Genomic DNA, 70,390 nt, shown 5'->3' on the forward strand with positions numbered 1-70,390 from the left:
TGAATTCACACGTCAACCAGCTTAACATTTAGCTTGCTACAGGAGCTGAGTGGATTAATCCAAACCCACAGAGCTGTCTTAAAACCTGCACTTTTCCCAGTTCGATGACTATCCAGTCCCACATGTGATAATCCTTGTCCATGACGAGATAGAGTGACATTATTTTTTTAGACATGAACTGACATTATTTTCTCAGATACGAATAGGTATTGACATAACTCTATGGTAAAAGTCCATGCAAAAAAAACCTTTCCCATACCATTCCTCTGCCAAAAGTACTTTTGACAGTCGTTGTAGAGTATACAAGCAAACATGCTTTTTTGGTTTCATACTGCCAAATGCAATCCGAAATGTCTACAGGACACTAGGTGTGTATGATAAAAGTAGCTATCGTGTTCTCCCTGTATAGTGTGACAGAGTGATGGACGGACAGTTGGTCAGCATATAAGGGTGCCCATTTTTTAAAAGAAAATCACTTGAAACTGGGAGCAAGATTGTAGTAAGTATAGTCCAGAAACAATGTATTAACACACACTCATAGGAGGCTGTGTGGTCTAGTGGTTAAAGAAACGGGCTTGTAACCAGGAGGTCCTTGGTTCAAATCCTAGCTCAGCCACTGCCTCATTGTGTGACCCTGAGCAAGTCACTTAACCTCCTTGTGCTCCGTCTTTCAGGTGAGACATAGTTGTAAGTGACTCTGCAGCTGATGCATAGTTCACACACCCTAGTCTTGTATCTTGTAAAGTGCTTTGTGATGGTGGTCCACTATGAAAGGTGCTATATAAAAATAAAGATTATTATTTATACATGGTGTAAAAAATAGTAGCTTAAGTCTACCTTAAACATAATTAACATGTTGTATCACATCATAACAGAGAACAGTGTGCTAGTAAATATTCATTGTTATTTTCTTTGCTTTACTTTGAAGGAACTTGCTCCAAATTTAATTAAATTGGCAATTTTTGGCACAGTACACTTTGTTTTTTGCCAATGTGTTTACTATATGATACCAACAGATAACCATAATGGAACCTGCGTGGCTATCACAAAAGTAATACATTCTCAAGTAAGTTCTCAAGGACAATTTGAATAATATCTCACTGAACATTCATATATCTGCTATGTATGTTTTATGGAATGTATACATTCAGCTGACTTTTCATTTATAATAAAAGAACAGAAAATATCAGGCGCTAAAAGAAGCAATGTCACACAACAAACACGATTCTTTGTATTCATTTCATGTGACATTATGGTAATATGAACAGTTCCAACAAACAGGCGTCTAAGGTCTGAGATTATCATCTTATCTTCCCATTAACGTTTCACGTGATGAAGGGCAAGTTAGTTAAACCCCAAAGGAAGCCCTGCAGAGGTTCCATTTAGAAAAGTATCAAAGTATTTTTTTTAAGATCTGCACATTATCTGCATTATCCAGTTAATCTTCAAATCCTCAATTTTTGGGTTTCCTGTTTTCTGCCTGATCCAAAATCCTGGATGAGGGCAGCCCTAATATTCCTGAAGATTTAGAGCTCAGGTCAAGCTGCTTCTCTTCTATCTTGACTTTTAACTCCAATTCATATTATTTTTACTCCATTCAGTTTCCATATTCCACTTTTATTTGGTCTAACTTCTCTAAGCTTCCCATTTTAATCCAAATGTAGTTATCGGCCAAACAAGCAAGGACACTTCTCTTTTTTTATTTTATTTTTTATTTGGTTTATGACCAGATGTTTGTTTCTATGTTTTCCAATAAACTTTAATAATCTTTTTCTTTTTTTTCTTTTTTCACAAAAACTTTCAAGCATGTTCCGCTCTCAATTATACCAGTTAACCATCATCTAGTGGGTTTCATGCATGCATTTGTACCCAGTTCAGTTTTCAACTCTGACATTTATGGTCAGTTGATTTGATAGCTATCAAATCCATTTTAAGGATTGCAGAGTTAATTTAATTTTTCCAGCCATTTCTGAACAAACCTTACCATAGTGTAGAAAATAAATCCCAAGTTTACTGTGTGCTATGGCTCTTTCTAGTCACATCATCTCTGCTGATTTTATAAATGTAACTTCCATCACACTCTTGTTTTTGCTCATATCTTCAGGATAAAGCCAAGATACGTCAAGTTCACCAACAGGATCACCTGAATCTGATCCAGACTCCTAGAAATGTGATTTTCTGCTTTTTCCAGATCTGTTACATTGCTGATTAAACACTTGGTGGTGCAGGAAATCAAACATCCATTATGTTATGGATATTGCAAGTGCGAATGACTTTCAAATTATACATTTGATCAGATTGGGACAAAAGTTGAAAGGTCACAGTATAATGACTTCTCTGTCAATAGGAATCACAGACAAATGGCTAAACAACAGGCATATCTCCAAGCAAGCTCAGGCATATACTGCTGGATTTAGTCTTAAATGTAGCACAAGCACTGCCAGATAGTTCCACTTTTTTTTTTCTTTTTACTGGACAAAATCTTTTCAATATTTTTAGAACATTTTCATTTTCATGGAGAGAGTGTCTTTAACATATCATATTATACTGCATGACTGAATATTTAAATCAAATAGAGGGAACAGTTTGAAAACAATGTAATCAGGTCTACACATGTGTCCACTTATGAGCAACCCCTTGTTTTTTTTACATTTGTCCTGTACATGAAACTATAGTTTGCACTTACAAAATCATCATGCTGCGAATTGTGATAGCTAAAGAGTTTAACAAGCTGCCCGTATAGTTCTGCATGTACAACTTCTACATAAACGTGATTAGATAAACTATTTAGAATACTGTACCCCAACATTCTTTCTATATTTTAGTAGTGCTAGTAGGTCAGAAAAAAAGTTGCATCCAATTCTAGCAGTAAAATAAAACTGTTCATCATATTGGCATACAGGATGCCAGTCACATAACAAGACATTTTTCTCAAAAGAAAAAGTCAGTTCAATCCAGTTGAACACATTTGTTCACACACCAAAAAGCTTCAAAGGCTGCTAGTAAGAGAATGAACACCTTTTATTTGTCTGCCTTACCTGTGATTACAAAATGTTTAGCATTGGCTGAACCAATATACATCACATGTTAGCTGTATTGGTCTAACTGTAATTAAACAAAATCTAACAGTAACTGGCGTTAGCAATAATTAGCATCACCTTGTTATACTAGGTTGTTTGTATATAATTCCTATACAATGTGAACCCATTCTTGTGGTTTATTAAAAGTATTGTGGTTTAAATTAGCTCAAAGGCCAGAGTGATGGTGACGATTGTTGCCAATTAAGTTTCCCCTTTAATTGCTATTGTGAAAAAATAATTGTTTTGTTTGTTTGCTTGCTAAGGGAGAAAACAGATAGGACATTCCTTGGTTACTTACTGGGCCACAAAGTGACCACAATTAGTTTCTATGCCCCATTATCAAATCCATAGGGTTATAGTTATTGTTCCTGGCCTTTTAGTTAAATTTCCATTGGAACCGTTACAAGCAATTGTATATTTAATTGTTCAACGCCATCTTTTGCCCTACACTCAAAAATTAAACTGTCCTTATTTGACATATAAAATAAAATTTACGAAATGTAATGCAGCCAAACTGGCTGGGCAATCTTAATAAATATTGCAGCAAATATTTCCCTCAGAAAACATGCATATCCAGCAACCCAAAATTGACTAAACAGTTCCTCTCACCAGAGATGTATTACCAGTCTTTAATCTGAGTGCCTTGCACTTTTCCTATACTAGCTAACATATTCCCATTACCTGGGTACCCTGCACTTTACCTACACCAGGGAAAGGTTTCCCATTATGGGTAAACTGCACTGATACCTTTTTCATTTTGGAAGATTAAAATTGTCTAAAACAAAAATGGGAAGCTTTGCAAGGATAAAACAATTACAAAAGAGTATGCAATTTAACAAACTCATTAAAACAGGCACATTCAGCAGCATAGAATGGCACTTAGCTTATCCTCCACGCACCTTCCCTGCAATCCCACCACACACTGGTGTTATTACTTTCGGTGTTACATGGTGTAATATATTTATCTAATACTTTTACATATCTATTCTTTTTTTTCACTGTTTTATTTTGCAAAAATAAATTAAACGTTTGGATTTATATAGAAAAATAGAAGTAGTATTTACTGTACATGGAAAGTTCACAACAGGCAACTATTACCAGTGTATCTGCATACAAAAAATGCTTCCTACATTTTAACATTAACCTTTCCAGCATTAATACCAAATGTCTTGGCAAGATCTTGGGTCGGAAGTCAGCCTAAACTTGATTAGGTCAGGTCAGACTCTTGTTTAGTTGAAGGTCAGGCCACTTGCTTTTTCACCCTAGGAGTAGAGATTAAGGGCTCTTTCTATGCCACCATTCCTTGGAAAGGATCATGCATCTTTTTATGTTCCAGTAATATGAGGCAACACTGCCCCAGTTCAAAACTTTGTCTAGCAACCAGGCTGCTATTTCATAACAAGGGCAAAGACCAATTTTCTAAATAGAATGCAATAATTATAATGGTATAAAACAACCCCCCACCCCCCCCCCAAAAAAAAAAAAAAAAAAAAAAAAAAAAACAGTCACAGGAAAAAAAAACTGTAAAATTATTGTTCTAAATTAATTGTAAATTATTTTAAATCTCTCTGAAAATGTGCACTGGCTTCAAAACAGGGCACTGTGTTGTGAGAAATGTCAATGTATGTTAAATGCATTTTTAGTATGGAACTTATAAAAAAAAAGATTCTTTTATAATTCATTCTCATATTTTCCAGTTTTTTTTTTCATTCAGCTGTTGAAAAAAAAAAGTTATGTAAAAGAAATGTATAAACATTGTTTTGTTTTGGGGAATATGAGTAGTTTCCTGAAAGCATATAGTTGATTTTGTGTAGATTTTTAGGGGGGGGGGGGGGGTGCTGTTTCATTTTATTAAAGCAGGGTCGATCCTCTGAACTGGGAGCCCTCTTTCTCTGTCATCCTGCTGCGTTTATAGACTGTATGATTACAGGTGATCGACTAGGAAAGTGAAAAATTCCCCGAATCATTCTCTGAATGTGGACTTTGTGATGTCAGTTAATAAACCTTTGCACAGCTGCAATTATAGGTACCATCCCTGGGTTGTAGTGTTGTAATGATATTCTTACACTGGCACTGGCTCAATGGCTAATGTATAATGGCCATGCTTGTAAATCTTGGACTTAGTTCCATGTGGAACATTTGCTGCTGTGAAACCTGCAAATGATCTGCACGTGACCTTAAGGGACCAGTCTGCTTTCAAACTGTGTAATGACATCTGACATAGTTTACTCACTAGCAAGCTGTTATAAGGAACTCTTTTGAAATCAGTATCAACTATTTGAAAAGTAAAACCTCTGTAGAATGCTTTACGGAGTAACTGGGATTTCATTTCAAGTACCGGTACTGGTGGTTTGTAGTAATTTTTACATGCTCTCCAAACTGAGACCCTAACTTTGAACTTATCTTATTTACTGTAGCGGCATCTGATCATTTGAAAATTAAAATTCTTCAAATGCATCCTATAATTTATATGGTAAGTTTAATTGACTCAATTTCTACAGAAGAGAACGGTACAGTAGTGTTTCTCAATTGTGGCCACCAGGGTCATTTTGTAAAGTTACTGCAGAACCCCAGAACCCCATTTCAAAGAGCTACTTGGTATGGCTTTGAGTAATCCTAACTAATGCATTCTTCTTTTTGTATACATTCAGTTTGTATCATGTTCTGAATGAACAACCAGGGGGAAGCCACCTAATAATCCATATGGCTTGCCTGGACGCTGCAGGCACTGGGCTGGACTCTGATACCTGCTGTTTGTTATTCAGCACTGTTCAATGAAGACTGCACTTCCATAGGGCATTAACCCATTGGAAGTGTTCTGCTGTCTGTTGATGCCTTCTGGTTAGCACAGATCAGGGAATACTTTTTATTTTTTTATTTATGTATGTATTTATTTTAACCCTGATGATGTCATCCAAAAAGGACTAATCCATGTAAATGGAAGTTAAATATATCTGTAGATTTTGTTAATGCAAAAGTCATTCAATTCAATAAACGCTTAGCAACTGTTGCCCATTAATAAGAAATGCAATTTCCGAATACACTGGTTGAAATAATAAGGGATACTCAAGGAGCATTCATGGAGTACTGCATTTATTCAAAAGAATATGGCTGAATTGGAAAGGTTTCTTTCATCTCTCTTATTGGCAGTATAATTTGTGCAGTATTAAATTCACATAATATGTATGTTGATCTGAATGAAGCAGTCTTGTCTGTATTTGGTGCACCTAAACTTCATGATTAAATTTGATTCAATTCTGAAATGTTTTAAGAAGACAGACACCCCAGCCCAGGAACAGCAAATTGGTCTCTATCATCTGAAAGACTCTCTGCACACGTATTCATCGATCCCTGGGCCACGTTTTACTTGGCTTAAACCTCACTGAGCATGACTGAGATGAGTAAGGATATAGATTTTAACTCTGAAACCAGGTAAAGCTGCCAGGCTGCTAGGCTGGTGCAGTAGAATATTATTTCACATTTTTTCATTTTATTCCGAGATTAAGCTTTTTATGATTTTGTATTACAGTTAACATGAGAATGTAAAGATTTGCAATTAAAGGACTAGATATTTTTTCCATATAGTTTGTAAATGAGTTTATTATTTCTCATATAATAAAGTACTGTAAATAATGTTCTTGTGTTGGACAGTATCTGTCACACAAAAGGAAATCTATGCAGAAGGTTTCTGATTGAAGCCTCTTCTTCTGAGAAGCATGATAGTCAGATGGTAGCATGGGGCCTTAAAATAATGCCTTCAGACTAAAAAGACAAAAGCTATGTTATCATGCATGAAAATACACATTAAAGGATTGTTGTAGCCCACACATTCTAGGAAAATGTATATAAACTGACTTTCTTAGAATTACGTTCTTGGACTCATGCATTAAAAATTAGTTTTGGTCATATTTAATTCAAAAGTATGCAGGAAACTCTGTTATGTGTGTTATATATGTAATTATGTGTTGCACTAAGCCGCTACATAAATGTGTGTGTGTGTGTGTATATATATTGAGAAGATTACTACTGCAGGTGGGAAAGTTTCAATACTTCTTTATTTCAAGTCATGAAGAAAAGGCCCTTGAACAAGTAGATATTATTCCCTCGACTTTTTTAGAATGTTATGCTCCATGTGGTAAAACATGATCAAAGTAGAATTTTAAGGAACTGATTTTGCTTCTGCTATGTGAACAAAATAACAATCGTATTAAAGGCTAGATGATATCAGTGTAGTTTTTCAAATACAATCCTGTCTATAAACACCTGATGTATGCCGTACAAAAAGCATTTGGAACAACTTATTCAAGTATTTTCGAGCGATTGTTTTGCTCCTAAAAGAGTAAAAGGAAGAACAAATTATCCAATATATAGAGGTAAAGAAACCAACACCACTGGGAAAGGCCAACGTTCAAAGTCTGAATTTAAATTCAACTTGAAGCAACACAGAAGCACGTTAACGGGATGCTACAGTAAAGACAAATGCATTAATCGAAAAAAAATGGTTAAGGACTGATGGCAGTTTACCTGTCTTAACTGCGAATCGTCTGATGGACCACTGTAGAATATATATTTGCTGTTTTATAATTTGCTGGTCTCACGATACCGTGGGTCAAGAGAATATGGAAGAACACGAAGTGACTAGAGAAACATACACGTTGCAGCCTGCATAACATTGCGTAACGTTACATATTATGCACTAGACATTCAACTCATTATATTTGAGTGCACAGCACTAATAAAGCCGTGTTATGGACTTTAAGAACCCGATTTTCGGTTGTAGACAAATTGCTTATGTCACACACGAAGATTTACTATGGAGTGGCCAATATGGCTGCGATTTGCCCAAAGTGAAAAATATAGGCTGGCCCCTAATAAAATTGAGTCGGTTGAACTATTTGACATTTAAGATTATCCAATTGTGCAGCTCTTATAAGCAGCTTTCTCAAATAGGAAAGTATATTTATTTAAGGAATTTGCTTATAATTATGAAAATTTATTAAATAATACTGTATGCAAACTATTTTGTTAGGAAATTGAAATATCTATTTTCATTCGGCACACTATAGTTGACCAGGACTACCCGTAACATTTCTAAAATGGGTCAGATTCGGAAGACCATTTGGATTCTCAATAAACCGAATTTTATGAAGTGTGTGGCCAGCATTGATCCCCCTTTTTGTTAGGCGATGAATGGCATTTCTTGTTACACATTTCTGTGTCATATTTATATTCTGTCTGTTGTATACATTTACCTGTGTGTATTTACTTTTTTGTTTGTTTAAGTAATAAATTAAACGTGTATACTACTGAATAGGATAAGATATTACAATGAAATACCTTAAGTTTATTGTAAGTTGCTGCTGTTCTTTCCTGTTTTACAGACAAAGCATGCAACAAAAACCGTATAGAATAAATGGAAAGATATAATTTGCGCGGGCAGCAATAATATACATTTAAAACATTTAAATGAATCTAGGAATATATTTTGTACTTTGTTTTCTTACTTTATCAGTCATACGACAGTATATTGTCAAAGTAAAATACCCGACTTACCTAAATATTACTAACTGCATTTCCCGAATATATACTGGTTAAGAAAAACTAAAACAAAACCGTCCACATGGATTGTCCGGTGTACGTCTTACTGTGTAGGCTGTTTTTCCTTTTTTCAATAAACAGCTAAAAAATAATGGTATGACGTGTGTGTAATCCACTGATTAACTTAACATAGGCCTAGTTGTCGAGCTTGTAATAATGATACAGATGATTCATATGTAAGAACTTTAGATGTGTTTCATTATATAACATTCGGAGCTTTGTTACAGACTCCACAGGAGTCTCTTGGAACCCCCGGCGTTTTAATGTAGTAAGAAAAAAAAATACAATATTGCATCACATTTTAAGAAACAAAACTTTACATACAATTTCATATAAAAACGATAATGGTACACACAAACCTAAAAAATAACAGGGACAGCACAATAAGCAGTATTTATCAGTATATAATAAATCCAATAAATGCATCAATGCTAAACAGTGACATTAAAATATCAAATTATTACATGAATAAAAATGTATCTTACTATTCAAATAATAAAGATTACATGAATAAAACACCCGCTTCATCAGTTTAGCACTACTTAACACCGTTTTAAAACTTTACAATAAAATATATAGTTGCAGACAAGGAAAACAATAAAATCCATATATATATATATATATATATATATATATATATATATATATATATATATATATATATAGCATTTAAGGTATGTTACCATAGTTCAGCTTTTTCACATTTAAATCACTTAACTTCCGATAATAAATAAAACTATTTAATACTCACTTAAAAGAAATAAATACATCGCGAACAGCCTATGTAATACAATAGGTGGTAATATATTACGTGATGTGTGTGCGCCCCTCTTAAAATATTTCATGCGATTTAAAACGTTTTTACACAAAGCACTGTAACATTCTGTAACAGCTTTTTCAATGCAATACTAGATAGCGAAACATTTTGTGAAGTTTCACTTTTTTTCACCTTGCCATTTTACTTAACCCTTTCACAACAGATTCACGGTGTATTGTCAAACTCATCAACGTCCGAGTTTGTCTAAAAAGTCACCTACAATCCTATGAAACTTCCTTTTCACCTCTAAACATTCTGTAACCAGTTATCAATGATATACAGCGTCTTATCGCCTGCTTCCAATATTCAACACATAATAACCACGTAGGCATATAGTATTGCTATTTGAATTAACATTATTAACAGTGCGTTGTAAAATGCTAAATATAGGAAACAGAACTTAGTAAAATTGATAGCTGTTTGCAGAAAAAAATAAGAGATTATATATTGAATTGATTATACCATGAGCTGTTAAACGAACACTATAGTGATGAGCATTATTATTATTTAATGGTTTATAATCCCCTATTTAAAATCACCGATAACTTAAATGTATAATATAAGGTAAAGGTTTCCCTAGTTTCAACAACAATCCAGGAATGAAACAGTTAACGCCCCCTGATGTAGCAGACTGTGAGAATGTTCCCCTTCCAGCCACGCACTAGACATTCAACGTTCTGAGGACAATTGGTTAAGTAGAGTTAACTGTTGCCTATTCTCCCTGAGGTAGCTTCCTTTTTGATCCTGCCGAGCCTGGCGCCTTCCAAAACATAACTTGTCTGCCTTATTAAACGCTTTGACTTATAGTGAAGGATTGCCTGGTGCTTTTCAATTGAAGCTCCAGCAATCTTAAAAGGGCCAGGACATATTTTAGGCTGTACAAATGCTTTATTTAAACAATCATACTTTATTAATAGTGTATGGTAAATAAGTATAACTTATTCAGCTAATAAAGACAGACAGACAAATGAAAAAATAAAAATATATAACCTGCTGTATAGATTACCCCCATTACAAACACATAGGTATAAGTGGCTACAAAGAAACGACTATGGATAAATTATCGTTATATTACTCAGAAAATGCAAGGAACCGTTAAATATTCAAACAAAAAAACGTAATATATACACACAAAATGCAAAAATGAGGCAAAAAATAAATACCACCGAGGGGGGGGTTGCTTTCCTGTATGGTTTCAATAAGTGCCTAACTAATGAGTAAAGAGACTCTTTTTTTAAGGTTGCCCTACTGGTTAATTGCACTAAAATTGCTCTGGTGAGTCAGAGCTCCTAGGAGATTAGAGCCCTGGAGCTATCGATAAACCTTCCCAGCAAGACACTCTGATTAACTACTCATGTCTTTCAAAAATCATTCTTGATGCCTTTTAGAAACTTGTCAGCCAATCAAAACGTTGCCTCTAACGTCATATAGACAAAAAGGCAATCTGATTGGAAGGCGGTTAGATAAAGCGAAAGTTACAGAACTTTTATAGCTGAAAGCACAACAGATAAGGCACAAGAAGTTGAGGGTATTTTGACAGAAAGTGGTGTACTTTGGCCACACCGTCGCATGCCAAAAAGAGATTTTGGACTGAAGAGTGGTTTCTGCAAAGGTGTATGGCCCCTTTCTCTAGTATCATGAATCCTGTACAAGGGCCTCTTTCTCAAGAAAAGCAGCACAAAAGAGAAGATTCAGAGAAGGAAGATTGTCCATTAAAAGATAACGACGTTATCAAAGGATGTAAAAGCAAGGCACCCAGCCTTCCTTTTAGTGTAGAATCTCTTATTTCGAAGAGATCGTCTTGCAGGACTCAATATTCGCCATATGAACAGGGTATGGTTTCCAATAAGCCCGTTGCTGATCAGCCTCAGTCTCCAAAGTCAATTTCTGCTGAGAAACGCGTTTCTGTGGAGAGTTTTCCAAACTTAACGGAGTCTCCGAAAAATGACATCGAAGATCTTAGTGACAAGGACCAGAGCACTTGGTTTCAAAATTCATCTTTCTCAACTCCGCCCAGTAAGTAAATCTTTATCAGTAAAACATCTTAGGAAGATGAGCTATACAGTTTATATCACTAATATTGATGATGTGTTCATTTTATTGGGCTGTATAGTAGTACCGATAATATGCTATGAAGATTTTAGATTTCAGTTTGTAAAAGCTGTTTTTACAAATGGTGTATCATTGTCAGGTAATACATGTGACAGGTATTTTATTATTATTATTGTATTATTATTGTTTTAAAGTGTTCGTTGTTTTTCATGCAATCCCCAAATATTCAATGTGTGGTCAGCAGAATATTATTATATTTTACTTTTAAACTGGGACAGCGTTAAAAGAAGAAATGAAAAGGTCTACATTTTCCTTTTTTCCCCAATTTATGTTATATTTGTTAATATTTTGTTTGTTTGTTTTTTGTCTCAGTCCCACAATGTAGGTTTATATAGTGGGAATTAAGACACATTAATATAAGCAACGACGCATTTCGATCTGAACATTAAAATAAATAACAGTAAATCATCAAATGAATCCATGGATAATGGCTAAACTAATACATAAATAACAACAACACATTTACGTGTCTATTTTTTAAAGTTCAAACTTAAAATATTCGTTTTCCATTTAGAATGAGAACAGTAACACCTAACCGCGTGTTAGTGAATTATACTGCCATGTATATTAAATACCTACCGAACAGTCCACTTAAGTCAACAAGTTAAGTTTAATTTCGTGGAGGATAATAATGTATTGGCCTCGATCATAGGAAATGGAACGTTCGATTATCCGCATACATTATAAATAGCCATAGCTGCATCCAAAACCGTATACACACTGCGACATGTATACTCACTTACTAATATTTGGAACTGATGAATAACCTACTATAATGTGTATCATTCCATCAATACAAAGAAAAGTAAATGGATATTGTATCGTGTTGTTTTTGTAACTAGGCCAACTGACTTGGCTAAGTTCCTATATTGTATTATTTTATTTTGTATACACGAATAATATACATATCTCCTATAGAAAATATTGTTTATCATATAAAGATAACAAGTGTACAGGTCAACAGTGCCTTTCACAAAACGTTGAAAGCGTTTGAGTGAAAAACAATAAGGGCCAACAAATAACGCTCCAAAAAGGGTAACCATGCATCGGTCTAAGCATCTTTTGGCAAAAATAACGAAGTCATTTTTTTTGTTTTGTTTTCTTTTTTTAAACAGGACACTCCAGCCCCCCTCCTTGTACATTAAGAAAACACAAGAACAACAGAAAGCCCAGAACCCCGTTCACCACCTCGCAGCTGCTGGCTCTGGAGAGGAAATTCAGACAGAAGCAGTACCTTTCCATAGCGGAGAGAGCAGAATTCTCAAACTCCTTAAACCTCACAGAAACACAGGTTAAAATCTGGTTCCAGAACAGAAGAGCTAAAGCCAAAAGACTTCAAGAGGCTGAACTAGAAAAGTTCAAATTGGCCACCAAGCCACTGCTGCCTTCCTTTGCCTTTCCATTCCCACTCGGTGCGCACCTTGGCTCTCCTTCACTATATGGACCGTCCAGTTCTTTCCAGAGACCTGCGCTGCCAGTCCCAGGACTCTTCGGTACACCAGTGACATATGGGATGTACTATCTATCATAACTAACTAAAACCAATCAGACTATGCTTTATAAAACCATCATTCCATGTACTCAGAGATGTTAGCCCAATGGGTGCAAAAAGAGAACATTAAAAAATAGCAAGTATATATATATATATATATATATATATATATATATATATATATATATATATATATATATATATATATTATTTATTTCTTAGCAGACGCCCTTATCCTTAACACATTCCTTTACGCAAAAATACTTTTGGTAAATATACAAGGTTATGGCTGTGTTTAAACGCGCGTACATCCATGAATGCTTGCGTATCACAGGACAAACGCAACAGGTGACTTAGAAATCTGTTGACAGCCTCAGACATGTTTTATTAATGGATGTTTGATATAAACTCAAACTATACAATAAAACATTATTTACATTAAAAAAAAATTCAGAAAAGAATGATTGAATTATCTGCAAATAAGGATCCCTAAATATATTCCAATTCCAAATACAACTTTAAAAAAAAAATAATTGACCTTTCCGTTTTATAACTGATAGGCCACTGGAGACAATACTGTATTGTATCGTGCTTGTTTATGTATGTATGTGTGCATGTATGCTTGCAGGTCACAATTTAAAACGTGTATTTGAAAATACAATGGTATATTGGTAAACTTTATAAGTTGCACGGTTCCTGTGATTAATTGCTATTGAAGTTGGTGTCTATTTGTAGACATTGAAAGGACCTGTATTTTCCCTTTTGAACAGAGCTCTTAAAAGTCAAGCACTATTTGGATGTGAAAACGTCGTCTCGTTGACAGGGTAAAGCTCTTCCTTTATAATGCTGTATTTGTAAATAAAACAATTCTAAAAGTATGGTTTGATGTAACCACTGTCACACAAAAAGCAGGATCACAATATTTACAATATTTAACTGTGTGTGTGCGCGCGCGTGCGTGTGTGTGCGTGTGTTGATTCCTACAATATATTATTTGTACATACTACATTAGAAAGGAACAGAATGTCGTGATTTTGTACAAAGTATTCAATAAAGACTTTTAATTTACTTTACGAATCTTGATATGGTAATCATTTTCCTTCTGCGTGGTATGACTTTCATTTGGTTTCAATAACAATAATGTTGTTACAGTTTTAGCTTGACCTAAATTTAATATACAGCTATTGCAAAAAGTTTTGCATCGCCGTATATAATTAATTAATTTTGCTTCATAAAGTCGAATGAAACCTACTAAATAATGTTACGTTAACATATTGAATTACATACGGAGGACCCGGGGACAGTAATTACACGGGACGGTTGTACACCTTGAAGTTCTCCAATCAGAAGCAAGCTAGAGTGCCATCGCTCACTTGGCACATGCTCAGTTCAGGTCTCTGTCTGCTTGTAGTAGAAGAGGAGGTCTCTGTGCCAAAGCCCTAAAGTACGTTTTTCCCACAGTTTTCTTTTTGTGATATATACCTGTGTTATCCAGTTTATGGATCCAGGCTTTTAGCATTCTCATCCCTCATATCTGTACGTATAATTGACAGAATTGGTTGCTCTTAGTTTTGTTGTTTCTTGCGGCAACATGAGGTTTAGTAATGGCTCCCTGGGTTGGGGCCAGTTGTAACACGTGCTACAATTGACTCCATACAACATTATTAGTTCAACTATATTTGGGCACATGAAGCTTGCACTGAAGGAAACAGAATGTAGTGGCATTTTCTTACTTGAAAAGGCTTATAATTTTAGGGATGTTAAAAAGTTTTAAAAGTAGGACAACAAATAAATAGCCTTATTTTAAGATTTTTATTTTTCAATAAAGATATTCAGTTTTTTAGTTAAATAAAAACAAACATATTTGCTTCATGTATAAATTGATCTTATTCAATAAAACGTTCAATTCTTGAGTTAAATGTTATTTATTTAATTATTCTTCACAGAATGTTACATCTGACCCCACCCTCATGGGGTCGATTGTAACATCTGACACCTTACATTTCAAGCCCTCTTGCCATATGTATATCAACTCTTTGAACAGGATAACTATGGTGATTGGTAGAGGACAGATGTAAGATTCTTGTATCAAAGTCTGGTCAAACTAGCTTAAACCATCTATGTGTAATGGGGAGAAACAAAAAAAAAAAAACTAAAAAAACGTCCCCAGTTTCCCATACTGCTTTTTAGTTTTCCATATCTTTAACGAAAAATTGATAATAAATAAATAGAAGTGACATTTCCAAATCTGACATGAAATACTGTACTACTATTACGACTTTTGAAGTTTCTTTTTTTGCATGATGTTAAATAAAGATCTAAATTATGTGCATAAAGGTTTTTGTTGGTTTGTTTTGTTTTTTTACAGTATGTCTCAATCCTAAAATTCTAGAGGATACAAAACTTTTGGCAATAGCTTTAGATGCTCAAGAGACTTATTGTATCATCATCGGTTATTGTTTATAAAATGCAGTTAAAGTTTAAACAAGCCCATGCTTACGTTAAAACAACATCGGCATTTCTTTATTCGGGATTTAGATTATTAATATTCAAGAAAAACATAGTCATTGATAATAATATCCTCTTTTTGGATTAATGAGGAATTAATTACAATTCACAATGGTTTAATACTGATTTCTGATGGCATACATACTTGAAATTAGTTATGTCCACAAAACAAAACACGTTTTTAATACAAGAATATATGTAAAATGATCCAAAAACGGACCATAATAAGATATCTATAAATGTAACAACACAACGGCAAGCACGCAAGATATTACAAACGGACAGTGCTATTAACTTTATGTTTACAATCTCTGATTTGCTTGGACACCAGAAAAATAGACTATTGTTAAAATACTATTATTATTATTATTATTATTATTATAATTATTATTATTATATTTTAACAGGTTAAAGCAGTTACTATCTGACATATATCTGACACTATATGGTCCTGTGTCGCATATATATATATATATATATATATATATATATATATATATATATATATATATATATATATATATATATATATATATATACTCTGTCAGCACTGCCGGATCAAAAGACTGCTGAGCTGTTTAAGAATATTACTGCACTTAACACAACTGGTCCGATGCTATTTGGCAATTTTTGTGTGACATATTTTGTGGATAAGACAATGGGACTATTTATTTAGTTATTGGTCTTGTCTTTTCTTTGTGCAACGTAACATCGTGCTTAACAAGTCTATCAGTTCTGTGCTATGCGTTTTAGCTTGTAAAAAGTTGTTTGTAAATAGGTTTTCAGGTGTTTATACAAAGTGGATGTTATAGGAACCCCAATAGGCTAGTACCCCCCACTGTCCAGAATTACTTTTAAAACATTGCATTGCATCCAATTTAAGGTGTATTTTCAGCAGTAACTAAGCACATGTAGTATACAATAGACAACTGTAATGCATTAGCGCCACCTCATGGATTATAGAGCACATTTTGAAAAAATAAATAAGAAGTGTATCTGGGCGATGTTCCCCACTAGTGGTACAGTAGTTGGTTTTCCTTAAGACAAAAAATGTAATTATTTTAAATTAGAAAAAGTGCAACTCCCCAACATTCCAATAAACATGCATGAATAACACACCCACTTTAGCATATGAATGTAATACCTTAATAAACAAGCACCTGTATATTAACTATTAACCATTAACCTATTTTAGCAGGCTACTAATCAGTTAAATAACTAACAGAATGCATATTAAAAAACCGCCTTTGTCTATAAAATGTAACAATATGTATTGCAATTCTGAAGGATTGCAGGGAACCCAACAATGGAAACAGAAAGGGCACGTTTCTGGAAAATCTATGACCATTTTAACGTTATCTGTTTAACTACAAAATGCATTATGAAAATGTATGATAAAATCCATTTTATAACAGTTGTGTAGTTTACTCAACAATAGCATTGATTATACAAACTGAAAAATAACGTTTTGTTATATATTTAACTCGCAAAATCATTTAATGAAAAAAATAGATGAATAAACAACTAAAAAGTTTAAAAGTAGCTTTAATATTTCTGTTAAAGTATTTGGTTTCCTATAGGACAACGGTTCTTTATTAACTGTGCTTTACACGAAACAAAATAAAAATATGAGAAAACGTAAAACTCAACTTTGTTAACTATATGGATTGAAAAATAAATAAATAAATAAAAAATCTCCCAAAAGAATTAGCGTAATTAAAATACCCACTTGCTTTATAATTAAGCGTCCGATCACTGCTCAACTGCGGTAAGTGCCTATATATCCATTAAGTCTTCTTGAGCATCACCAAATTAGGAAATGGAGCAACATTCTGATTATGCCAAGAATCAGGACTCCCATAGTGCAGAGGGTTCTGTGGTTACCCTGCATGCCAAGTAACAGGGTATTACTTTCATAATCCCGGTGGTGCATGGTTAACGCCTTTTTAAAAACATATTTGAGAGGTAGAACTTTATAACTGTGGTTCATTACAAGAATGAGCTCTGTGGCATCATGTATGTTTGGCAACATTTATCACAACCTTTACAAAACCCCTCTTGGTTTAGATTTTATTCTGCAGCTCATGATCACATCACTTGTACAAAACAACACCAGCCACAATGGTTCATTTTTATTTTCGTTTTTAATTTCATGTCCTAATTTTACGCTTTTTTTAATACATATACATATTTTGACATGTATTTAGTAGAAGAGCACCAGGATTAAAAAAAAAAAAATAGAAATAGTGAAAAACATACAGGAAGGGTGAACAATGTTGGCATTTTTGTTAATACATTTCATGGATTGCCCACCATTGCTGATAAATGATGTAATGTAACTCTCTTGACTCGCTGGATAGTAATACAATGTGATCTCTTGCTATGGGGCACATCTCACATTTAAGATTGTTGTGAGGGTTCTGTAGACTACATACTGGGGAGTGACTGGGATATGATAGATGGCATTGTAACCTGATCCCTAAACTCTCACACTGTGGAGTGATTGGCATGCCGCAGTTCACTCTGTAGCTGGTAGTGTGTAGCTATAGCTCTTGCTGTGTTCTGTGAGTTCAATCAGCAAGGAGAATATAAGACCTGATGAACACACACCACAGGACACCAACTCTTTACCAGTCTCTACTTGTTCTTTTATAATGCTATACTTTGTAATCTAAAAATGCAATATCGTTGACGAGATGATAGACATTGAACATTTGGATAATGTTGGTTTTACTTGAACAAGTCAATGAAATTTGCCAAGACAGTTGCAGTAATGGGAAATTATTATTAGAGCTCCAACGATCCACTATGACTTCTTACATCCCAAGTTATTGTATCATTTTAAGGAGAACTATAGGGCACAGAGCCTCCTCATTCTTTTAATTTTCTTCAGTAGAAATCATTTCTTTTTCTTCATGCCCCTGAATCCTCGTACTGAGCCTTGACCAAAACAAATTGTGGCTGGTACCCTAAAAATAAAATAAACAGTTCTTTAATTTCACTATTATGGCATACATTACTATAGTATTGTCCAATAGTTTGTTTATAGTTTTAACCCTTTCCTCTGACACAACCCTTTTGTTGTAGCAGGTTTAAGATGGAACGCATGAGTAAAAGGTTCATGGCTTATCGATATCCAATTAGTACACTAAAGGGGGTGTTACTGAGAAGGCCTTCTCAAAGCAGAGACATCTGCTTCCACTGTGCCCCCTAACTGTACAAACTGGAACGGCCATTGCAAGGATCCCATCACATGTTTTAAATACATGTCACTATGTATTTATTTTGGGAGTTTTAAAATCTGCATTGGAAATATGTTGAAACTGTAACTGTAAGGGTGGTGGTCTGATTTGTGGTTGAAGTGTTCTCTCTTGTGGCTACAAAAGGGGTACTTTTTTTTACTTTTTTCTGGTACACAGGTCTAGAAGGAAGGAAAACTCCACTTAAAACAGCAGACCAGTAAACTCAACTAATATACTATTATGTATATATATGCCCATTTTTTTCAGTATAAGATAGTGACATAACTTAATCCTGGGGTAGTGCTGAAAGTGTTTTACAAAATACAAAATACCAAAGAGTGCCTCTACATAAAATAATAATTAAAAAAAACGAACTTGTATGAATAGCGTGGTTTCATCTGCTCTACATGACCAGAGCTGTATTCACTCATTGCCGGCTCTGCTTTTTCAGGTGGACAGACCTCCATGGACTCCATACGTCCTGTATCATCAGGACATGGTTGGACCATTGTCACATCTCTTCTATGTGGAGTCTTATCTTGGCTGTTGTTAATACATGTAAAAATACAAGTTCTAAGTACAGTTTCTATAGGAGGCAGTCTCTCTTCCATAACTCATAAGATGAAAGCTGAACAGATTTGTCTTATTCTGATTTAGCAAGGATATACAGTAACAGAAGCTGTTACGTGCTCATTATTTAATTATTTTTTTCTTTTTACCATTAATAAATGTGATGAAATATGCTGATAATTTATTTCCTGTTTCTATACAATATTATATGACAAGTGGAATCACTCAGGCATTCACTGTCATTGGGAATCCTGTTTTCCCGTGACAACACAACATGGATAAATAAATTATTTAGAAACAGCACCCTGTCACCGAGGCAAATGACTGATCAGATTCTGAGAGCTGCATATAAGTGACTTTTTTATAAAAAAAAATCCAGGATCTTAAAAAAGGAAAGATCAAAAAATATGCATACAATAGCTAGAACTACAGGGTGCATTTGATGTAATTGGAGACAATGGTCTCCCCCACTCCATGCCACTTGGCTTGTAGTCGTTGCTTAGCAACAGCAATCAATCCTTGCAATATGTGAAGCAAAATGGTAAGTGAGGCAATGCTTTGCATGATACAGAAAACTGCAACTGCAGTGAAACAACTGCGTCACAAAATAAGACAGATATATAATAAGGCTTTGAAATCTTACAATGCAATGTAAATTTGCTATAATAATATCCACATGATACAGAAACTGCTAAGATCTGGATATGTGGCTGATTTTGACTTTTATGTTATTTATAAACAACCACAGTAAAAGGAACACTAAAACCATATTTCAAATCCTCCCAATCCTAAGAGTATAACTGCAGGCAGTGGGACAGCACAATTGAAATACAGTTGTACACTGTTTTTGTAAGTGTATTGTTTTTAAGTGGATGTAGATATGGAAAAAAAAGCTTCAATATAGATGCATTTTCATCTATGTACACTTCTCTACAATGGAGAAAACGGGTTGTGGTTTTGGGGTATGTGGTCAAGATATTTCAATTGAATTCCGTCTGTTCTAACAACTGGAAACTTTCTTTAATGTGCTGAATAAACCTGAAATGACTAAGAGTTTCCAAAAGGATGTTCGTTTAGATGCTGATCTAAAATGAATGACAAACTCTAAACAGTTTAGCCATGAATACTGGAGAATCTAGTTCCTGGGCAGGACCCTCTTCACCAGGCTCAAATCCACCCCACCTCGAACACAATACATTTTTAGAGTCAGCGCAGTAGTCAATTTTCATTACCAGTTTTCAAATATAATTTAAAATCTGGTCTTTTTTTAGCGCTTAATTAACCAATGATTTGCAAACATGCGCCACTGAACTCAAGACAGACACCACAACACAAAGAAATGCTCACTTAACATTGGAGTTTCATCCTCTACACTCTATCATGGCAGTGAGGTCCTAAATGCTACTCGACAGTGGAGAAGGTTCAGGGGTTAGAAACTATACTGCATAAATTAGGGGTTCCAATGTGGGGGTTTTATTTTATTTTATTTTTGGTTTATATTTATAATTACAAAAAAAACGGGTTTAATCATGGTTTACTTCCACAGTTTTAAAAATGTTACTCAGGGCTGAAATCAGGCTGGATCAGGTTTAACCCTAAAATAAGTACACCAATAAAAATGTACATGCATGCACATCCTAATGATAAAATATATATGTACTAGGGTTTATAACCTTCATGAATTTCTTTAATTAATAATTCACAAATAATATCTGTCATATGATAGCAATAGTCCAAAAATGTTCAGTAATATATATTACTGAACATTTTTGGACTATAGCTATCATATGGCAGATACTTATTAATAATTAAGAAACCACAACAAAATCAGTATATATATATATATATATATATATATAGTTTTAAAAAGTAAAATAAAAATATTTACCTTTTGCTTTTCTTGGGCTTGTCAAATCTAAAATCTGGAGGATAACTGTGAATTTTTATTAAATGATCTTTTCGGTCAATACTGGTCTTAAATTTCACAGAACAGCCTTCTACCAAGCACTGATACTGAAAAAAGGAAACAAATCAGTAAATTATTGAAGAAAGAAAAAAAGCCATATCAAACAGTGTGTTACTGGCTTTGGTTGTCATACAATTGTAAACCACTAAATGTCAGTGTAACACAATTACAGAAATAAAAATAACTCATAAAACGTGAACCCATTAGTTATTTAACAACTGTTTTCTTATATAAAATAAAGTTTGATATCCATTAAACTTTTTTTTTTAAATGAAACTTTCTTAATCCATTGAATTTTAAAACAAACTTTCAACACAAATCTTTGGTGTAACTTAAAGGAATGTTGTAGACCCTCTAAATTTGAATTTTGTATCTGTTTATTATTTGGTTGCTAATTATTCATTACAGTCTCTGCAGAGCAAGTCTGATCAAGGTGGAATTTGTGTAATGTGACCAGTATAGTACTTTGTCAGCTATTTTCCATTTTCCATTAGCATAGTCCCATTTGCAGTAAATGTTCATTGGGATGAAATGTGTGCTTGTAGATCTGAATGATCTTCTCATGCACTGCAGGCACTTCTGGCTACATGTGAGATCACTCACTCACTCAGCTGAGTAAGCGCTGGAAACAGCTTGGGTAATTTCAATTGGAAAAACAAGTGGAAGAAATTAATTTGAATTCAGTTTTGTGTGTAAAGTTAACTGACCATGTTCTGCTTCTCTGCCAGGATCTGGAACAGGGAATCATGCCACTCCAGTATATGAATGTCCAGAAGATGGCCAGAGGGGAAGGAGCGCTTGCAGTAGGAGCAGACGTTGCGGTGAAATGTATTGTAATGATGCTCATACCCTTCCAGTGTGTCAAAGAGCTGGCTACAGCCTGCTATATGGCATCTGAACTCAGAGACCCTGCACAAGAGAAAAACATCATTGTATAAAAGGGTAAAAGTCTGCACTACCAACTGCAGTGAGGGAATAAAAAACAAGTCTCAGAGTCTATGCCTTAGTTTTCTGGAATATACAGTAAACCTAAACTCAATATTAAGTCATGATGAACTCCCTATTAAGACCGCACACTGGATTTAGAAAAACTAAAATAAATTCACTGGTTGCCCATAAGGGCTTGAGAGGAGGCGAAATTGGGAGTGAGATATTAAGAATGAGACAAGATGAGAGGATTTCTCCGGTTGCTTAGGAGGCTTGAGAGGGGCGAGACATTTGAGAGTTTAAGAGTGAGACGAGTTTGAGAGGGATGGCGAGATTGAGGGCTGGAGTTTGGGAATGGTCCTTAGTAACATTGAGGTTAGATACTGATAGCAGGACGAGATAGGGGGACGAAGAGTTTTCCCTTCTCGTCGGGTCAGGCAGCATCCTCTGGCTGCTGGGCATTTAGTGGAGCAAGAGACAGGAAGGGGACGAACAGGACAAAAGGACAGATCCTTCGCAACTCAGTGTAGCATCCTCAGGCAGCTAAGAGCTTAGGAAAAAGTGTCTCGGGTCCGTTTAGGAGAGACGAAAACAGAGAAACCCCCCCCACCCCTCGGTCGGGTCCCGCTCGGCAGGTGGAGGCACGACCTACTGCATGAGGGGGCTGAAATGGTCCTGGACCTGAAATGGAAGAGAGGAGATGGGACAGCAAGGTTGAGGCCTGGAACGCTTAGCGCATAAGCAGCAGAAGAATAGGATGTGGCCGGGGGTCCCCTCAGGCCGGCGAGGAACAGCCGGACAGCAGTGGTTGAGACGAGAGGCCGACCCGGACAGCCGGGGGAGTGAGACTCACTTCCCCCCCTGAGGGAGCCCTGTGCGGACAGTGCGATATAGAAAGGAGCAGAGGTGGGGAGGAGGAGGAACAAAAAACAAACACAGACAAGGAAGCGGAAATAGTGCTGGGTTAAATAGAAAAAGAGAGAGAGATAGACAGGAGGGGCAGCCAATAACATACGTAAAGCAGCGCTGGCCATGCCCTAATAATTGACGAGGCGAGCACTGCATTGTGTGATTGGCTGGAAATACTAAATGAGGCTGAACTGGGATCAGCTTCCACCCGGAAGAGATCACGGACGCTACCGGGCAGGACGCCACGGAGGGAAGGTAAGACAGGCTAAAGAAAAGGATATAGGATAAGAAAAAAGCAGCGCAAAGCGGGAGAGAGCCCTCTACGTCATCCCCCGAATTACGCCTAAAGGCTAACATTTAAAGTCTTCAACACTGAAGACATTGAAAAAGACTTCTAGTCAAAATGATAATGATTATTATTATTATTATTATTATTATTATTATTATTATTATTATTATTATTATTATTATATTTTTAAATGTACCACTAGTGCATGTTTTAAAGACACAAATGACATTTTAAAACCATTTTATTCAGTTTATTGGTGGTAAAGGGAATTCACTGTAACTGTACATTGGTATGACATACAGTATAAAATGTTAGCCTCAAGTTATTATTGGGCAGTTTGATTTCCACACATCAAAAGATCAAGTGAAACTTTATTTCTGCCATCAGTCTGTTCTAATCATTAAGTCAAATACTGCACAGTTGTTTAATTGTTTTTAAAAATCCATTATCATGTGCTGTACCTACTTTGGTTTCTCAGTATCATCTGCAACGCTTGTTATGGCATCTTGCAGGTACAGATGTCTTTGGATATCCCCATCCTATAAAATAAAAATAACAGTGAGACTTAATAAAATAACAATATCAAAACAATCAAAATAACAGGACGCATAAAAATGGAAGACAAATTAGCATTTCAGTGTATTGTTCATTAACATATTAGCCAGTGGTCACACAAACCTATTTTTTGTCCTGTAGCTTAATAGAATGTAAAAAATACACTAGTACACATGGACTTAATGCACGTATAGCTTCTTCAGGATGGTTTCCTATCAGCACTTCTACAAACAGATTATACATATGAAATTAAAATTAACAAAACGTACTTCAAACAATTCATCTTCTTTGTTTAACCGGAATCGCTGTGAAGTGAAAGTAAATGGTGATCTAATATTATCCTTGGCGTCATGATGATTCCCTGTTGCTGTATTGAGTTCTGCCGTAATTTCTTTAACTGGCAATACTGGGAACGCCTGCATGTCAGCATCTGCCTCGGTTAAAAATCGAATAAATTCAGACTGCAACATCATTGACAGAAAGTACCAATTGAATGTCACTATGTTGATATAACATGGTTCATCTTTACAACGAATAGTATGACCAAACCTTATCTGTGTGACTGTGACACACACAGGTCCCAACGCCCATCGAGTTTATTGCCAAGAAAGGTTCCGTTTCTCCCGCCAACACATTTAGTCTGTCCTGTTAGTTTTACTTAAATTTGTTATACACTGTAACTGCATTTGTTGATTTATTTATCCTTACTTTAATGATGAATATAAATATGTTTTCATATGTATACTAAACAAGGTTTATCTGATACAGCCGCCTCTAAGGTGGAACTATTCTGGCTTGCACAGTTTTCCATGAAGCAGAGGGACGGTTTTGTTGTCGGAAAATCCAGTGTTTGTGTTGTTTGGCGCTTCAAAGAAGCGGCAAGGTAGTAAAATAATATTAAAATGTTTTCCATTATATTTTATTTTCAACATGTGCGACGATTGTGTATTTTACATACTTACAAACATTTCCTGAAGGTATAAACTGCGGTTTGAAATTAGACCAGAGTGTCTCTGTTTACAGTAAAGTTACAGTTACGACTCGCCTCCAAAGATACAACCAGAACATCTGAACAGAAAGGCGGTTGTAAAAGTTTAAACTCTCTAGAAGTCCTATAGTCATCCAATAGGTAACATTGATAACACCATTATTAGTATTGACAACCAATTAATATAGTATCTTGTTCTTTTGAATATTTGTCCGCATTTGACCACTGTGCACTGGCGAAGGTACAGAGAACAACGTGTATTAATTATGAGTAACTGACAAGACATAACAACACACTAACTACAATCATCTAATATCAAACTGTCCATTGTCCTTCGTTTCCACTTCCAGGATTTCAACCATGAGTGAGTTCCGGATTCATCATGATGTGAGTGAATTGCTCAGTTTGCTTCGTGTTCGTGGAGGGGATGGAGCGGAAGTGTACATTGACCTGTTACAGAAGAACAGAACTCCATATGTCACCACAACAGTTTCTGCACACAGTGCTAAGGTTGGTCAGCAGACAGCAGGTGCAAAAAAAGCTTGCCTGATTCTCAAATGTTATTTACACCCAGAGACTCAATTGTATCCTTAATATTGAACTCTTTCTTCCATATACTGTATATCATTTTTACAAAGTGATTTACTGATATGATCTCATTATTATTAGGCCAGGTATGTATCCTAATTTGTTTGAGGAAGCGCAAGTGTTTAGTGTTATGAATAAAATTATTATTATTATTATTATTATTATTATTATTATTATTATTATTATTATTAACAGCATAGAACTGTCTTATTAAACTCCGTAGGTAAAAATAGCAGAGTATTCCAAAACACCAGAAGACTTTCTCAAAAAATATGATGAACTGAAGTCAAGAAATGTGAGGAATCTAGATCCTCTGGTCTATCTGTTATCCAAGCTAACTGAGGATAAGGAGGTAAAAATTTTTTTTTTTATATACTGTATATATCTTGGATAGTTGGTTGCTTTCAGAGTATATTATTATTTTCCTTGACCTGGTCAGTAACCCAGTAGGAGATTTGTATTTGTTGTAATAGTGGGAATGAATCTGAATTACTTCCATAGTGGTATACATTTTGGGTACATACATGTAAACTGCATTTCTGGCATTTTCAGACCCTGCAGTACCTCCAACAGAATGCCAAGGACAGAGCAGACATTTCTGCCAATGCTACAGCCTCCACTACCACCAACTTCCATATCCCTCAAACTAGCACAAAAATGTCTATCCAGGAACTGGAGGAGCTGAGGAAGAAGCTTGGTAATGTCACAGCCAGCTCCAACTTACAGCAGGTAAAACATTTTTATATCTTGCTGTAATGAGGTCTTCATCTCAAAATTGCTTTTAAACAAAATGTATTTTAAATGCAACCTGATTGTTACATTGTTAGAAAAGTGTAGTATCAAGAAACAGGTAAGATCAGTCAACTTAACAGTGCTGCACAAACCGATTATTCAGATTGAGCTCTCCACAAATCAGGCACTGACAATCAGGTGAGGGTCATTGGTGATGGTTGGGCTAATTTACCATTGAAAGAGAAACAAGTGGATTGCTGGTTTTCTTACACTTTGAGAGTGTAAGAAAACCAGCCTGATTTCTGTGGAAAGCTCAATCTAAATACTTAACATTATCTCTGGGAAGATAGCGAGACAGATTCTGTATTTATTTATTTCTTTTTTACTCCACCTTTTTGCTTTATATTTGTGTATTCAAAATAATGTTTGCTTTAGCCTTTGGAAGTAACAAGGAAGATGCTTCGAGAAAAGCACAATAAGAAAAACCCTGTGCAGCCCATCCCGGTGTTTCCAAACTGGGTATATGAGAGACCAGCCCTTATTGGGGATTTCCTTACTGTATCCAGTGGAAGCACTGATACAACTGTGCCTATAGGTATGTGTCTCTTATTAACTCAAACCAATATAGTGGCTATTAGAGTCATGATGTTAAACATAACCTACTAACTTTGTTACATAAAATGAGGCCTGCCTCAGTTTTCATAAGAGAGAACAATACGTATTTTAAAACTATAGTACATAACAAATAAAAAACCTTTTAAATGTTAGGCTTGTCTTCAAAAATCAATAGTAAACCTTGGCTTTAAGCCTGGTTTATTCAGATAGATTAAACTGTCAATTTGCTTGTTGGTTTCTTGTTAGATACCATGGCATTAGCTGCCCAGGAGCTTGCACTAGTGGAAGACCTGTTGTACCTACTGATTGGTGTAGATGGCCGATACATCACAGCTCAGCCTGTCCAAGGCAGACAGAATCGGTCCTTTTCAGTGGACCCAACTCTAGACATGTCAATCAAGGAGCTTGTAAACAGGATTCTGCCTGTTGCAGTGAGCTACTCCACAATCAGTCGGTAAGCTCAGTCTAAATTGTAAAAAATAATGATAGACATGTACGAAATTATATAACAAATTCAGAAACAGTATCTATTCCGTGCAGATTTATTGAAGAGAAGTCCTCTTTTGAGTATGGCCAAATCAACCATGCACTAGCTGCTGGGATGAGGACACTGATGAAGGAGTACATGATCCTGGTGACACAGCTGGAGCATTTGCAGAGACAGGGGATGCTTTCTCTCCAGAAACTTTGGTTTTATATCCAGCCAACGATGAGAACAATGGAAATTTTAGCTTCCCTTGGTAAGTGTATATGTCTAACATGTGCTGTTAAAGGGTACCTGTACCCAAAAATAACAACGATCTCTTTGTGCTCTTCATATCCAAAAAATACTTCTTGCTGCACACAAGTCACGTGTTTAGCGATGTTTTCAATTTCTTTGTCCACTTTCTGGGTCAAGTAACACTTGAGGGAGCTGACATATTGGAGCCTTTCAGGCAGCGACGTAATGTCAAGTCGTTGATTTCCCTGATAGGCCAAAAGTTGCGCGCATGGGTTTATGGGATACAGTGGTGAAAACCCATAGCATGCGACATGGCGGAGTGCAAAGCTTTCTGGTGCTTGAATAATAAGCGTAAAAACAAGAAGATAAAGTTATTTTGTGTGCCAAAGCCTATTCATTCCGAACGGGCGATCATAGCAAAAAAAAAAATTACTACATCATTTGAGAACGGGGCATACACTGAAAACCTTTCCATTCGGTCGAAATTCTTTCGTGTGTGAGGACCACTTTGAACCTGAATGCTACGAACAAAACATGCAGGCAGAGCTTCTGGGGTATTAATGCAAGACAAGGCTAAAACCTGATGCGATGCCAACAATATTTGCCTGCAACAAGAAGAAATGTCACACAGCAAAGGCCAGCATCATCGTTTAGCACAACGAAATCATCAAAAAGTAGGTCATTGTATATAACTCAATTATGTTTATTAACAATACGGAATCAAAAACAGTGGGCAAGATAAATGACGACAACGAAGGTCATTGTCACCAGAAGCCTGAGATACTAGTATTACAGGATGCACTTTATTTATTATCAGTTGTAGCCATTTACAAAAGCTTGAAAAAGTAGAACACTTGTATGAATTCTAGAAAAAAGAGAAGTATTCTGATTTCTCTTTATTATCGTTTTCCAGTTTGGAAATTGTTACGCTTCAGTTTTTCACTGTTTTCCCGTATGTGTGTAGCAGCTCACATGCTGTTTTCTCTGTTTTCACTCTACTGTCTAGAAGTTATAATTTTCTCTCTGCTGTAATTTTACTCTGGCTGGAGTGATTATTGCTCGTAAGTATCTGTTATACTGAAACGAGTGGTTTTTGTAATTTGGAGGTTTTGTATAAAAATAATTGACACAGACAATATTAATTGCAGCAGTGTTCCATAAAACACATTCACTGCAAGTGCACCAAGTATTCGGGAACCTTGGTTCAGTTTTTTTAGATTAGGCTGGTTGCAGACTTGTCCTTGTTATCCTCATCTGAATATTCACTATCGCTGCCTGACAAAGTTAAACTGGGGCAGTCGGACCTCAACGTTTCATACAAGTACCCTTCTATTTGACTTTTTTTATCCATAATAATCGGGTAAATGCCGTCGCAAATAATTTTATTATCTGCAGCTGTAGACTAGCAGTGTTTGGAAACAGGGAAATCAACGATCCAACTTCATATCCTGTGCACCATATGAGAGACCCAGTGCATAGAAGCTTAATGTTGTTTTTAATGCTTTTATATTATAAATTGGCTGAGCAGGGGCTTTAAGTTGTTCAAAAAGTTTTCAGCCACGTGTTTTTTGTTGAAATGATTCTATATGCATTACCACTACATAAGAAACGCTTTTGTTTAGATGATGGCATATCCTTAAATTTTTCTAATTGGAGCCTGTTTTTGTACCATCCTTGTTTACTAACATTTTTAAATGCTATTACAAGTGGTGGTACATAATAGGTAGTAGGTTGCCTTAGTATAAACAATGTTCCTTGTGCTGTAAAATGAGCTTTTTTTAAATTATGAAGGATTTGCTTTATCCTGTAGCTACCTCAGTAGATAAAGGAGACTGCATGGGCGGATCTACATTAAGCCTTCTGCATGATCGAACCTTCAACTACACAGGAGACAGTCAGGCCCAGGAGCTGTGTCTGTATCTGACAAAAGCATCCAGTGTTCCTTATTTTGAAATTCTTGAGAAATGGATCTACAGAGGGATTATAAAGGACCCTTACAGGTAAAAGGAAAAAAAAAAATACGGAATGTCATTTTACTTTACCAGAAAGTCTAACCATAAGATGGATGTCCTGGCCTTTTAAAGCATGTTAACACTGATTTATAGTAATATTTTAAAATCTTTAATGAAATATATATTTTTATTGGGTAGTGAATTCATGGTGGAAGAGCATGAGCTGCAAAAGGAAAAGATTCAGGAGGACTATAATGACAAATATTGGGATCAGCGATACACAGTCGTGCAACACCGAATCCCAGCCTTCTTACAAAAAATGGCTGACAAAATATTAAGTACAGGCAAGTTTGCAATTGTAGATTTTTTTCAAATTATTTACAAAATTGTTGCTGCACTTTTCATATAAGATTAATCAGTACACCCACCATATACTGTATTTGCAAGTAATAGGGTAAGTTACATGTATTTGATAGTTAAGGCTGATTAAGTTATAGTTAAACTTAGGTGTGAGACAACTAAACTCTTCACCTGTGATAAATGTTAGACTCAAACCCCTTAATTATGAGGTTTAGTGTGAAAATGGATAACTGCAGTTTTGCACTTTTTGAGTATTGTTTGTTTTTGTTCTTAAGGTAAATATCTGAATGTGGTAAGGGAGTGTGGTCGTGATGTTACTTGCCCTGAGGCCAAAGAGATCCTCTATACGCTCAAAGAAAAGGCATATGTGGAGCAAATTGAAAAAGCTTACAATTATGCCAGCAAGGTTCTTCTGGATTTCTTGATGGAAGAGAAGGAGTTAGTGGCACGCCTACGGTACTGATGGTTTATCACACTTTCTTAAAGATACTTTCAAATTGTTATTTAAAAAAAACGTTTACACTTGAGCACTGATCACAAATGATCAGTATTCATATCTCTTCCGCTTTGACAGTATTAAAATAGTAGTTAAGGTTAGGTACAGTAATGGAACTTACAGGAACTTTCAGGAGACTATATATAGGAGGCTGTGTGGTCCAGTGGTTAAAGAAAAGGGCTTGTAACCAAGAGATCCCCGGCTCAAATCCCACCTCAGCCACTGACTCATTGTGTGACCCTGAGCAAGTCATTTAACCTCCTTGTGCTCCGTCTTTCAGGTGAGACGTAATTGTAAGTGACTCTGCAGCTGATGCATAGTTCACACACCCTAGTCTCTGTAAGTCGCCTTGGATAAAGGCATCTGCTAAATAAACAAATAATAATAATAATATATTTTTATTCAGATGTAATATGAATGTAAGTATAGGTACTAATTGTCTAATTATAAAAATTTGAAATGTAACTTTGCTTTCTAAAAAACTATTGACAGCAGACTTAATTCAACATGCAATGATACCCATTCCTAGTTAATATAGAGCTAAATGTTTTGTTAGTGACTCATATTTAGTCTCCCCAGTAAATCTTAAGTTACATTTTTTTCACCATAGGTCTATAAAGCACTACTTCCTGATGGACCAGGGGGATTTTTTTGTCTCCTTCATGGACCTCACAGAAGAGGAATTGAAGAAACCAGTAGATGACATTATACCTACTAGGCTTGAAACCTTACTGGAATTAGCTTTGAGAATGAGCACCGCCAACACAGACCCGTTTAAAGATGATTTGAAAGTATGCGTTGTAGTGACGCAACCCCTTGTTTTGTGTTCTTGTTTTGTAACGACATTTACAGTGCTAACTCTCACCCCTTTTAAGAAGAATTGATAATGGACAGTATCAATTTGAAAACATTTTGTCTTGTTATTGTATTGTCGGTTTGATAATAGTCCAAACGGCATGTAGTTTTTAAAGCTACAAGAGATAGAAATAACATTTTTGTTCTTCACTTACAGATTGATCTCATGCCACATGATGTTATCACCCAGCTGCTTCGTGTTCTAGCTATCGAAACAAAGCAGGAAAAAGCAATCATCAACGCAGATCCCACTGAGATTGCCCTTAGTGGGCTGGAGGCTTTCTCCTTTGATTACATTGTAAAATGGCCACTGTCCCTGATTATCAATAGGTAAGAAAACTGCCTGTAAGCAGTTGTCTTACAAAGTTATCATCACAATATGAAGAAGCATTGATAAGTTTTACATTTTAATGTAATATATATATGTATATATATATATATATATATATATATATATATATATATATATATATATATATATAGTACACCCTTGCTATAACGAACCTGGTCCCTGGACCCCAAATAAAAAAAGAGAATATAAACAGACACTGTCAACATCCCAGTCTGAACGCACAGGATGCCACCTCCGCAGTTAAGTCAACTCTTTTGTCTTAATAAGAAGCATGCGCTGTGTAACTGCCTCCAAAACAAAAATAATTTTATGTTGCAACAAAGCTGGAAACTATACTGATCGTTTGAAAAAAGCATTAAGGCAGACATATCTCTGTTGTGAATATAGGTTGTCAAAAAGCACTCTGATTTTTGGCTTGTTCAGCAAACATGCAGCAAAGCAAAATTGATTAAAGAAAAAAAAAAGAAGAAAAAACTTTTCATGTCAAACTTTGTCAGATTGATTTGGAATAAAAGCTCAGTTTGGGTTTCTTGTATGTTGGATTAAGATTTGGTGCACTTTGAGATAACTGGTACATGTAATTCTACTTGTATTCATATCATTAACTTACTCCAACAGTTTATCATTCATTTTGATTATCCTTTCGCTATAACAAACCCCTCGAGGATATAGGTGTTAAATGGCTTGATATGACCACTTGTGGTGGAAGATTGTAATAATGCTGATTTCTGTGATTAAGTAAGGCAAATGCTTGTTCTTTTAAACACAGGAAAGCTTTAACCAGATACCAGATGCTGTTCAGGCACATGTTTTATTGCAAGCACGTGGAAAGGCTCCTCTGCAATGTGTGGATCAGCAATAAAAATGCAAAGCAATATTCCTTGCATTCTGCTAAATGGTAAGTTTACTCCATTGAACATATCTTTTAACCCCCCTCCCAAATGCATTTGTAGTAAAAGAACAAGCTTTAAAATTACTAAAAGTAAAATTGTGATTCCAAGGCAGGATGATTGTAAATAAGTGAATATTCAATCTGCTCTTTTTTGTTATTCATTGTATTCCAAAACAAGTGATATATATATATATATTTTTTTTTTTTAAACTGACTACCAGTAAATTAAAAAGCAAATGTCATATTTGCCTAAAACAATCCTCTCAGGTTTGGTTTGTTATCATAAGTTGCTTCTTTTAGGTTCGCAGGAGCTTTTACTTTGAGACAGCGTATGCTGAACTTTGTCCAAAATATTCAGTACTACATGATGTTTGAAGTGATGGAGCCAACATGGCATATAATGGGGAATAACTTGAAATCTGTGAGTATGACTAGCTGAATGGTATGTGAAGCTTAGCGGTCCCATGAGTAGCCTATAACCCTCCCTTAACACACTGGAAAGAAAGAAATTATTCAGTTCCATAATGACATTTCTTAACTCGCACACTGAGAGCTCACATAGATCTTTCAGGCTGGCAAACTTTTCCATTTTGTTTTGTATTTCTTGAAACATGAGATCAGCGAGCTCTAATATGAAACAGGCTTTGAGCTGGGCTTCATATTTTCCCTAGGGGTAATAATGGCTCTAGAATGAAACAACCTATCAAAAGGTCATCATTAAACAATATCCTATGTTGCTGATGAGAAACATGTTTTTGTTTTGTTTGCATATGTCATACTGATTTAATAGTCTGTGCAAATGATCTTGCTTTTCATAGGCGTCAAACATTGATGATGTGTTGTGTCACCACACAAGCTTCCTGGATAACTGTCTGAAGGACTGTATGTTAACAAACCCAGAGCTGCTCAAGATCTTCTCCAAGCTGATGTCTGTGTGTGTCATGTTCACCAACTGCATGCAGGTTTGTTTAAATAAAATCTAAAAAGTTTAGAGTTCTGTATAAAAACCTCATGTAGAAACGTGACAGGCTAATTATGAAATGGGCTGCTATAAATCTCATTCATTTATGCTTATATCTGTTATATGTACCAGTATGTGTAACCTTATGAATTTAGCACAAGTAAAACCTGTGTTAAGACACCTGTGTACAATGCATACAGAATAGGGTAGTCATTTAGGACATTATTGTTTTTTAATAATTTCCCCACAGAGGTTTACCCAGAGTATGAAATTAGATGGTGAGATGAGTCGCCTAACAGTGGAACATGGAACAATGAGAGGTCCTCCAACACAGAATGAACGTACTGAGGAAGCTGAAAAGAAAAAGCTCACTTCCAAAGTGAGAAACCTTTACTGTATTTAAACCAGTCACTAAAACATTCTTGTAATTGTGTATCAGTGTAGCTCAGGTAGTTTTTTGTTTTTTATTTAGTATTTATCGGAGCATGTGGATGCCCTTCAGTCAGCGGCAGGATTTGAAGGAACCATCAACAAGTTTGACAGTAATTTTTCTACACATCTGCTGGATCTACTGGACAGACTGAGTGTTTACAGTACCAATGACTGTGAACATAGTATGATCAACATCATCTACAGGTGAGTATTGTGGTTCTAAAATGTCATAAACCAAATCCACTATTATTATTATAGTTATTATTAGGCTTGCTACTATTTGATTTTTTTTTTTTTTTTTTTTTGCCAAATCAATTAATATCGGCGTTTATTTTAGAAAGAATTTACTGCTTTTTTTTGTTTTTTATTTTTCAATTCAAGTAGAGAATGTGTGACCTTTCTGCTTTAAAAAACAGACTTTTTATGGCATTGAGAAATGTCTCATTTAGCGAAACCCATTTATATTCAACATGCAACAAAACCATGGTTACCAACATTCTAATTGAAATAACATTTGGTCACAGCGGAGCTATACCTTGTAAAGATAAAGATCCTGCACAAATTTAAAAATTGTCTTAAATAAACCGTAGGAAACGCAACATATAAAAGTGTATTACACCAAGCTTTATTGCATAAATTTACGTGTAAAAATAATATGCACTGAAAAAAACATTAGATAGTTGAACAGAACTAACTTGCACTTATTATTCGGAGTCTGAGCTCCACCTCTGGAAGGCAAAGCAGACGGGCCCGCTTCATCCTGCCGCAGAGACTTCAGCCGTCTGTCAGGGTATTGTGCACAATACTTTTGTGTGACAGGTGCTATAGCTGGCAAATGAAAGTGCACAGTCAGTGCAGGTCTTGATGATTGACAGTCATTTAAATGAATGAGAGCATTCTAGCGCTGCTTCAGTCAACGAGATCTGTCAGACAGGATGAAATGACTGACAGTGAAACTACACTAGCCTACTAAGGGACCACTGAGATGACTGTCAGTGACCCCTAGCCATTCACAGCGGAACGGAGATGGGACAGACAGCAAGTATGAAAACTACACAAACTAGAGATGATTTCTAAATTATTATTTTTGGTAAGAAAATAAAAAATAGCGAGTGGTTTTACTGACATTTATTCTATTTAAATTTATTTCAGTCAAACTCATATTTTTGGGGAATTCGATGTCAAACAAGCTTTACCAACTAAAATCAAAAGTGGCAAGCCTAGTTATTATACAGTACATAGTACTGTAAAATATATTTAAATTGGAACAGAGGTTTGTTCTTTTAAGATCGGGAATATATTTTTCTGTATTTTTTTTTTTTTGTCTTCTAGATTGGACTTCAATGGATTCTACACAGAGCGTCTTGAGCGAATGTCTGTAGAAAGGAGCCAAAAGACAGCTCCTCCAGGGGCTCCTAGGGCCCCGGTGTCAACCCATTAAATCATTGAACATCGCATGACTGTAAATAGTGTTTATTCAGAAAAGTTAATAATTCAATAAATATTTTTAGTTGCAAAAGTGTTCAGTTATTGATAAAAAGTCAAGAAAGAAGTGGGGGGGGGGCATGAGCTGAGCAACATGTTTACCACAAACCAAAAGTTATAAAGAAAAAAAATGGAACACTCAACATGCATTCACCTTTTAGTGCATTATTATGGGTGTCATCCCACAGCTTGCTGTATATTATCTCTTAAACTGGATTTGCTACTTAATCTGTTAACCATATTTGTATTTTTTCAAATGGGATTTACCTCTAAAAAAATATATTGTCCAAGGCAATTCTAATGTGTTCACAAGATTTCTTGTTGACTGGTAGAAAGGAAGGGACAAGGAAATCCAAACTGATGGCTCAAGAGAGACCCAAAACCTCAGAGCAGGATACAATCGAGTACTCTTTTTAGTTTTGGGGGAAAAAGTAATTGTGTTTCTCATTCCATTATTTGGGTTGTACAAGTCCAGCTGAATAGTAATGGCATCTTACATTGTTTTACTCATTCCTAATTACCAGCAGATCATGTATTCCTTGCTTTATCCTTCTGGTTTTAAGGTTAAAGGCTAAGGTCCTCATGTGTGGTTTGGAGATGTCTGCTTCCTCTGCCTTGGAACATATTATTGAGGTTGCTTGACGAACCAAGCCAGCTTTTAGGTCATCTTGACTTCCCAAGTAATCTCTCTTTTCTACATTTTCTGCTTCAGTTGAATTGAAGTAGGAAATGTAGGGAAAATGATTGCCTATCTTTACCACTCTCAGTTAAATACAATGTTAAAGCAATTTAAGTTATTTTTCAAATGTATTAAAAGGAAACAAAATGCACGTTTTTTTTTAGTTCATTGGATTTTAAATGTGTGTACGGTTTCTCAACTATCATAACTTTAGACTGGTGTGAAAATAATTATTTCTGTGTCATGGTGCCTTTCATCATGTGTACATTATTATATCAGTGTTTACCAATAAACACCCTCGAGACATACTTTGTCTTCTTTGTAATAGGGATATAGCATGCTTACATAAGCGTGTGATACTGGTTTAAAGCTACAGGTGGCGCTATAATTCTACAGTAATATATTTTCCCTGGCAGTTAAATTCAAATGAATGTGAAATTACAGCGTTCTAATCCAAATGGAGACTTGGCTGCAACTTTTCACTTTATGCGTCTGTTTATTAAAAGCACTGGGGCCCAGAACGACTGGGTCGTTAACTTGTTCTTTCTTTAAATAGATAAATTAAAGATAATGTTTATTTAATTGATTCGATTGTCTGGTATTCTAATTTCTGGTGACCCGTGTAAAATATGTATCGTATTACTTTTGCAGTTATTCAAGGGCAAGATAGTCTCGCGGGTTACGTGGGTTTAAAAAATGTAAGTTTTTTTTTTTTTTTTTTTTGGGGGGGGGGGGGGGGGCAGTAATTATACACAGTCGTGTTTCCTCCATTTCGTTGTAACGTGTTTTTGGTGCAAAACATAATGGTAATGAGTGTATAATATATGCATTCTGTATACAGTATTGACAAAAACGTATAGAATCATTATTGTGTGTATATTAGAATTATAGTATAGAATCATTACATAGTCATGTCTACGATCTAATGGTTGTGTGCAGGATACTGATTTATAACTATAAAACAAATACTTTGGATTACATTTTATACTCTTTTCCAGACCCACAAATAACCAATGATATGGGAGCGTATACTGTGCTGCTTTTTCTTGTGTGGTAGGAAGCAAGGATACATGCCTCACGCATCCTGAAATCCTATGGGTAATGCTAAATGATCTTCCTGTAATAACCGGCAAAGCGATAGCTCATGCGTTACAATGCATTCAATAATAAACACCGTTTTCCAATTGGAACTACCGGTGCAGAGCTTCCGTCTGTCACGGAAGAGATTACTATGTATGACATGCACATATGGTTATGTCTGTTTCCATCTACTTGTGCATCGAAGCCTTAAAGGAAGCCATGTGCAAGAGTGATGTGTTGCCACGTATTCAGTGACTGCAGATGCTTACATTAAGCAGTGTTTTTAAGTTACATGTACAATAACTAAATTAAAACGATAAATTGGGATTTCGTAGATTATTATTTTTAACAATTATAGTAATAATAAAAACTTGCTTAAAAGTTATTTGAGTTCAGATTCTTATAAGGCAATCGTCGCCTGTTGCAGCAGTCAGTGAAGCAAACCACGATGTCCCCATTCTAGGTATGCAAAATGACTGTCGCCAAAAAGTGATACACTGTCCCACGTTGTTTGGCATACATCCGGTCTCAATATCCCCAAATGAATCCCCCCTTTTCTCTTGGGATACAAATGGAATTTGTCCACATTGTTATAGGTGTTGTGGCAGCAAATCGGGCAAATCTCCCATATTCTCTGACAGGATGGCTGGAATGGACAGGTAATGAATGCCCCACGGTATTCCGACATTGCCCTTGGTATGTGATGCACTGAGGCATGCAAACATAACGTACCAGACCCTGCTTTATTATTACAAAGCTGGATAAACCAATATATGATAATTTGCCACATCAGTATAGGCTGTTTAACTTTGTAGCCCTACAGTACATTATCTGATACACGTTGCATGTCAACTTAACATTACATTAGCACTCAAATACAAAATAGTTTACAAGTGATACAAGTTTTGAGATTTCATAATATACGGGCATCTTGCTGGTCAACAAAAGTAAGCTACTGTAGGTATTGAAACTGAAGCAAAAAAGACAAAATACACAAGTGATGTCGCAAGTGGTAGTTCGCTTTAGAACTTCCTTTAAAATTCTGAAAATCAATTACTCACTGCGTTAACTCCCAATTCTCTGAAATTGTTTTCCGGTGAAATCGTTTTAGGTGTGAGTCACTATGTGACGGTGTCAGATTGGTCAATTCTATTCAAATTGCTCATGCTCACAGTTTATGTAAATCGTATTCAAGCCATTGTGGGCAGGGTTTAAGAAGAGTTAAGAGCTCTTTCAAGCCGAAATCCAGAGGCGACTGAACATCTGGGACGGAGAAAGCACGCTGACTGGCAGAATTACTGTATCAGACATGCACTGGATTTTACCATTTCTCTCTTTTTTGATATGCCATTGCAAACTGGGTACGTTTGTTTCTGCATTTTATAATCATATTTTGTTGCAGTAAAACAGTAGCCGACATATTCGAGTGAAAGTGTATTATAATATTATAATATGCTTTTTAAGTCTGACTATAGAGTTTCAATTGTTGACATTTTTCTTTGTTATATATAGCTAAATACTGTTGTTTTTATTTAAGCGTATAAAATACAGATTGCTCATGTAAGGTTGCTTTACTCATAGTCTGTAATATATTTAAGTGGAAATCGTAGGCTACAGTATATTAAGTGTAATTCTCTCTCTCTCTCTCTCTCTCTCTCTCTCTCTTTATATATATATATATATATATATATATATATATATATATATATATATATATATATATATATATATATATATATATATATATATATGGATAGTAATAGCAAACACGTTTTCCATTCATAACCTAACCTAACACTGTGTGTGGTGCTTACACATTGGGCTATTTTATTTAATCTGTGCACCTTGAATTTAATAAATATGTTGGATTGTGTAATAAACTCATGTTGTGTAATTAATGATGTGGTCCACAATAAGCTTCAATTGACGACTAGGTATGGATTATTTTAATGCATCTGTGGCTGGTGTGGCAGCTACAGTTGCTATCTCCCAGTGGATTATAAAGGTATTTTTTAGCTGAGAGGATAGAGCTGAGGCATTCCTAAAAAGTAGTATTGTGTTGCAAAGAAAGACCACAAGATTTCCCGAATTCCCAACTCATAATTTTTGTTAGTGTGACTGCCTACATATTAACAACTTTGGGGTCATAGCCTTGTCATTGAAATATCATCATGAGGAATTCATTATGGTCAGGGGGCAAAGTATGGTGAATTAGTATATGGTTGGACCTTTATTCTGTAATAGCATCTTCAGTTTTAACAGAAACCCCCTTTTGGAAATGCAATTTCTGGGTCATTTCCTTCCTTTCAACAAATTGGTGCTGTTATTACTTCCATCTATTTATCCTGTATTTTTCAGTCCTTGTATTTTGTTTTGTTTTGATATAGGAATATATTTTTATTAAGGCCTTGGTTAGATAAGCTACTTTAACATTGTCCAAATAAGGTTTTCACTTATTATCTTCCCGGTGCATTCTTTATATATTGCTTAACCATCAACGTGACTCTCAGCCAACATCAGTCCAAGACAGTGTCTGTTTTTGGCTTCCATAACCTTCAGTTTTTTCTCAGTTAATTTCAATGGACTTCTTAAATCTGTGGTTGGCCCAGTTAATCCCAGTCTAAGACCTTGTTTCCATTGGTTACAATATTGCTTAATTGATGCTAGGGCCTTTTAATAAATAAAGGAGCTGGATGGAACTGGGCTGGAATGTACAAGAAAATCAATTTTACTGTGTTTTTATTTATATTTTCAAATAAAAAAATATTGATGCATATTATTTCAAGGGTTTATTTCCACATGGTCTAATTGTATTTTCTCTTTGTAGCATCATGTTCAAATGAGTTTGCCCAGCTTGCCGATGTAGAGAAGTATGAAATAATTACTCCTCACAGATTGACCAAAGGCCGACCCAAAAGAGACATTTCTTCAAAAGAGGTGCGTTTCCTGTTTTACTGCTCAATGGTAAATCAATCAACTGTGTGCTGTTTCTCATCTGTGATTGCAAAAATCAGCAGCACAAACTTGTGAAGTATCAGTAATGTTTATACATGTTTTCATTTGCTTGTGCACTGATTAAATACAGCTTCTCTTCACTGTATATAGTGTGCATTATTTAACCCTTAATGTGCTCAGTTTGATTATCAAAGATTCATTAACACACTTACAATCAACCATTGGTTTTCATAGTCCTCATCAGTTGTGAATTAGATTCCTACTTTTAATGAGTCTACTGCATATGTGCATACCAGGGCTGTCAGTCTGTTAAGTCATTCCTATGTATTTACTGTATATCCAATACACTAAATGTGTTCTGCACTTTGTGAATTTTCATGATTTGGGAATAAAGCATGTGTAGAACCAGAAGGGCCAGTGAGTCCTTGCCACATATGTGATTGATGTGCAGTGACTTACACAAAAATACAATTTGACTGACTCAGCCTTTAGAGAAATGTGCCCTACCCAAAATATCCATTTTCTTTACCACATGTAAATGTGTCGTTCAAACCAAGCATTATTCAGCCAAGGGGAATTCACTATTAAAATGTTTATATGGAAATACTATTTACAATACTACAGTGCCTTGCGAAAGTATTCGGCCCCCTTGAACTTTGCGACCTTTTGCCACATTTCAGGCTTCAAACATAAAGATATGAAACTGTAATTTTTTGTGAAGAATCAACAACAAGTGGGACACAATCATGAAGTGGAACGAAATTTATTGGATATTTCAAACTTTTTTAACAAATAAAAAACTGAAAAATTGGGCGTGCAAAATTATTCAGCCCCCTTAAGTTAATACTTTGTAGCGCCACCTTTTGCTGCGATTACAGCTGTAAGTCGCTTGGGGTATGTCTCTATCAGTTTTGCACATCGAGAGACTGAAATTTTTGCCCATTCCTCCTTGCAAAACAGCTCGAGCTCAGTGAGGTTGGATGGAGAGCATTTGTGAACAGCAGTTTTCAGTTCTTTCCACAGATTCTCGATTGGATTCAGGTCTGGACTTTGACTTGGCCATTCTAACACCTGGATATGTTTATTTGTGAACCATTCCATTGTAGATTTTGCTTTATGTTTTGGATCATTGTCTTGTTGGAAGACAAATCTCCGTCCCAGTCTCAGGTCTTTTGCAGACTCCATCAGGTTTTCTTCCAGAATGGTCCTGTATTTGGCTCCATCCATCTTCCCATCAATTTTAACCATCTTCCCTGTCCCTGCTGAAGAAAAGCAGGCCCAAACCATGATGCTGCCACCACCATGTTTGACAGTGGGGATGGTGTGTTCAGGGTGATGAGCTGTGTTGCTTTTACGCCAAACATAACGTTTTGCATTGTTGCCAAAAAGTTCGATTTTGGTTTCATCTGACCAGAGCACCTTCTTCCACATGTTTGGTGTGTCTCCCAGGTGGCTTGTGGCAAACTGTAAACGACACTTTTTATGGATATCTTTAAGAAATGGCTTTCTTCTTGCCACTCTTCCATAAAGGCCAGATTTGTGCAGTATACGACTGATTGTTGTCCTATGGACAGAGTCTCCCACCTCAGCTGTAGATCTCTGCAGTTCATCCAGAGTGATCATGGGCCTCTTGGCTGCATCTCTGATCAGTCTTCTCCTTGTATGAGCTGAAAGTTTAGAGGGACGGCCAGGTCTTGGTAGATTTGCAGTGGTCTGATACTCCTTCCATTTCAATATTATCGCTTGCACAGTGCTCCTTGGGATGTTTAAAGCTTGGGAAATCTTTTTGTATCCAAATCCGGCTTTAAACTTCTCCACAACAGTATCTCGAACCTGCCTGGTGTGTTCCTTGTTCTTCATGATGCTCTCTGCGCTTTAAACGGACCTCTGAGACTATCACAGTGCAGGTACATTTATACGGAGACTTGATTACACACAGGTGGATTCTATTTATCATCATTAGTCATTTAGGTCAACATTGGATCATTCAGAGATCCTCACTGAACTTCTGGAGAGAGTTTGCTGCACTGAAAGTAAAGGGGCTGAATAATTTTGCACGCCCAATTTTTCAGTTTTTTATTTGTTAAAAAAGTTTGAAATATCCAATAAATTTCGTTCCACTTCATGATTGTGTCTCACTTGTTGTTGATTCTTCACAAAAAATTACAGTTTCATATCTTTATGTTTGAAGCCTGAAATGTGGCAAAAGGTCGCAAAGTTCAAGGGGGCCGAATACTTTCGCAAGGCACTGTATATCACAGCAATTCAATTCAAATTACAGTCTATGAAGAATCTGCATGCTATAATAAAACTAAAACAGAAATAAATTGTAGGATACTACATTAGATTTAACTATATGTAGCTTATTCTTATTAAATCGTATTTTGCTATAGTCAGCTTATTTGAAAATAAAAAGTGTATTGCTTTACAACTGATATATTATTGAGATAGGAATGGGTTGTCATAGCTGGTGAGGGGAATACAGTGTGAAGTGATATTTCAGCACGGAGAATCCGCCATGGGTGAGATTTATTGATTGCAATGACAGATGATTTAGTGAACTGTGATGGGCACTCAGGGCCTGAGTGAATAATAAATTTGGCCGGAGGCCTCGTCCGTGGGTGTGCAATGGCTACCTGCGTGAGGACGGCTGGAAAAACATGAACAGTTACATGCATCCCAGTGCCGCAGGTAGGAATTGGCTATGAGCCACCTCCCCCCGGGATGTGGCACGCTGAGAGGTGGTGGCTGGGGTGGAGGAGGCCGAAACAAAAGAAGCAACATCGGAGAATATCACACGGAGCCATTTTGCGCTTGCTGATGACCTGTTGGTTAGTGGTGGATTCTCCTGCAGAAAAGCAACCAAGTCTGAATAAAAGACAAAAAATACATTAAAATGTCTTTCTTAAGAGTGTAATTGTTTGAGCTGCCAAGTTGTTGATAAGAAGCATTTGGGATTTATTCACTGATAATCCTCTGATAGTATATTCACTGATAACCCCCCAGCAATGCTTTTCACACCTTACAGTGGTGGAAGCACCTTTATGTCTAGATAATGGAAAGAGAAATACCCTCAATTTAAATATGTAGCCCATTCTCCAACTGCGTTTATTAGATCGCTTGTATATTTGCTTCATGGTGTGGTGGAGACTTTTTCTTAATAGCTCAGCACCAGATCGTAGTATAGCATTTCTCCTAGGTCCATGCATTTTTCCAATATGGTAATATGCAAGGAGACTTTTAGAAGTAGAATGCATAAAAGAATGCATACTTTACTTTTACTTTTGCAGGTTCCCTACCCTGAGAAAGTGCAGTATGCCTTGACTATAGAAGGGAAGAACTATACCATTAATCTTGAAAAGAATAGGTAAGCTATAATTCTCACTTGTTATCATTCAATTAATTAAAATATTTCTGAAGATGTTAAGTTGCTGAATCATGGCCAATGGATATTTATACATCTACCTATTGATAAAATAGGCAGTAACTGTGTGTAGCTGAATAATATAATGTATGGTTTATTATTAAATAGCAAGTTATTTGCTGGATGACAAATACCTTACTGTTCAAGGAACATGTTGTTTTGATTTTCCTTTTTTTAGAATTATTTTGGGAAAAGATTACACAGAGACATACTATCTACAAAATGGTACTGAGGTGACTAGCTCTCCAAATGTTGAGGTATGAAAGAAATCTATTCTATACTAAATTATTTTAAAATTAATGTGTCTTGTTTAAAAGCTATATTATTGCAGTGTATCAATTTAACATCTTCTGTTTTTGGTACAGGAACACTGCTTCTATCAAGGCCACATCCAAGGTGTGAAAGACTCTTCCGTCAGTATAAATACATGCTCTGGAATCAGGTAAAGAATTGTGTTGTTTTATCTCTTTACGTAGACCAGCTTTCAGAAATTCACTGCTGCCCACAGCTTGAAAATGTGCACAAATGTGTTTAGCATCCCCATGATACTGTTGCATTAAACTGATGGAAACTCCCTATTTGCATGGCGTCACTAAAGATATTTGTAACCTAGCCCTGTTTTTCTCTAATATAGCTAATAACGTTTTTCAGAAGAACTATAAAAGGCATGTGATTGGAGGGACTACTTCCCTTTGTGCACAAACTGCACAAGATTACATCTCTTAAACCCTACACACAACATTATAATTATTAATCACAACAGTGGTTCTTGTACCCAGGAGCTACTATCAAATGTGAAAAGGAGTTTTTAACTTGAAAAGTGTTCTGTATGTTCTGTGCACAGAATGACATCTGAACACAAGACGTGCTAACATTTTGACAAATCCTTAACAGTGATTGGTTGATTTCTCACACGTGATTTATAATTTAACAGCTAGCTTTTGCTAACCTCTAAATGACCTGTTACTATACGGCCACAATATATTTAAAGGATAAACAGCCAACTACATTAATGTATGGAGCAAAGTGTTTTTTTTTGTTTTGGGGTTTTCTTGATAAAAAGTATAAACTAGTAATGCAGATACTTTTAACATATTTAAACATCCCATGTGAGTAGGTGCTATAATTATTTATACTATTTCCTCCACCTCCACTGCACAGTATATTCACTAACTTTAGAAATTATAGGTATGACATACACCAGAGGGGAATTTCCAGGGTGACCATTAACCACTGATTGGCTGAGCTATTAAAGGTTGCAAGCCCTATTTTGAAGCAAGTGAAAAGTAATACTTCTAGCCAGAAATGATGTAGTTGTAGGAAGGAGCAGTTCAATTGCTGTTTTGTTACGGTCCTAATTATTTTGTTAATTGTCTTTGCACTTCCTTTAAAATATGTCCCTATAATAGGCTGCACTATGCTTGATTCATGAGTCCACATTGGAGCTTTTAAGCTTTTTAAACAGTAATTGTCACAAAAAAAGAAGTGAAACAACCCCACGTAGTGGATTGAAATCATGGCAAGACCGCAGCTAAAAATATACTATGGTTTACTGGAACTAAAGTGGTTAGACAGTCCAAGACAGACTCACTGAGACAAAAAGGGCATAAAAGTATTTTGCAATGACCAGGCAGCCAATATAGAGGGTGTTCATTATATATAAAATATCTCTGTTGTGAAGATGACACGCTCCAAGAGATAAATTACCAGTGATCCTATTTCAAGCAAAGATTACACATTGATCTGGAATGTGAGATGGCATGCCTTTATTGAAAAGAATGTTACTTTTACCCAATAATAACATTTAAAACAACCCAGTATTTCTTTACATGATTCTAATTTGTCCAAAACAAACTTGCGTTAAGTTCTTTGAACCAATGTTTATATAAGTTGTGGCAGTTTGGGGAGTCATAAGAATAAAGCAATGACATCTGACCTTTCCCACATTTAACAAAACAAGGTGTAGTTAAATACTTCAGTTTAACCATCAGAGTTCAAATCTGAGTTCTTTGAAAAGATGGTAGCACTTTATACCCCTTCTCCACTGGCACAGCCGACCCGGGAGGGCTCGGTACGGTACGGTACGGGTGGTTCTCCACTGGCTATTTGTCGAGCCGAGTGAGAACCAAACAATGAAACTCCAGTCTCACAAGACATCTGATTCCAGCTGTGAGCCAGGGGCGGGGTTAAGGATTTTCGTCAGTACGTTTCATCAGTCAGTACCCTCCAGAAAGAAAAACAACAAACATGGCGGGCAGCAAGTGTGATGAGAGAAAAGTACAGCCTTGGGACGCGGAGGAAGTGCAGGCTCTAGTTTCTCTGTGGGCAGATACAAGTGTTCAGGAATCTGGAGTCGTGCATCAGAAATAAGAAAGTTTATGCCTGAATTTCTGACAATTTGAAGCAAATGGACATAAACCGCGGGTACGGTACACTTAACTCGCACGTTGTGTGTGACGTCAGTAGCACGGCTCGGCTCTGCAGTGGAAAAACAACCCAGACACCCCTTAACTGCACCGTGAGGTCTTGGTACGTCCCTGGCACAGCTCGGTCGTACAGTGGAAAAGAGGCATGAGTAATACTGAGAAAAAATATATTTAGCAAATTCTGTGACATTATGTTTAACCACGTCACAAGATACCTAGAAGCAGTATCACTCATTCACACATATTTCTAGCTACTGTGAAGTAATTTCCCCTATTTACTAATTATTTGTAACAAACAAAAAAAATATGTTCAACAGAGCTATCTTTGGTATTGTTCAGATAAAAGCATACAGATCAAAACCACAATCACTACTGTCCTGCTAAGAGTCCAGAAGATATTTTTAGTGCTGGATGTTTAGCTGAAAAATCTGTAGGGTTTTAAATATAAATATATATTGATGACAGTTTTGGTGTATCAGATATTTATAGATCATATCTAAATATTCAAACATCTTTCTGTATGTCCATGCCCAAAGAATAACTGAAGACATGCATACACAGTTACAAAGAAGTGAGGATCCCTTTTACATGAAGTGTCTTGGCTTTGAAAGAATATCAGTGACCACTCTTTAATTTGTCTGGTGTCTTTAAAGCTAAAACATACATTCTTGTTGACTTTGTGACCCTTTTTATTTTCTAGAGGGCTTCTAATGGCTGAGCAGAAAGTCTACCTGATTGAGCCCCTGAATGGAGCTGCAGAGGGAGCCCATGCTGTTTACAGACAGGAGCACCTGAGACTGAAGCGAGCGACCTGCAGAGACTCGAATGAAACTGTCTATGACCATGGACCCAAACTTGCTGGGATCTTCAAGACACCGATCTGGGTACTTGCAGCTCGCTATACCAACTTATTTTATTTCAAGCCAGTCCTGTATTTTTATCGGAATTGTACATAGACATTTTCAGATGACTCCAGGATATTCCTGCTGGGACAAATGCTCCTCCTGCTCTTCCCCCATGATGAAAAAGAAAATGCATCCTTTCTTACTTGGAGCTCTTTAAATAAGGCTCCTCAGGGGGAGTAGCTAAAGCGCCTCTCTATGATTGATGCCTAGACTACTATGGCTATTGAAGGAGTCCACTGTGGCAGATGGCATGGTTTGCCACACAAACTCCTTCGTCTTGTAAAATGAGTGTGATATTTAGGCCCCTAAGAATGTGAGGTAATTTAAACCTCTGACAACACATTTACCCCGAATAATGGGTTTAAGACCTCTTGACACTGGTGCTCAAAATTAATTTCAATACAGGTGGAAACTGATGTGGTCAAAACTGTGTTTTTTTTCTTGTTTGTTTTTTAACAGTATTTTTGTCTGGTGTGTATAACAGATGTCTGTCTTTTCTTTTTTTAGAAAAGTGCCCCTCTTGCAAAAGGCAACAGATTTGTGGAGATGTTCTTGGTTGTTGACAACAGAGAGGTAGGATTAAACTGATAAATAGTTTTACCTGATAAAAGTTAAAAGAAGTAGATGGCTTGTAAAAGTGAGGATGAATAATACAGTTGTTAATTGTTTGTGTAATGTCCTCAGCACCATGTCTCATCTGCTAGGCTTTATCAAGTTCTAACAAATATAGTCAGAACAAATGAACCAGCAAGAAACAACAATATTCTTGCAGTGTGAAAATTACTGTAACTTATTCTGTAGTGATTCGAGATGTTTTATTATGAGCTTTTAAGTCCCTAGGTAGCCCATGTATGTTTGTGTAACTGTTTTCTTTCTTTTTCAGTATGCAAAATATAACAAAGACATGCAGGAAATACGAAGCCGTATGTTGGAAGTTGTAAATCATGTTGACAAGGTAATTCACTTATGAATAAACTCCGTCTGGCTCGTAACGGCAAGATTAAGATTACTTTAGCACGGGTGTCACTTTTTTTAATTTTTTTTTTTTTATATATACAATGACTGTATCAGTGTGGCTTAATCGGTAGTAAACCAAAAAAAAAACCCACAAATGTAAAAGTAAGTGAGTGGGAAGATATATGTACTTTTGATAGTACTTTAATGGTATTTATTTACTAAAATGAATTTACCATGGTTTATATTTCCCAGTTAATTGCCTTTTACTTTACAGCTTTATCGACCTGTTAACATACGTGTTGTGCTGGTTGGACTGGAGGTCTGGACATACAGGGACAAATTTGTTGTCAGTACTGATCCTGATAAAACCCTGAGCAGTTTTCTAGACTGGCGCAAGACGGATTTGCTCAAAAAGAAGAAGCATGACAATGCTCAGTTTGTGACGTAAGCATTGGCATTTATTGTGTACAATATTCCTCATTGGGCAGAAACTGGGGGAAATCATTCAAACAGATCAGCTTGACCCATTCCTGCATTTCAGTTGACCTCTATGCCACCTGGCCAACAAGAGTTAAAGTATACAACATAAATGACTTTAGCTTAAGGAAGGTTTGACTGTAGTCTTGCCTTGACCAAAGCTAATTTCTGTATTCTTGTGGTCTAAAGACACAGTAAAAAAGTTTCGCTGTTGAACTTTAAAGTGTATTTCTGATTTATATATTTGTTTTTTGTTTTAGTGGCATTAACTTTGAAGGCAGCACAGTGGGGTTAGCAACAAAATTTGCAATGTGCTCTGGTGATTCTGGTGCAGTTAATGAGGTACAGTTTTTTTTATTAATAGTTTTTAGAAACACATATTATTTACCCAGGAATGTGCAACATGAATACAACTTTGAAATGTAATACCACTACTGTAATGTAGATTCAAAGTTTGGGAAATCAGGAGGATGTACCAGTCATATTGTTAGCCAGTGTTCTTAGTCTAATGACTCAGCAATACTAGACTGGTGTGCTACATTTAAAAAAAAAAAAAAAAAGACGACAGCAAGTATCCAGGCTTTTATTGAGCTGTAAATGCACACACCAGTTGAAGTAAGTGCTGTAGAACGTTCAATGTGCTTTTCTTGTTCACAGGACCATAATAGAAGCCCTATAGGGGTGGCATCAACAATTGCCCATGAGATGGGGCACAACTTGGGCATGTCTCATGATGATTCTGACTGTATCTGTGAAGCATCAAAGTCTCGCAAGGGCTGTATAATGGCAGGTAGTATTGGGTAAGAAATTACTTTTATAGTCAAGGCCCTGTAGAATTCTTGTCTCTTACAGTTACATTTTTATCTCACTGTGGAGTATGTTGGGCTGTAAAGTTTCAAGCAGTTTTGAGCCTGAATGAAGATCATTTTAACAAAAAAAACTACTATGCAAGCATAGCATATTATACCATATGTCACCAGCAAAGTATTGCAGTTACCAGAATGCCCTATTTGTCAAAGCAACATACAATAGAGCTTTATCATGTTGGCACTATTTTGACACTGTCCTAAACAATTACATTTCTGCTATATGGCATCTGCCCAGCTCTAATCTCAAGGCATTGTACAATAACTGTAATTTCTGATAAGTCACAAGGTAAAAATGTGAATGTTTTGTCAAGGTAAAAATGTGAATGTTTTGTCACTAAAAAATGATTTCATTCATTCAACATTATCTATTTTCAGAAATAATATTCTTCATTTCTGTTAAAACATTTTTCATTTTTTAAAGACAGGTTTACGCCCATGTGCTCAAACTATGTTAAGTTAGTGGTAACTTGTGACTATCTGGTCTGTGCTGGCCTGCAGTGTTTCACTTAAAAGAGTTATGCTGCTTGTTGTATGCATTTATGTCCTGCCCGGCATGGTAATGTTTTTTGTTTTTTTTTTATAATTAGTGACATTTACCCACATAGCTTCAGCAGCTGTAGCCAGCAGGCCCTACAGCAGTTCTTGAGTCATTACAACCCCAGCTGCTTGTTGAACACCCCCAATACAGATGATCTGTATGGAGGCCCAGTGTGTGGAAATGACTTTGTGGAGCAGGGAGAAGAGTGTGACTGCGGGACTGTAGAGGTAAGTCACACCAAATATATAAACACTTGATTTGAAAAAACTGGTATGATTAAGTTACAGTACTTTCAGCCTTGTAGCAACTATCAATTTATTCCTGCAATGTATGTAAACCTCTTTCCTGTTTTAGGAATGCAGGAACTCTTGTTGCAATGCCACAACCTGCAGATTAAAGGAAGGGGCCCAGTGTGCTCATGGGGAATGCTGTCACGATTGCAAGGTAAGACCTCGTCATTTACCTACAGCTTCATAAACCTCTAATGACCTTTTTCATTGTGATTTTATTGTACTGTGCTTCAGTATGGCAAGCATTTAAATTCTGTTTAAATGCTTGCCATACAGTGGTACCTTTGGTAAAAGCTTTACCCAAGGTACCACTGGTACATTTATATGGATATTTTGTAGTTATTATGTTTTTTCTTCTTTTTTTTTCTTTTGCTAACTGTGATTATATTTTGTTTTACTGCTTTAACGTTCACTTCTTATGCTGTTAGTAATCTTATATTACTAATACAGACATAAAGGCTACTTCTTTCTAAAACAGCAGTATTGAAGAAATAATGTTTTTTATGTAAATATATACAAGGGACTGATGAAATATTGTAATGCTTGTGCAACTAACCTTTGTTAACATTAGATGCCCTTGAGTGTGTAATCTAAAAAAAATAAAAGCAGGAAATGATCAAGCAAGAGCTGTCAAAACAAAACACATAACAGGTGTTTAAAAGTGCGTGCTAAAGTACCAGTGTGTACACACACAAACACACACAGACACACGTCAGTTAGCAGTGTCCTATTTTGTGTTAGAAAATGTCTAGATTTCACACCGTCCAAAAATAAAAATACAACTATGGAAATTGTATAAAACGAGCAAGACAAAACAGAACATCTTTTTCTGACCATTTTCACCCTGGTCTGATAGGGTTAACATGAGGTGTGTCTGTCTTTGCTTCAAAGGTCCTCAGACATTTTATGCAAGAAAAGAAAAAATTCAGACATTTTTCTGTACGGTAATCAAGTGCTAGCGTAAGACTTTCCCAAACTAAATGAACTGCAATTCTGGAGCGGATCTTTAGTTTTACTTGCTTGTCAAGTACACATTATTTAAAGTTTTAATTGATTTTGTGCTCTAGATCAAACCAGCTGGAGATGTGTGCAGACACAGTGTGAGTGACTGTGACCTGCCAGAGTATTGCACTGGCCTGAGCCCACAGTGTCCAGAGAATGCTTTCCAAATGAACGGATCCCCTTGCAAGTTTGGACAGGGTTACTGCTTTAATGGAGAGTGCCCCACACACCAGCAGCACTGCATTACCCTTTGGGGACCAGGTACTTTCAAAAGCCTTCCTGGTGTTAGTAATAGTAAGCCATGTTTATCCCTGCAGCCCAATACATTTCCTTTGCAATAAACTCGGCTATCTTTTTAAATATTCTCATTAGTGCAGGACACAGTCTGTATATGACTTTATGTGCTTAATGAACTTTGTAAATATGCACGTTGCACTGTCATGTCCTGTTGCATTTGCAAGCTATGATAAGAGGGTATTTCTTGTTATCATTTAGCTGCCAGAGTCGCGCCAGAATCCTGCTTTCTGCAAAATACAAGAGGAGACGAGCATGCTCACTGCAAGAACCTCAACAAATATCAAAGCTGTGCTGAAAAGTAAGCGCTGATTAATACGACTGCTTATCTTTACATCCTAGTGATGATATTTCCGTGAAAACTGGTCTTTTTTAAGAAGTCAGAGACACGTTGCTTTATCTAGAATTCACATCATTTCATCTATCTGTTAAAAAACAGATTTACAGAGTCCCCTGTTTAACTCAACACTGCTTAACAGGGGCAAAGGTTTTTATTTTATTAAAAAGAATACCAGTAGAATGCTTAACCTGTATCAATTTATGAAGACTTTTTCTACCCCCGGGTTAACGGTTTTTCTTTTTACAAGGACACAAAACCAGGAAAACACCTCTTTAGATGCAGCCGCTTGCTTTCAGTGCTGTTTCTTTCCAGGATAGTAAAATGTGGGTCTGCCAAATCCATGTTCTAATAATATATGTATCAGCACTCATATGACCGTATTCATCCTGCCAACTTTTAAATGTAGACAGATGTAAAGTCTTTCTTAAAAAAACAAAAAAACAATATAAGTGATTGGTTTAACATGGTGTGTTTAAACTGATGTTTCACCTTTTGAAAATATTTTTCTACATATGGTTGTTACAGTATATAATAAAGAACAGGTCTACTTTTTATATAATAAAGAACAGGTCTACTTTTTCTTGTGCACCGAATATGTGTCTAATTTTGGAAAATGTTGTTTGGGTATAAATGGTTTAAATATAATAAAAATAAAATTATTTTTACAGGGATATTAAATGTGGAAAGATACATTGTCAGGATGGAAATATGTTCCCAATCACTAAACAAAAATATATTATAACCCTTCACTGGACAGTGCAGTGTAAAATAGCAGAGATGTCAAAAGATGCTGACTCGGAAGATCTTGGGCTGGTTCCTAACGGAACTAAATGTGAAGAGGGGAAGGTGAGGCATTGACTTGTTTTTATATCAGCAATTACCTATCCATGCAAAATGACAGACAGGAGTTATTAACACATGTTATTCACTATTATTGTTCTATTAAGACTGTGTTACACATGCAAGTGTACTTTACATGAATACCTGGCATTATTAACAAATGATGGTCCTCCAAACTTTCATGACATTGCAGAATAACTTTAATAAAAACAGGGGCGGTGGTGGAAAAGGAGAGTAAACAATACTGTGAAACATCTTTTGCTGAAGATTATCTCTTTAGTCCTTTCTCTTCTGAACCTCGTAGAATACTAAATGTTTTATTTGTTGTTTAACATCGTAGGTGTGCTACAATGGCAGATGTCAGGACCTTGACATTTATGAAACAGAAGGCTGTTCTGCAAAATGCAATAATCGTGGGGTAAGTAAGTGTTGGAATTGTTTGGTCCCTTTGTGTGCCATATGAAAAGCCCTTCTAATTATTTCTACAGTTCTCGCAGCAAGTGTGCTCTTGTTTTGATTCCTTACGGTTTCGAATCCTTTACCATTTCCATGCTGTTCTTAATAAAGAATCCCCTTTTATAGGTCTGCAATCATAAAAAGGAATGTCACTGTGATGCAGGATGGTCACCACCATACTGTGATGTTAAACTGTCTGAGCTCCCTAAAGGTAAGTCACATAACAAAGGGTTTCCTTATATTTTCTTATATAAAGATGACTTGAACTCTAAAGTGAGAGTACAAAATGACCTTTTGCTTTGTTTTGTAGGTGGAAATGCCATCATTATTGGAGTAACTGTAGCAGTGGTCGTGCTAATACTGGCTGCCCTTATCACCGGTGGACTAATGTTTTGCAGACGTAGCGGGAAAGAGAACTACCCCAGTAAAACGTTAGTATTTGTCATCCTTTCTGGTTTTGAATAGTGCTGCTTCCTCTGGGGTTTTCATGGTAGTTTGCCAATCATTTTAAAGCACCTGTGCCAACCAGGGACTTTGATCAAGTTGGCTTCCTTAGTCAGTGCAACACAATTTCCTGAATAATTTAAACTGGATTTCACAGAAACCAAAACTACCATGCATCCAGTGGAGCGAAAATAGACTTGAAACAGGAAATAATTCTGCCTACCAAAACCTGGCTTCTTTTTTGTGTTTGTTCAGTTGTGTTTCCTAAGTTTAAATTACATTGTTAATGAAGAGGGAGACCCATTTATGATGACAAAGACACACAACGTCGCTAAACCCTGAAAAAAAAAAAAAAACTGTTACTGACAACCAAAAACGAAATCTCCTGAGGATTTGTTAGAAGATTATTCAATAAACCTTAAATGGAAAATACTGTACGGGACCATGCTGTATTTCAAGCATTCCAATTTATGTAATTCCCTTTCAGAAAAGAAAAATCCGGACTGTCAAACCCATTATTTCAAGGGGGAGGTAACAAAGGGAGCCCTCGAGATGGTACCCCCAAGATCAGCAGGCCAATATTTTTGGAGTCATCTTCTTCTCCCCAGCTCTGCACCCCCCTGTGCGTCATAGTGATTCCCAGTCGACCTCCTCCTCAGGTAAGCTGCTGGGTTCTATTTTGCTGCTTTGCTCAGGTTGCTTTTCACATTAACATTTTTTTTTTAATTGAATGTTTTTTTGTTTTGTTTTTTTGTCTGCAGCCACCCAAGGCAGTGGAACAGTCACCCATGAAGTATAATACAACATCAGGACAGGTAATTGATACTTATATTTTGTTTGTTTGATTATCAGCTTTGTCTTGTCAGTGAGTCATGTATTAATTGCATTCTTTTTCAGGTTGTAAAACCCAGTATGCCACCTCCTGTCCCTCCAACCAAGCCAGGATATTCACAGGTAATCTAAAATATTTAATTACATCAAACTGGATTGTATCTATCTTGCAATTTTTCCTACAACATGCATTCATATTTAACCCACTTCAATTAAAACTATTGTCATCAAGAATTGAAAGCATTTTGTCCATCTAATACAGAGTTGAGGGAAATTCAAAAATAAATCCCCGGGTTTCAGTTCTGAAATGCAAATAAACATTTCTAGGCCTAGTTGGCTGAAGTAAATGTGAAGAAGTGTTGCTAAATACTACTAGTTACAATCATCTTTAAAAATACAAAATTAATATTAATTGTTTATATTATTTCAGGCCAAACCAGTCCCCCCTACAAAACCTTTGCCCAAACTGAAAGCCAAACCGGTAAGTCGCCCTTAAATGTTTAGTTTCTTATTAAACCATAAACTATTTGCAATTTGCAATATTTCATTTTTTCTAAGAGACTAGTCTTAGTATAACATTTGAGCTATAACAGTTTTACACTTTCATTTGAGTCTCCTAGTAATGTAGTAAGAATGTGCCTCTGATAAACAGTGGCAAGTAGGGAAACGAAGAGTGTGTTCCTATACCTAAAAGTACTGTGTCTTTGCAAACAAACTAGGGTTCTTTCATATAAAGCAGGGGCCCAGAAGGCTAAACTATAGAGTATTATAGTAAATAGACACCATATAATTATTTAGGTGACACAAGATTGTGGGCCACTGTAGTTTTGTCAGTAACTGATATAAGGTTTACTACTTTTACAGCTGGTTACACAGACCCCTATTAGCACTAGTTTTGTACATGGCTGTAACTACCTATGAGGACACCAAACTCGTGTCTTTGGTTGTTTTTTTGCATCATCAATGCTGATGCACATGTACAGATGCTGGTAAAGTACAAAAGACTCCTTAATTTTCTCTGTTGGCTTGCCATGTAATATAGATTTGGAGGTTGAATAGTAAATACCAGGCAGTCATATAAATACTGCAGCTATAGCTTGAAACCTCAGTTTGGTAGAATGTCAGCTCTAGGTATGGCCTTGTACTGCTTTACCTAAAATAATATTAGTTAGTCCAAGATTAGTGATAATCAGGGTCTGTGAAACCCGTCAATAAAGTTTTACAAAGCAGTTGTAGTTATGCCTAAACTAAAATGCATGAAATAGCAAGATGTGTGATACTTCTTTTCACAGTATACAAAGCCTAGTCCATGCGCTCCAGTACATTCTGTGAAACCTCCATCAGCAGTCCCACACTGGAAACAGACTCAGGTAAGATATTAGTGTACTATTTTAGACCATACAAAAGCACACTGGATACAATATTGTTTTCAAAAATACAAGTGAGTATATACTTACATGTAGGGGGACCTAAAATGATCATGAAAGACGCTTGGTTACTATCAAGTATTGAGTAATCAGAATTCTAGTAATGTGCAAACTGACAAAAAAAACCCATCAGAAGTAGGATAGAGAGGGAAACAATTTACAAGAGAATTCTAACGTAGGTATCGAAAGTGTAAAATTCATTCGTGTTGTTTACAGCACATTTGTACTCCTTTGGTTGTTGAAAGAAAGTTGCAAAATTGGACCATGTTTCTTTCATCAGTGTTGTTGAAAAACACACCCAGTTTACATTGATGTATTACTTGTTTTTGTAGGCTGGAACAAGGCCAAAGGCAGCACTGATGCCTCCTGGTCAACCAAGATGACAAGGAAGTAGAAGAGCCTTAACTATGATTTAGAAAAAGCCTGTACAAAGGCGAGAGGTGTCTGCTTGAAGCTTTGCTGGGGGGGCTCGTTTGGATGGTAGTCCCTTCAAATGTCTGTATGTGCCTTAGAGGGGGCAGTGGATATTTTGTGTTTAGAAAGAGAAGTGTGTATGACTATGCAAATACAATTCAGGGATTTGGGATAATTGTCAGTAGATTTAATTATTTTTTCCATTATCAAATATATTTCAACACATTTCTTGGTGTTTCTTCATTTTGTGCTTTACGTGCATTAACTGCCATGGTGCACATTTGCTGTTGATTCTGCCTCCAACAAGAGGCGATGAAAAGCAAAGAGACATTCTCCAAGAGTGTTGGGCTTGGGGTGGGAAGCGTGGCACTTTAAACCAAATGGGTGTTTATACAGGTTTTATGTTTTCTTTCTATATTGTTAACTTATCTTTGCCTTAAAAAATGAACCCTGCTGAAAGAGACTTTGCTGAAACAGCTCTGGGCCGAGACCTGACCAGTGCTCTTATACCAGCTTCTAAAAAGCAGTCAGCTCAGCAGCATGGTTGTTTGGAGAGCTTTCAATATGTCTCTGTCACAAAGACGGCCGGAGTGGGTGGCGTCAGACCAGAAACAGGAACACAAACGACAGAGAGATGGGGTTTTGGTGAGGCTGAACGCGTGATCGCGTTCAGCATTTAATAAACAGAACAGAAAATAAAAGGTTGGAACAGACAAAAACACGGGACACGGCACTACACGCCAAAATAAATAGACAAACAAAACGGACTACACAGACAAACGGTGCACGGAGACAAACAAACACGGTGAGTGAAAACACTTAACTATTCTTCTTCTTCTTATTATTACCTCCGTCTCCAATCCCGTTCTCCACTCACTGAACACCTAACCACCACTGAGTGAAAATGTGCATCTATATATACTGTTGTGCTGGGATTCAATTACTAATTAATTATTCACTTGAATCCCAGCACGTGAATTAATTACGTGAAACCCCGTGTTGACATATTATATTTTAAATGCACGTGCGTGATGTGCAATCCCGTGCCTAAATACAAATATACACTTTTTAAATACACGTGAAACACAGACCCGTTTATATCCCGTGTACCAATGACTATACACCAACATTAACATACGCACGCATATACACAACACAGAACACACAAATGCACACAGGGGCGGGGCACTTTGCCACATATACCCCCCCTTGTGCGCAGCACACATGGCCTCAACGGCCACCTCCCCCCTTAAATACCCAGCAGTCCCGGCCAAAGTCTCGGGCTGGGAAGGGAGGCTTTAGTGGGCCCATGGCTGGACATGCTGTCAGCTCCCCTGCCGGTAGTGGCACGGCTGACAGCATGCTGGTCCCGTCCTGCAGCGAAAAAGCTGCGGGGGCAGGTGGTCCCCCGACCTCCCCCTTCTTCATAGCCGGCAGCTCCCTCCTGTGGGGCTCCGGCCACAAGAACTCCTGCAGCGAAACTGCTGCTGGGGAAAGTGGTCTCCAGACCTCCTCCCCCTTCTTCGTGGCCGGCAGCTCCCCTTTCTGGGGCTCCGGCCACCGTACTCCCTGCGGAGGTACGGGCAGCAGAGGCAGCTCCAGCTCCTCTGCTCCAGGCGGTGGCGGAGGCAGAGGCAGCTCCAGCTCCTCTGCTCCTGGCGGTGGTGGAGGCAGAGGCAGCTCCAGCTCCTCTGCTCCTGGCGGTGGTGGAGGCAGAGGCAGCTCCAGCTCCTCTGCTCCTGGCGGTGGTGGTGGCGGAGGCAGAGGCAGCTCCTGCTCCTCTGCTCCTTGCGGTGGTGGTGGCGGAGGCAGAGGCAGCTCCTGCTCCTCTGCTCCTTGCGGTGGTGGTGGCGGAGGCAGAGGCAGCTCCAGCTCCTCTGCTCCTGGCGGTGGTGGTGGCGGAGGCAGAGGCAGCTCCTGCTCCTCTGCTCCTTGCGGTGGTGGTGGCGGAGGCAGAGGCAGCTCCTGCTCCTCTGCTCCTTGCGGTGGTGGTGGCGGAGGCAGAGGCAGCTCCTGCTCCTCTGCTCCTGGAGGTGGTGGAGGCAGAGGCAGCTCCAGCTCCTCTGCTCCTGGCGGTGCTGGCTCCCTCTGCTGTGGCGGCTGGGCATGTGCGCGCCGTGCTGCCTTCAGCAGCATAGCGAGAGGCTGCTGGGGGACACCAGCATCCTGCCCTTCTCCCCCCAAAAAATTTTCAGGGGGTTGAGCCTGTAACCCCTCCCCTTCCGGCTCTTGGGGCTGAACCAGCAGGCATTTTCCCTCTGCTGGTGGCTTGGGTCCCAGGGCTGTGGAAACCCCGACTTGCCTCCCTTTGGGCTGTGGACGCACCGACTCCTCCCTTTTGGGCTGTGGACGCACCGACTCCTCCCTTTTGGGCTGTGGACGCACCGACTCCCCCCTCTTGGGCTGTGGACGTTCGGGCTCCCCCCACTCAGGCGTAGGACGTTCGGGCTCCTCCCACTCAGGCGTAGGACGTTCGGGCTCCTCCCACTCAGGCGTAGGACGTTCGGGCTCCTCCCACTCAGGCGTAGGATGTTCGGGCTCCTCCCACTCAGGCGTAGGACGTTCGGGCTCCTCCCGCTTGGGCTGTGGACGCTCAGGCTCCTCCCGCTTGGGCTGTGGACGCTCAGGCTCCTCCCATTTGGGCTGTGGACGCTCAGGCTCCTCCCATTTGGGCTGTGGAGGCAAAACCAGCAGGCATTCACCCTCTGCTGGTGGAGATGGGGACAGCAGGTACTCACCCTCTGCTGGTGGAGATGGGGACAGCAGGCATTCACCCTCTGCTGGTGGGCCTGCTACCTGGGCTGCTGTTCCTTTTATCGTTGCCTCCAGGTAGCTGAGGAGAAACTCCACACCTTCCTCCAAGGTGTTTGGGGTGTGTTCCTCCTGATAGGCCTCCCATCTCTCACTGTCCATCATCCACAGGGCCCGGACGATTATGGGCAGAGACTGGGCCTCCAGCCCAGCATTTTCTAGGAACCAGCCCCGCAGTTTGATGGCGTCTTCTGCCATTGACCTTTTTTTTTTTTTTTTCCAGACCCCTCCTGGTCTGACGCTTGGAGGCGCGGCTATCCCACGATGACACCACGTGTCACAAAGACGGCCGGAGTGGGTGGCGTCAGACCAGAAACAGGAACACAAACGACAGAGAGATGGGGTTTTGGTGAGGCTGAACGCGTGATCGCGTTCAGCATTTAATAAACAGAACAGAAAATAAAAGGTTGGAACAGACAAAAACACGGGACACGGCACTACACGCCAAAATAAATAGACAAACAAAACGGACTACACAGACAAACGGTGCACGGAGACAAACAAACACGGTGAGTGAAAACACTTAACTATTCTTCTTCTTCTTATTATTACCTCCGTCTCCAATCCCGTTCTCCACTCACTGAACACCTAACCACCACTGAGTGAAAATGTGCATCTATATATACTGTTGTGCTGGGATTCAATTACTAATTAATTATTCACTTGAATCCCAGCACGTGAATTAATTACGTGAAACCCCGTGTTCACATATTATATTTTAAATGCACGTGCGTGATGTGCAATCCCGTGCCTAAATACAAATATACACTTTTTAAATACACGTGAAACACAGACCCGTTTATATCCCGTGTACCAATGACTATACACCAACATTAACATACGCACGCATATACACAACACAGAACACACAAATGCACACAGGGGCGGGGCACTTTGCCACAGTCTCCTACACAACAAAAGGAATGACGCCCTTATCTCTGCTGTACTTAAGAAGCTTAAACATCCTGAAAGTATAATTGCTGTCATAATATTTTATTTATGAGTAACATGTATGTTAATTATGGGATACTTGTCATGATATAAGGCATTTGCCATCCCTGTAAATGTTAAATGAGGGCAATGGAGCAAACCTAAGAATGCTTGGTTTTGGTTGTATAAATAATGAGAAATGTATGCTGTTGGGTAATTTTAATTATGTCCACATTGCTTGAAAAAATCATGTTCAATTATTATAGCACAAATCATAACCGATATCATTCCTCAAAGCTCCTTTTATCCATTCTGCACAGCATTGAGGTTCGTTCTTGGTTTATTATTGCAGTTTTACTTATCGGTTTTGATGTAATCTACTGTCACATGCAGTCACATCCTATTACAAAGGATCACTTTCCTGTTTGCAAGCTGCATCCGGATGTGGCTTGAGGATGCATGTTTTGATATAAAGTCATGGAGGAGGTATGGGATTGGTTTAGATTATGTGTAATTCATTGACAGCCTTTGTATTCAGATGGACTGAATTAACATTTTCAGAATAGAAAACTGAAGGCATAATTTGTATTTAATAAATGATTGTGTATTTAATTATTCACAGTTGCTTTGTTTTGTAAGGCATAATTTGTATTAATAAATGATTGTGTATTGAATTATACAAAGTTGCTTTGTTTTGTATTGTTATTATTATTTTTCACTTGCACCTGATAAAGAAACCTTTGGCATATGTTGCAATTTTTGCTGAAAATCAACATGCTGGTACTGGTCAAAGTTCTGAGACAGGTACATTATTTTAATTTTGATGTGATAAATAAATAAAAAAAAAATGTTCAATGTTCTTGTGATCTCTTGTGTTTATTTCAGCTGTATCAATACTCCTTATATAATGTATTTGTCTAGAAATATTAGGTATGATTTATTGGCTAGAAGAAACCTGTACAGTTAACTTGCATATTAGAACATCATTTTTTCCACATTAAAAGTTTCAGAACCTGGCAACGTATTGACATTAGCACCCTTGCCAGAGAATCATTTTGAAGTGGTAAAATCACCAGCCACTCTGATTAGTATCCTGTGAATGCAGTAATAACACTTGCCTGATTGTTGTCCTTAATTTAAGTTATTAGTTCAAAGCATATGGCCCCCTATGAGTGTCTTAATCCTTAACACCTTATCTTGCCAGGCTCCAGGCCCCAGGTAAAAATATTTCATTGAGTCACCACAGGGGTCTGCTTGATCAATCAGAATCTCAGGCTTTTATGATATCACTCCTATTTAAGAATTATCTGTCTCACACTGAAAGAGCAATTAGAATGTATTACATCACCACCTTTACTGACAAAACCCAACTAATTATTGCTAATTGCATTGGTTGCTGGACCAGATGAGGGTGCTCACAAAGTTAAGTGTAAAAAACTTGAGCACCATTTTCAGTATACTTTGAAGTCTTGGTTTTACACCTACATATATAAACTGCCCCTTGATTCAGCTAAAAATATTACCTTCAATTTGAGTCTCGAGGAAGACTAAAACCCATTGTAAATAATATTCTTCTTCTTACAATCTGCTCCTTGAAACAGCATAAGAGGCATCTATTTGAACACCAGCCTAATTTGTCTGTCATACAAAACACACTAGTTTTGTCCTAACACAATTAGGCAACACAAATATGTAAATGCAAGGTGTCAGACTAAGCTTATGAAACACAAATGTACTTGTATCTGTTGAATTTTAGCCATTAACACAAAATTATCTTTAGCCAAGTGATGTCCCAATGCTACTTTAGCAAGAACAGAGTAGCAGGTTTCATTAGGAATCTTTTTGTCCATTTCCACACTCCATACCCTTCAGTCGGCGGTGCTTCGGTCTCCTAGCAACTATTATTATTATTATTTATTTCTTAGCAGACACCCTTATCCAGGGCGACTTACAATTGTTACAAGATATCACATTATTTTTACATGCAATTACATTATTTTTTACACATTATTTTTACATACAATTACCCATTTATACAGTTGGGTTTTTACTGGAGCAATCTAGGTAAAATACCTTGCTCAAGGGTACAGCAGCAGTGTCCCCCAGCTGGGATTGAACCCACGACCCTCCGGTCAGGAGTCCAGAGCCCTAACCACTACTCCACACTGTTGCCCCTGCTACAAACCTGTAGTGCGTCTCTTTTTGTGGAGGAGTGTTTGTTGCATAGTGCAATTTTATTTTTTATTTTTGTTTGATTGTTAGTTTATTTTAGCAATAATGAATAGTTATGTAAATCAGGAAACGTTACGGGAGCTTTATGCATGGATCGACCAAATTCCTCTCTCCAGACCTAAACGGAATATAGCCAGGGATTTTGGTGATGGAGGTACAATGATTTATGCAGCTCACACAGAAGCTGAGTCACACACATACGACTTGATTCATTTCTACATAGGAGGCTGAGCAAACTGAACACATATACAAATGTGGAAATTATGATAGCGTGCAGGCTTGTTTTACAATGATACTACATGTGTTAATCGCAGTTTACTGCAGCACTAAATAGATAAAAGCCACATTTCGCTTTGAACTCTTTTTAAAAGTGCATTATTAATGCCAGAGTCTGGCTCTTCTCTTCTGATACTTGTCACGGTTACATTGTCAAATTTAATTTCAAAATTAAAATATCTTAGACTCCAATCTAGATAAACATTTAAGTAGGCAGTATGAATAGGTGGCAAGAGGAAGTTTTTGTCATGCGTGATATTAATTATTACTGTTTTTAACTAGTGTGATTACGTGGAACCTTAACAACATATTTTAAAGAGTATTGGTACAAATTGTTTCTTCGTTATTAATGACTTAACAAGTTTGTAACAAGATTTTTGGAACTCCTAACTGATTCAACTTCTATTTAAAGAAACATTGCACTGTTAAGAGAGTTGTAATCACCCATTGAGCTTGGTGAAGCTTACAGTGTTATTACTATCATGTAAATGTGTGTAATAAGACTTTATAATCCAAGGCTGACAATGGAACATGAAACAAGCAATGTGATTGTTCAAGCAAGGTTCCAGCTGTCCCTATATTGGATGGATCGGACACATATTCTAAATCCCTAAATTGCCTCACAGAGTTTAAAGTATCAGTAGCCATCATGCTTACAGTTAAGCTGCCTCCACACCAGAGGCGAGCGATGCTAACGAATAATTTAGAAGTCACTGCATGCAGTCAAATGGGAGTGTCCACACCAGCAGCGAGTGACGTCGCTTTGAGAAAATTTTGCGTCGCTAAAACATGTTTTTGATGCGTCACACCTGAAAAAAAAACGTAATCGTTTTATGTAGCACCAGTAGTCGTGGCTTGCAGGTGGTGCGTTTAGCAGCATGGAGACATTTTCTTTCCGATTATGCAAGTTGCATAAAAATAGGTTTATTAATAAACCAGACCGTACATACAGTCTATATATCCAGCATTTAAATGAAAAATGTGCACTTTTGCTGGCTTTTAAAAACTACACTAAAAAGGTCCAGCATTCACACAACTTGAACATGTGGCCTAATTTTAAGCTATAGCTTTTTGTTTGGTTTGTTTATTTGCTTTTATGATAACGTTTTGTTCACTACATTGTTCAGCTTTTTGTGCTGCGTGGTGGGTTCTTTGTTTGCAGTGACCTCCCGTGCTGGTTTTCTGTTAAGGTGCTGATTCAGGGGTTACATTTTTTATCAACTCTCCATATATACCGTAATAAAGAATTAAGTATAGGTAAGTGTGTGTAATCAAGCCTTTTAAGAGCTTCTCTGGGTTCTGGGACATCATTAACAGGCTTGTTACACACACTTAACATGCTTATTACACACACTTAACAGGCTTGTTACACACACTTAACAAGCTTATTACACACACTTAACAGGCTTGTTACACACACTTAACATGCTTATTACACACACCTCTAGTTAATACTCTATATTTTGTAATTCATACACTTTTTTGTTACACGTAATATGGCAAATCAATGTGGCTTGTATTCTCAGGTCTTGTTTGTGCTCCATTCATTTTTACATATTTTCTTTTTAATATATTAGTTATGGCAGCAGAGGTTCTGAAGTACTTTTTTTCCAAAACTTGTAGAACTGCATAACTATATACCAGCAAACTCCACCCAACAAAAACAGTAACTGGGGGACATTGAACAGGTAAGTGTTTTTTCTTTTTGTTAAATATCTTTTGTCAACATTACATTAACAGAGATATTGACCAAGGGGGGCTGCTGATAGCTTGCATTTTCATTAGCTAGTTTCTTTTTGTATGGATAAATCAAAGGAGAAACTGTTTAAGAACTATTTTTATCAGTATGGTGGTCTGAATGAAGAAAAAGAGAGAATCTTTTAATACACAACAGGCATTGGAAGTTGGGACAGCATTCTGCCTCATTTATCTTTTGGGATACACAGCAAAAGCTCACTACTGGACCCCGTTTCTCAATTAATTTTAATTCGATGAATTGATAGAATCAAATCTGCTCAAGCGGAATTCAGGTTAGCTGCCTGTTGCTTGAAAGCCTGATACAACAGTGGTACACTTCTTCCATTACTTGAGGGATGGAATCATTTATTTGAAAAAAAAGTGTTTTATAGCATGCAGTTAAAGCAGCTGTCTGGATAAAACTTAACATTGTGTCTTTATTCATTGTTAGGAAGGTGTTTTCCAAGTTAAACTGTCATGTACCAGAAGAAACTGTAAAAAAGATTATTTTAAGTACGAACGGAGTTATTGAAACTGTCCTCTGCACATTACGAGATAGGATTGAAGAGAAACGCGCTGGAAACCCCCTCACTCAGATACCCCAGGGGCAACCACAGGTCTGTTTAATAAAAAGTGTAACCCATTTTGTGTGTCTGCTTATGATTCATATATGCCATACTGTACATCATTTCTATCCAAATATTTGCACATGATGTGACTTGCTTCCTTTTTTTTGTAGGTAGCATTATGGAATTCCAAAAAATCTGTACTCAATATAGCTGTCATAAAATGCAGTATATATTCAATTTTATTAAATTAAAATGTGAGAACTAGGTTTAAGCTTGACCTGTAAAATAAGATCTCCTTATGTTTTTTTCAGGATTTGGGATGTTACAGTGTCACTGATCTAAAGCCATCAGAAGGTAAGATACTTCGAAAATCGAGAGGATACACAATGTTGCCATTGCTGGGATTTCAAAGCTTGCTGAAGCTGTTACAATGTCACTGCTACAAAATGGCCTTTGAATTATGCTGCATTACCAGTATCTAGATAGGTAATAAAATAATGGAGGTTTAGTATATATTTTTTTAAAACAAGAATAGCTCAATAAATTATAGTTGTATAATTTGTCTATAAAAAGCATGGGAAATAGGATTTCCAATCAAAACTGATGCTGATTTACCTGTCGTGTGTGGTCTGAACCATGATGTATAAGTAAATGGTTTTGTACACACCAATGAATATGGAACTGCCCAGTAATCCCTCTCTAGTAACCCCATTAATGTCTCCAGTGACTGCCTGTTTAATGCCTTATGCAAACATTCATGATCACTACTGCTGTTACAGTGATTAATGCAACACATTAGAAGAACTGTATACAAAGCCATGTATCATTTTTGCCACTTTTGTGATGTGCTCGGCTGTGTTTTTGGGAAAGTAATATGCTGACAGGAACTGTGGTACTGACTGAAGTCAGCAAGTCTGCTTTGTGGTCTGGGCTGGAATCAAACAATGATGCATGTTTCTTCACAAATAAGAAAGACAGTGGTGGTTCTTTGTAGCTTCTGAAAAACACAGCTTCACTTTTTGTTCACAGAAATGCTTTATTACTGCATTAGTTAAGCTTTCTTGAATGCACTTAAACTGGAAAATTTGCTAACAGTCACATGTGAAAAAGGGGGCAAGTGCTAGACTGCCATATACGGTTGTTGGTAAACATTTTAATTTTTTTTTTAAAAGTTTTTCAAGGAATTTTTAAAGCTTGCTTTTACAGCATTTTAAAATATAACTTCTTATTTTGAGTTTGTTCTCCAGCTTTCATTTCTACTATTAATGAAAATGAACATGGTTGTTGTGTTGATTCCATTACAGACTCTGTACTACACCCTTAGCTTCTGATTATACCGTTGTTTATTTATTGTCTGCATAATTTTTTACACGCAATATTAGATATTATGGAAAAATTATTCTCATGCCTAGTGACAAAATTGCCTGTAATAAGTGAAGTTTTCTGCTGCAGCAGGGTATCAATATGTCTATCAAAGAGCAAAAATCAACAAGTTAAGCTCTTCCCTTTGCCTGTTTACTGCAATTTAATAACTTTCTTTAGACTGTAGTGGTTCAATGCATGTTTGGTGTATATTATTAATTTCTTAGCAGACGCCCTTATCCAGGGCGACTTACAATTGTTACAAGATGTCACATTATTTTTACATACAATTACCCATTTATACAGTTAGGTTTTTATGGGAGCAATCTAGGTAAAGTACCTTGCTCAAGGGTACAGCAGCAGTGTCCCCCACCTGAGATTGAACCAAAACCCTCTAGTCAAGAGTCCAGAGCCCTAACCACTAATCCACACTGCTGCCTTGTATATTGCTAATTGTGCTTCATTATTATGTTTTTGGCATTTCCTTATTGTAGATACTGTATGTTTTTACATTAAAAATGAATCAGAACTCTGAATAATACATTATTTTGATGAACTTCCCACGCCTACTCCTGTTGTTACTTGCACTAAAACAAGCTTGTTGCAACAATAGGAATAGACATTATCCAGCCTGTCATATGAATGTTTTGTGCAATGACTCAGCTTTGCAGACATTTTCTGAAAAGCAGAGCATACAGCTACAACCAAACATTTTAGGACTGAGACACAATTTAAAAAATAAACTATATGAACATAATTTTAATCTTTTATTTAACATCATGTAATCAAAGAAACTACAAAAAGATATCGCAAAAGTCTACCAGAAGCCATAATAGTAGTACTGTATTTCATGTTAGATTTTGAAATGTCACATTTTTTAATTTTTGGCAGTTTTTCAGAAAACTACAAAGTGGTATGTAATTCAATATGTTAACATTATTCAGTAGGTTTCATTCAACTTTATGAAGCAAAATTAGTTCATTTTATAGGGTGATGCAAAACCTTTGGCCATAGCTATATGTTTTATGTTTACTAAGGTTTGTTGAATTACAATATATATATATATATATATATATATATATATATATATATATATATATATATATATATATATATATATATATATATATTTTAATTGTGTTTAACCCACAACAATTTATAAATCTTTGTAACTCTTTTGTGGTAGACAGCATTACAAATAAATATAACTTTTTCTGCTGCTCAACATAGAGACACCAGTATTGATATACTTAATTTATATTTTGAATGACTCCTATCAGATTTCTATAACAATTTAAATGAAAACAATGTGGTTTACTTCTGTTACTTAATGCTTTTGCTTAATGTTCCTTCCCTGGGAAGAAAGAATCATATTTAACCCTTCAATAGTAATTATACATGGTAATTTCTCTGGATAAAAGGACAAGAATCATAGACATCACCACCATAATAAGCCTTATACATTTTTATTGTATTTTCTCTTGCTGAATAAAAGCTTATAAGAGATGTTTCTGTATGATCTCACTTCAACTGAAGTAAGCCAGCACTTCATTGATGCAGTGATTCAATATACAGTTTCTATAATCAACGAAAGAATAGCAGTATATACTTGAGTCATGTTACTGCTGTTTAAATCTTAACAGAACTGTATTAAATAGTTTTTCTTATTTGCACCTGAGAAGACCTGGCCAGTCTGTATGGTTTCTCCTGCAATAAATAAAAACATTTTCTACTTAGTTTGATCCAAATCCTGCCCATTTCTGAGGTTTAATAAACCGGTTTGAATCCATTAAAGGATTTCAGGATAAAGGATTGAGTTTCATACCTGTTTTAATATTTTATAACATGTCTTCTATATGATTCAATGTTGTTGTTACGGCATGTTTATTAACTGTTCTAGAAAAAATAGCTTCTGTAACGATTCTTCAAGGCTGGTTGTGGGGAAGTGAGGTAGGGAAGCATATTAGTGATGTACTGTGCAATGAAGGCCACAGGGGAAGCATCAAGGGAGACAGTAGCCTATTGATCACCCATGCAGACTCTCCCATGCATGTATTTGTGCTTTACAAAGGGCATCTAGGAAGTTGCTTGTTTGACTTTCTTCAGAATCGCTTGTAGATTCTTAGTTGATTATCAGTGGTTGTGGTTGGATGCTAGATGCTCACTGAGGTTACTGTATTAGTTGTACAATTGAATTTAAGTAAAGCATTTGATGGATCATTCTGCCCTTTTGACCTCTGCAAACCACTTGCCAGAGAGGGTCCTAATTAGTTAAGACTCATTCAGTCCATCGTTAATCTAGGCCAGGCATTTTCCATGAGTCACTGTGGGCAAAAGTCTATATGAATTTACCATCAAGGGGATCAAGAATATCAGAATTAAATAAACAACATTACACATTTTAGACAATATATTGCACTTCACAGCATGACATCAATTCCATATTAATTCACATGACTTGTACAAATTATGGGGTTCTCATGATTCACAAATCAGTCCTAAGGATAAGATTCTAATAGAAGCATCATTATTTATGCCTGATTGCTAAATGGGTTAATCTCTGGTAAAATAAAACTGAACAAAACTGAACTGAACTGAATGCAGTGTACCTTAAGATCACACGTAAAGGAAGGACCTGGTCAAATATTTTTATTCTAATAAATTCTTTTTTTTTTTGCAAGCCAAAAAACAGCAATGAGTATGTTGTGAGAACTAGTTTCACTGTGAAGCTGTACGTCGTCTTTTTTGTTTTATAGAATATGTACAGATTTCCATGCAGTCCAATGATAAGAATATTCAAATGCATAAGCGAGAGGAATGGAAATATACACAGAGAGACAGGTATGTGTAAAGGAACATATAGTTTTTGTTTTGTTTGGATGTGTAAAGATTACAACAATAAACCAGATCAGTCTACACTTTATTATGGCAGTCTAGCCTGTATGATAAATTAATATGTTGTTTCTATCTCCCAGACCAGGACACAATATTAACCAGCATGCCCATTTGGATCCTTCAGTATGTCTACTAATGGAGGAAAAAGAACAGGCACTGCTAGCTCTACACAAGACTGTGGAGGTGGGTCACTGAGAACCACAAAATAGAATTCTAACCTGTGGATCTAGTTTTGTGTCACTGTATGATTATTTTGCTAAGAGCTAAGAGGAAAGGATATTTTGAAACCCTGTGAGGAACATGTTTCTTAATCTCAATTTGTTATGTAATTTCCCCTTAATGATGTAGATAGCAGTAGAAAAAAACAATTTCAACAGTTCTGATGTTTCAAGAACCCATGATGTTGTTTTGATTACGTAGATATTAATGTTCAATATATTGCAACTGAACAACCACTCTACCCAAGGGGTTATAGCAATTCATCTTACAAGTTGTGCACTTCCATTTGTTATGCAGATCTGAAATGTACTGTTTGTTTTAGCAAATATGTATTTTCATTTTTAAAAGTAATATTTGATATCATGCTGTGTTAAAGAAAGTTCTCAATTTGGATGTCTCACTTTCAGGTACAGTAGTATGTACTCTTAAGACGTTGTCTTTGGGGTCAAAGCATGTCAGTGTTTAGAGGAAGCATCGTGTTGGTTACTGACAGGAAAGAGTTGAGGACAATTTCAGTCTCCAGGCAAAGTGTCCGAGGAAATGGAAGAATACCTGAAAGTCAGGCACGCAGAGAGAGATTTTTGTAAACTAGTATGGTAACAGGTGTCATTTTTAAAAATGAAACTGCATGTTTGCAATGACAAAAACAACAAGTACATTTTATAGAATTATTTCATCAGCTATAGTGCCTTCAAACAAAACCAGTTAAGGCTGGGAGCACATTACTGTTTTCATTATAAAAGTTTACCATGGCAATTTTCTCAAGATTATGCTATGGTTTTATCATAATCCTAATAGTGGGTGCAGGTTCAATGGAGCTGATAGAGTGGACCTTTCAGTTCTAATTCCTGTCTGTATTTATTTACAGATTTTGCAAATTAAAGTGCACTGACTTGAGCATCTGGTACAGCTGAAAGACCTGCGCATTTAACAAAACACTTATAAATCAAGACCTTATATCAAATGAAGTCACTTCAGACAATTAGCCTTAATTCAAATATTCTGCTTTCATATATAATGGATGTTGCTCTGAATTAGGCTTAGTAACAAAGTGTTCAAATAAGGAGCATCAGGGAATTGAATCTGGTATGCATAGAATCAGGGATCACATGTACTAAAAATACCTCTTAAGAGATAATGTATGGGGATACAAACCTAACTAGAGATGGTTCTATTTTCCTTTCTTATAACTTATAAGGAAATACTGTACTTAAACA

At 36.7% G+C, this 70,390-nt stretch overlaps 4 protein-coding genes and 1 pseudogene across 7 annotated transcripts; 4 read left to right on the forward strand and 1 right to left on the reverse strand.

Moving 5' to 3' along the window:
- Positions 1-10,988: 10,988 nt before the first annotated feature.
- LOC117416229 (homeobox protein MSH-C-like) lies at positions 10,989-13,259 on the forward strand. Its single transcript, XM_034027318.3, has 2 exons — positions 10,989-11,511; positions 12,723-13,259. The coding sequence occupies exons 1-2, from the start codon at positions 11,112-11,114 to the stop codon at positions 13,136-13,138; spliced, it is 816 nt and encodes a 271-aa protein (XP_033883209.1). The 5' UTR covers positions 10,989-11,111; the 3' UTR covers positions 13,139-13,259.
- Positions 13,260-17,732: 4,473 nt separating this feature from the next.
- Positions 17,733-24,729, reverse strand: LOC117416019 (zinc finger protein 511-like). 2 transcript variants are annotated; one of them, XM_059026339.1, is made up of 6 exons: positions 24,615-24,729; positions 23,976-24,049; positions 22,093-22,294; positions 21,308-21,432; positions 19,225-19,392; positions 17,733-18,576 (listed from the first exon to the last, which is right to left on the reverse strand). In XM_059026339.1, the coding sequence occupies exons 1-6, from the start codon at positions 24,654-24,656 to the stop codon at positions 18,507-18,509; spliced, it is 681 nt and encodes a 226-aa protein (XP_058882322.1). In that variant the 5' UTR covers positions 24,657-24,729; the 3' UTR covers positions 17,733-18,506. The 2 variants fall into 2 exon arrangements, with proteins under 2 accessions (XP_058882322.1, XP_033882925.2); XM_034027034.3 differs by having other exon boundaries at positions 24,335-24,716.
- A 73-nt stretch (positions 24,730-24,802) lies between these two features.
- On the forward strand, positions 24,803-36,479 carry LOC117416017 (gamma-tubulin complex component 2-like). Of its 3 annotated transcripts, none has more exons than XM_034027032.3 (18): positions 24,803-24,948; positions 25,404-25,563; positions 25,865-25,993; positions 26,194-26,370; positions 26,809-26,968; positions 27,235-27,442; positions 27,529-27,728; positions 29,520-29,709; positions 29,860-30,005; positions 30,297-30,477; positions 31,128-31,308; positions 31,530-31,702; positions 32,494-32,622; positions 32,917-33,037; positions 33,435-33,578; positions 33,828-33,956; positions 34,050-34,213; positions 35,342-36,479. In XM_034027032.3, the coding sequence occupies exons 1-18, from the start codon at positions 24,803-24,805 to the stop codon at positions 35,448-35,450; spliced, it is 2,847 nt and encodes a 948-aa protein (XP_033882923.2). In that variant the 3' UTR covers positions 35,451-36,479. The 3 variants fall into 3 exon arrangements, with proteins under 3 accessions (XP_033882923.2, XP_033882924.2, XP_058882321.1); XM_034027033.3 differs by lacking the exon at positions 24,803-24,948 and adding an exon at positions 25,023-25,042; XM_059026338.1 differs by lacking the exon at positions 24,803-24,948 and adding an exon at positions 25,089-25,194.
- A 1,965-nt stretch (positions 36,480-38,444) lies between these two features.
- Positions 38,445-57,633, forward strand: LOC117415088 (disintegrin and metalloproteinase domain-containing protein 8-like). The gene is made up of 25 exons (XM_034025029.3): positions 38,445-38,614; positions 40,081-40,190; positions 43,499-43,575; positions 43,811-43,889; positions 43,998-44,074; positions 46,759-46,942; positions 47,471-47,536; positions 47,847-47,918; positions 48,195-48,364; positions 48,658-48,739; positions 49,055-49,197; positions 49,854-50,031; positions 50,159-50,248; positions 51,162-51,357; positions 51,592-51,691; positions 52,399-52,576; positions 52,911-52,988; positions 53,153-53,237; positions 53,337-53,457; positions 53,958-54,129; positions 54,232-54,285; positions 54,368-54,424; positions 54,732-54,782; positions 55,594-55,671; positions 56,061-57,633. Exons 1-25 carry the CDS (start codon positions 38,563-38,565, stop codon positions 56,109-56,111), a joined length of 2,601 nt encoding a protein of 866 aa, XP_033880920.3. The 5' UTR covers positions 38,445-38,562; the 3' UTR covers positions 56,112-57,633.
- Positions 57,634-62,157: 4,524 nt separating this feature from the next.
- Positions 62,158-69,149, forward strand: LOC131737570 (sperm flagellar protein 1-like; annotated as a pseudogene).
- The last annotated feature ends 1,241 nt before the right edge of the window (positions 69,150-70,390 follow it).

This window comes from Acipenser ruthenus, chromosome 7 (genome assembly GCF_902713425.1).
Source record: "Acipenser ruthenus chromosome 7, fAciRut3.2 maternal haplotype, whole genome shotgun sequence".
Taxonomy (NCBI): Eukaryota; Metazoa; Chordata; class Actinopteri; order Acipenseriformes; family Acipenseridae; genus Acipenser; species Acipenser ruthenus.

What these genes read in the sequence shown, in the direction of transcription:
- LOC117416229 (XM_034027318.3), top strand. Translation starts at nt 11,112, where the DNA reads ATGGCCCCTTTCTCTAGTATCATGAATCCTGTACAAGGGCCTCTTTCT. An exon ending in ATCTTTCTCAACTCCGCCCA is followed by an intron (nt 11,512 to 12,722) that starts GTAAGTAAATCT and finishes TTTTTTAAACAG; the next exon opens with GACACTCCAGCCCCCCTCCT.
- LOC117416019 (XM_034027034.3), bottom strand. Translation starts at nt 24,538, where the DNA reads ATGATGTTGCAGTCTGAATTTATTCGATTTTTAACCGAGGCAGATGCT. An exon ending in AAGCCCAAGAAAAGCAAAAG is followed by an intron (nt 19,393 to 21,307) that starts GTAAATATTTTT and finishes TATTAACAACAG; the next exon opens with CCAAGATAAGACTCCACATA. An exon ending in AAACCACGCTATTCATACAA is followed by an intron (nt 18,577 to 19,224) that starts GTTCGTTTTTTT and finishes TTTTATTTTTAG; the next exon opens with GGTACCAGCCACAATTTGTT.
- LOC117416017 (XM_034027032.3), top strand. Translation starts at nt 24,803, where the DNA reads ATGTATACTAAACAAGGTTTATCTGATACAGCCGCCTCTAAGGTGGAA. An exon ending in CCAGCTCCAACTTACAGCAG is followed by an intron (nt 26,371 to 26,808) that starts GTAAAACATTTT and finishes TGTTTGCTTTAG; the next exon opens with CCTTTGGAAGTAACAAGGAA. An exon ending in AGCTACTCCACAATCAGTCG is followed by an intron (nt 27,443 to 27,528) that starts GTAAGCTCAGTC and finishes TATTCCGTGCAG; the next exon opens with ATTTATTGAAGAGAAGTCCT.
- LOC117415088 (XM_034025029.3), top strand. Translation starts at nt 38,563, where the DNA reads ATGCACTGGATTTTACCATTTCTCTCTTTTTTGATATGCCATTGCAAA. An exon ending in AATACATGCTCTGGAATCAG is followed by an intron (nt 44,075 to 46,758) that starts GTAAAGAATTGT and finishes TTTATTTTCTAG; the next exon opens with AGGGCTTCTAATGGCTGAGC. An exon ending in CCAAACTGAAAGCCAAACCG is followed by an intron (nt 54,783 to 55,593) that starts GTAAGTCGCCCT and finishes TTCTTTTCACAG; the next exon opens with TATACAAAGCCTAGTCCATG.